The 71,876-nt window shown below is 43.3% G+C and overlaps 1 protein-coding gene and 3 long non-coding RNA genes across 4 annotated transcripts in view; all 4 read right to left on the reverse strand.

Annotated features, from left to right (window-relative positions):
* LOC148046890 (uncharacterized) overlaps positions 1-199 on the reverse strand; it is a 1,259-nt gene extending 1,060 nt beyond the window's left edge. Inside the window, exon 1 of the long non-coding RNA XR_015696285.1 lies at positions 1-199. This exon is cut by the window's left edge and continues 86 nt beyond it. This is a non-coding gene — a long non-coding RNA (uncharacterized LOC148046890).
* Positions 200-12,877: 12,678 nt separating this feature from the next.
* LOC148046891 (uncharacterized) lies at positions 12,878-16,915 on the reverse strand. Its single transcript, XR_015696286.1, has 3 exons — positions 14,145-16,915; positions 13,742-13,855; positions 12,878-13,096 (listed from the first exon to the last, which is right to left on the reverse strand). It is a non-coding gene; the product is annotated as an uncharacterized LOC148046891 (long non-coding RNA).
* A 9,397-nt stretch (positions 16,916-26,312) lies between these two features.
* On the reverse strand, positions 26,313-36,634 carry LOC148046892 (Fc receptor-like protein 5). The gene is made up of 9 exons (XM_087715024.1): positions 36,631-36,634; positions 36,076-36,387; positions 35,533-35,838; positions 34,161-34,481; positions 33,494-33,607; positions 28,174-28,200; positions 27,349-27,678; positions 26,634-26,930; positions 26,313-26,338 (listed from the first exon to the last, which is right to left on the reverse strand). The coding sequence occupies exons 1-9, from the start codon at positions 36,632-36,634 to the stop codon at positions 26,313-26,315; spliced, it is 1,737 nt and encodes a 578-aa protein (XP_087571150.1).
* Positions 36,635-46,255: 9,621 nt separating this feature from the next.
* LOC148046893 (uncharacterized) lies at positions 46,256-50,301 on the reverse strand. The gene is made up of 3 exons (XR_015696287.1): positions 47,531-50,301; positions 47,128-47,241; positions 46,256-46,482 (listed from the first exon to the last, which is right to left on the reverse strand). It is a non-coding gene; the product is annotated as an uncharacterized LOC148046893 (long non-coding RNA).
* Positions 50,302-71,876: the final 21,575 nt, after the last annotated feature.

Below are 71,876 nucleotides of genomic sequence, written 5' to 3' on the forward strand. Positions count from 1 at the left end.
TGGTTGAAGGTGGCATGCGGGATTCTCAGAGAGCCATTTTGAAGAGGATCTGAGAGATCGCTGGAATCCTTCCTAAGACCCTCATAGCTGCTGGTGATCTCCACCCCATCTTTGTAGAAATGGAACTTCTTCTCTGCATTTTCTCCTTCCGTTGAGCAGTGGAAGATCAAGGGGTCACCTTCCTTCACCCTCTGGGACAATGGATCCACTCTCAGCATGGGGGAAGGGAGGCTACCTGCGCAAAATGTTCACAAGGGAGATAAATTAATGTCTACTGTGAAGCAGATAAATTTCCTGCAATCATCCACATCCTTGAAACTATGACACCATTTCCCCCTATATATATATATATATATATATATATATATATATATATATATATGTATGTATGTATGTATGTATGTATGTATGTATGTATGTATGTATGTACGTATGTCACAATCCCTGGTATGCCCAAATATGGGAGGAAGGTCACACTTCCACTCTCTGTCTTCGGCTCGTCACAAGAGACCATCCAGACAGAAACCCAATATTTTTTACTGTTGCCTTTTTGTTACATTTGTTATATTTATGCTGATAAATAAATAAAGGGAGACTAGTATAGATCTATTTCAAGCTATTTAGCTCTCATCAGCTAGCCACACCCTTGTTGGGAATCGAACCTGTGCTCTATTGCCTCTCAGGCAGATGTGTTAACCATTGAGCTACAGAGCTCGACTCCTTATCAGCCAGCCAGGGTGAGAGGTATATATGTAAAGTCACAACCCCTGCTATGCCCAAATATTTATTAACAACTCAAGCCATTCACTTTATTTATTTATCAGCATAAATATAACAAATGTAACAAAAAGGCAACAGTAAAAAAAAATATTGGGTTTCTGTTTGGATGGTCTCTTGTGACGAGCCGAAGACAGAGAGTGGAAGTGTGACCTTCCTCCCATATTTGGGCATACCAGGGGTTGTGACTTTAAATATATACCTTTAAATATATACTGCCTGAGAGGCAATAGAACACAGGTTCGATTCCCAACAAGGGTGTGGCTAGCTGATGAGAGCTAAATAGCTTGAAATAGATCTATACTAGTCTCCCTTTATTTATTTATCAGCATATATATATATATATATATATATATATATATATATGTATGTATGTATGTATGTATGTATGTATGTATGTATGTATGTATGTATGTATATATATATACATACATACACACACACACATACATACATACATACACACACACACACACACACACATATTCTCACTCGCCCTCGTCCAAAAAGCCAAAAACACCAGCCTGAAGATGGAGAGTGAGAGAGATATATACTTATTTTAATACAAGTACTTAAATCTTCACATATCTATTAGTATAACATTTCTTAATTTATTAAACGTTGTAATACATTATTTTCATCTTTATTCTCTAACCATTGGTAAAAGAGCTCCCATATATTATAATAATCAGATTCTTCCTTTCCTTTAATTGCAAGTGTTATTCTATTCATTTCTGCACATTTTAATATTATAAAATATAATTTTATGTTATAAAATATGACACCATTTTTATGAGGCAAAGTAGTGATAGTTTTTTAAAAAAATGGAATTTAAAATGGAAAATAAGAGAATGAATTTTACTTTAGTTTAAAGTGAAAATAGTTCCAAAAACTCCCAGCCCCTTTTCATGCAAGAGAGACTGGGCTGAACAATCATTACCTCTATCTACCCTCAATTGATGTTTTTCAGTATTCAAATCTTCAAATTAAAGAAAAGCAAATATCTCTAACAGGGAGCTAAGAAGATTAAATAGGCAAGTATTTAGGTAAGTATATGCGATATGAAGGTATTGTTGCTTTTGTAAATTCTCTCACAATGTTGTCCCAAGGACAGTATTTTACTACTGGTTCACTCATATGCACGTGTGCGCATACGCGCTCGTGAGACATTTCTGCGCATTCACAGAAATTAATTTTTGAAAGGTGTCTTGTGCATTTTCATATTTTAAGCATTAGGGCTGCCTCTGATGTGAATCCTTCCAAGTAATGAATATTCATCTTACCATTGACGGAGAAGACCAGCTGGTTACTTTTAAGAGAAAGAATCAATCCTCCACTTGATTCCTGGAACCAGCAGATACATTTTATCTCTGTTTGATCTGAGTCCAAATCTGCAGTCCTGAAGTCGAAAATATTGTTATTGAGCTGTTCATACGTGACTGTTAAATTGGATTGATCCTTGCAGTAGAAAATGAAAGAATCTGCCGAATAATTTTCTGGGAGGGAGCATTTCAAGGCGATCTTTTCTCCTTTATTAATGACGGTGTATGAAAGTGACGAAGAGAGTGTGGGAGCTGGAACCCATGAACCTGTCCATGAACCCAAAGAAAAAAAGAGAAGGCATTCAGCTCTTCCTTCTGATCAACTCCTGGAACCAAATCTTTACACCAGAAACCACAACCAGAGGTGGTATTCAGCCGGTTTGCACGGGTTCAGGAGAACTGGTACCTCCCACAATCAGCTGGCACCTGCCCGCCTGCCCCTGCCCCAGCCTGTCCTTTATTTCCTGCTTTCTAGCTCATCTCAATCTCAAATATTCATCTTACCAACAAAGGTGAAGACCAGTTGGTTACTTTGAGGTGAAGTGGCCCCTCCTCCAACTCTTTCAATGAACCTGCATGTACATTTTATGAGCTTTGAGTTGAGATCTGCAGTTCTGAGATTGAGGGTATTTTTATCGAGATTTTCATTCTTGATTGTTAAATCAGATTGATCCTTGCAGTAGAAAACGAAGGATTCTGCCTGAGATTCTTCTGGGGGAGAGCATTTCAAGGGGATCTCCTCCCCTTTAAAAATGGCACGATGTTGAAGATCTGAGGACAGCCTGGGGGCTGATAGCCTTGAATCTGCCCGTGAACCTGAGGAAAGAAAGAGAAGCCACTGAGTTCTTCCTTCTGATCAACTCCTGGAACCAGATCTCTGCACCAGAACATCCACCACCGATCCCCAGAATGGCTCCCATGATCCATAAACTGCTTTGGGAATCCTTGCAAGGAGAGAACATGGAGAAAAAGGAACCAACGCTATAAATGAAATCGTCTCCAACGTTTGATTGAACAGCCAGAAGAATGAGCCCTGTTTGACCTTCAAACTGGATATACCCACGTTTCACTTCCGCAGGACGTGACTCTTTCCTCCAATATCCACTGTCAAGGTCACAAATAATACATCCGCAACATTGAGAACTCCGAGGATATTCCTTTTATTGGGACATATCAAGTTGGCACAAACTTGGTGGAAAACTGGCTCTAAGTTCTCACCGGTGTTACACCCCATTGAAAATAAAACTTTGTCACTTCCCCCCAGTCACCAGTCACATGGTCCAATCAGCATAGAGTCCAGTTGCTAAGTGACTTCAATCTCCACCTTTCGAATACCTGCACAAGCGTCCTTGATTCCCCGGGGAAAAGATTTTATTTTCGCTACGACACCCCTGTTTTCTCCACACACCCATCCCTACCCCTTAGCTGCAGGCTGTATCAGCCCTGAAGCAATGTGAAAAGAAAGCTTCTTTGAGGAATGCTACAGAAAAGAAAATGGCTACAGCTGGGCCCTCTTCAACGTTGACATCCACTTGATGATTGGGTGCTCAATGTCCTTAGTGTTGGATGGTTTTTTTCTTGCATTGCAAGATCCGTTCAGAGCCGGCATGGCAAGCTGCTGCGCTTCAAGAACCAGCACTGACGATCGGACCAAGTAATGCAAGAAAACCATCAATTTTGGAGAACAGCAGCCACCCGACACTCCAGCTCCAACTGAGCTACACGCTTTCTCTGCAATCACGTTATTAAGCACACCAAGACTCACCAATGCTTCTCTGATGTCATTTCCCATATCATTTTTTTTTTCCTCATCTGCCCGGAAAAATGAATGCTGTTCTTCTCAATATCTGAACCGATCCTCTCCTGCACTTTAATATTTATTGGTTTACTTATTTACTTACTTATTTATCTATTTATTAGAATTTGTCAAACAAAAACAAAAATAAAAGAAAAAAATACAATGACAGGGACGATAGTCACGATTGTGCACTTATGCACGGCCCCCTCTACTGACCACTTAAGTATGAAGTAAGGTCCATGGAAGTCAATTTGCAACTGAAACTGTGAAAACTTGTAGCTGAGACAATTGGATCAGGTAGAGCATTCCAGACATTGAAAACTCTATTGCAGAAATCATATTTTTACAATCAAGTTTAGAATGATATATATTGAGTTTAAAGCAGTTGTTTGCACATTATTGCGATTAAAACAAAACATGTTGTTTACCGGTAAAGCATTACTACATATAATTTTGTATGCAATACCACAGTTCTAAGTTATCCAAACCGAAGATTTTGAGCCTAGTAGTAGCCTAGGGAATTCTGTTGTGTACAAAAGAGAGCAAAACTTTTCCCGTGAAGTACTGCTGAGCCCGTTCGATTGTACTGATATCAGATATATGGTGAGATTCCAAACAGTGGAGCAATACTCTGAGATTGGTCTAGCATAGTTTTTATGAGCTTTAATTAGCAATATGATGCTTTGAACTTCTATAAGGGCTGCAATCTCTACAGCTTCTCCTCAAGATACATTTTGCTATTCCTAAGAGCGATTACATTCCTCTTTCCACCAAAGCTTCAGCCTCCTCTCAACCATCTAAAAAATTAAACCCCTAGTTTGTCAGTCCTCTCTTAGAAGCATCTTGGGTTGACCTTGTTGTCTTGGGCTTCCAGCTGTTGGCTTGGATGAAGGTCCATCCAATATTCATCCCTCCCTGGTCCTTCAGGACTACTTTTCTGTTTGCTCTCTGGGGTTGGTGGACCATGCTTCATGTTATACCAGGGAGGAGAAGAAATGGAGGTGGACATTTTTCACAAGGCAACTTCTTAGATTCACTAGGATCATGGCATTCCGCAGATCCCTTCTGAAGAATCAATGAGAATTGGATTCACCCTTTCACCAACCCAAGTGGGAAAGAAGGGCCAATCAGCTACATGAACAGAGATGGGTTTTTCTCCTTCAGCATCTCTCCATGGGCTTTCAGTTTCATTTGACCTTCTCTCTCCTCCCGATACCATAACACAGTCTATCTTTTTATGAACACAAAGCAAAGTCTGCATGAGGGTCTCTTACCTGCTTCCAGGAGCATCCATGAAAGGACTGAAAGAGAGAAGGAGGGAAGGTGGAGTTAAGAGAAGGAGAGATGATCCCAGGCTCTGCAAGACTTTCATCCCCACCATCTCAACGGACTTCTTCCCTGATTGGATGCAGCAGGTGGGTTGCTGCCCTGAAGGAGGAGGAGGAGGAAGGGGTCTTTTCCCACCCCTGTTCTAGCTATTGGTGGGTTGGATCGTAAGAGTTCCCAAACCTTATTAAGACTGGAATGAAGAGCCGATAGAGACCTTTGAAGCCCAGACATGATTTTTTTCTCCAAAGTTCAGCTGTTCTGAGGTCCTCAGTTCTCAGCCATTTCAGAGCATCAGGATGGAGAAAAGGGAGGCTCCTTATACTCAACACCCTTCACTGCAACTCACAGAACGACCCCTTTCCTTATTTATCCATTCATCTCTCTATTTCATTCACAGTGAAACTGCAGTTTTGGGTCTCCTTCTGGGTGTTTCTAATGGGAGGAAGAGAGACTGCTCTGCGTCCCCCCCCAAACCTCCTTCAGTTGAGATGACTCTGAATCATGAGCCCTGGGGACAGATGAAATGAGGAGGAAGTACAGGAATAGTGCCCCATTGCTTCATATTATATCACAAATGAGTCCACACCGAGGAAGAAGAAAACTCACATTTCCTGAGAAAGATCTAGAATAAGAAAAGAGGAAAGCAAAAATGTATTTGGGGAGGAGAAGAGTCAGATTTAGATGGGAGGTAGAAGGGGAAGGAGGTCCCAAACCTATCATCCAAGGTATGGTCTCCATCTTCAAGATTCTTGGAAAGCTGGTCTTGGCCTCTCCGTCACTCTCTTCTTCCTTCTCCAAGAGAGATTCAAAGCTGCATCTTCTCTTCAGTCTGTCCCCCCCAATGCAATGACCAAGGCAGGAACTGCGTCATTCCCCCAGCCGAGCTCACCTCCCAGGCCTTCTTCACCACACTAAAGCCTTCCTCTCTGCAGTTGCTCACTGTCCCCATTCTCCTGGCCTCTCTTGCACCCACAGAGAATTTAAAATAAAACGTTCTGCTATTTTCGGAGGCCTAAATGTCATCTCTGTGTTTCTGGCTTGATCAGCTCCACTTCTCGTCCTAAGCCACGCATAGTGGATCCACCGGCAGATAGAATAAAATAAAAGGTCGAAGCATTAATTACAGGGAAAAAACAGATTTGCAAAGAGCAGTATGCCCTGAAAAAAATATTAAGACTGTGGTTTGTGTTGAAAACACCAGAATTATTATCCTTTTTGTGATGAGTCTGAAGGGCACCCAAACTACCATTTCATTTCATTAAAGTCGTTCCCAGGAGGTATATGATATATTTCCAAGAGCTTTGGAGTTGAGGCACAAAATATCCTAGACTAGTAAATCAAAAGGATTATAGTTTTTAAAAATGATTTTACCCAGAGTGAATGTGGGGATCCAGAAACTATGCTGGATTAAAAAAAAAACAACCTCTGAATCTGCTCTTGAATTAGATTCTAGATTTTACAATGATGGGAAGAAGGGACCCCCTGGAGACCCTCCTTCTCCATCATAGACTCATCCACAACCAGACCAGGAAGTGGACTCAGAAATTCAGAAATGGAGGCTTTCCCCCAGTGCATCTCTACTTTCGTTTTTAATTTGCTTCTTTCTCTGACATTTAGCTCCACTGGAGATTCCAATTCCATGCAACGTGCAGTCATCAAATGTATTTATAGGGAGAAAAAAGGGATTGTGGACTTCGTGGAAGGAAATGTGTTGGTGGCATCGTCAGTTAGGAGGAACACCCCACAAGCAAAGAGCCTGGATCTTCTCTCCCTATTCAGAGAGTCCGATGTGGAACCTTCACAGGACGAAGTCTTTCCTATGAGTAAGAGATGCTTCAGGGTAGAATATGGTCCTTGGTCTAATCCTCCCTGCATTTGTCTGATGCATCCGATCTCTCTCTCTCGCTGTGTGTCCACATTAAAGTCTCTTTCTTTGGCTGTTCCTATTAGGGATTTTCTGACTGAAACATGGACCTGGATGGCCCTGAAAGACCTCAAGAGCCAAGATCCAGACAAACCAATCAATCAAGATCCATTGGACCGTATGATAAATTAGATTTCCCTTCATAGATTAAAATACCCATTATGAGGAAGATTAAGATAAAAAGTATGTTATGAAGAGAAGAAATGATAATTGAAATCTTCCCAGCAGGTTCAATTCTATACTGAGATAGAAAGGACTTTGTTAAGATATTAAAATTTCATAGCTGGAGCTGTGGGGTTATGCAGAGAGAATGTGCCGTTATGGCTTTGATTGGAGATGGCTGGCACTTGCGTGAGGCAACCTGCGCTGTGATTGGTTCCCGGGGTGTGGAGGGGGAGGTTCCCCTTTTCCCGCCTTTTTCTTCTCTGAGCTCTGTGATTTACCTCACGATGCTCCTGTTGAGCCTGACTAACTTTTTTGCTGTGTATATTCAGGGAGTCCTCAACTTTTGAGCACAATGGAGCCCAGAATTTCTGTTGCTAAGCGAGACAGCCTGTAAAAGGGAATTTTTCCGGGGTCACGGCAGGGGTCTTATTATCACAGCCTGATTGGTCCGTTAGACTGAGAGAAAACTTCTTCGCCTTCAGCTATCCCATTGTGTCCCAGGTTCCTCCCAGCCTTTCTGGTCCTAGGACTGTTGATTTGGCTCTCTAGGCAGGAAACGTTTTTACTAGCGAGATTTCTACAATTCCTTGCTTTAATTCGTGTTATTGGCTATTCTAGATTGTCTAAATTGAGCCAATTCGGCTGTGCCCAGATAGAACAATCGTTGCTGGCCTAAAACGGCGGGGAAGGCCCGTAGGGCAGCTCCTCTTTCCCTCCGTGGGCCAGGCTCCCTGTGCTGATCCCCGGGGCCGTTTGCAGCCGCGGAAGAGGCCATAGCACGGGCGGCTGGATTTGGAGGCTTTTTGGCGCGAAAGAGGCGAAGGGGCGCCGAGCTTACAGCGTGCGCTGAGGCGACCTCCTGGAGCTTACCAGCAACCCAGCCGAGCCTAAGAGAGAATTTCCAGGCACTCCTTCGTTGCAGGCTCCCTCCGAGCCCTCAGAAGCTCGTGGAGGCTTTATTGAGGCACCAGCGGCAGCGAAGCGGAGCATTTAAAAAAAAACCCGACGAAGGTCCGTCGGCCATTTTGAAATGGACACGTGGCCTAGGCCAAAGGCGCCTCGCAGGTCCCGGTCTACTGTACCAGGCCGACTTAGGTCCCGGTCTACTGCGCCCAAGCGGCCGCCTAAACGCACAATCAAGTCTCGCAGAGAGGCCCCGGTCTACTGAGGATTTGAAGGTCCCGGTCTACTTTACGAGACCGTCCCAAAGAAGGACCGTCTGGAGACTGTCGATGTTGGAGCAGCTCTTCAGGACGGGTGAGTGCCACAAAATGGCTGCGTGGGCCGACTCTCTGCTAGCGGAGGCCACCCCAACCTCTGTGGGCATGGAGAGCCTCCCAGACCAACCCAGGTCCCGGTCTACTGCACCTAGCCATTGGCTAGCACAAGACCATCCAGTTCGGCTGAAAAGGATGAAGGTTAGTAGGCAAAAGGCCTTGGAGAAGACAAGAGAAAGAGAAGGAGAGGAGGGAAGAAGAGAGAGAAAGAGAAGGAGAGAGCGTAGGAAGGAGAAGAAAGAGGGTAGGAGTAGGGGAGAGGTAAGGGAAGGAAGAAGGGGAAGGAGAGGAGGAAGGAAGGAAGTAGAGAAGGGAGGGAGAAAAGAAAAGAAAGAGAAAATAAGGTTGTGTTACAACAGGTGCTAGGGATGGTAAACAAAGCAATCCAAACTATACCTTATAATCTTTTTAAATGGAATAACAATAGTATAAGAATGGCAAAGAAAAAGAATAACTGTGAATGTATACCTATAATTGTATGTAAGAGAATAAATGACAGTAAGAATATAAAGCACAATATAGGTAAACAACATTTGGTTATAAACAGCTGCTATTGCTATTGCAACAGGAGATCAAAGGGCGGAAATGGGCAGCATATAAATATAATGAATGAAATGAAATGAAATAAGATTTTTAATTATAGGCTGGAACCAGCATCTTGACTATTCTGACTCCCCACAACCCTATTTCATGTTAATATAAAGAAATTAGGTGGATAAAATTCGATATTGAATTCAAATTGACTTACAATTGCTTTTGTGTGTGTGTGTGTGTGTGTGTGTGTGTGTGTGTGTGTACACAGTATACCATATACATATAGCATTGTAAAAGTGAAATTTCCACCTATTGTCACTCATATACTGGGTTCCTAATTTTATCTAAGTTCCTGTTAATTTTAATGGTTTTATATTGCTGTTATATTGTATTGTAAGCTTCTCAGTATCACTTTGGATAGTAAGATGAGTGGCATATAAATTTAATAAATAAATAATACTCATTAACTTATTATACCTATCTATAGATAAGCGCAAAAAGCAATTAAACAAGCATTTTCAAGAGGAGAAAAGCACCTTGAGTCTAAAAGATAACCTCTTGGGATTAGGGGGCATGATTTTGTTCCTTGATTTGGCAGATATGCCATCTGAGCAAAACGTTTCAGAATCCAATCCTTAAACCTAAATCATAGTTTGCCGGTTGCCTGAAGAAATATCATCTGTTACTGAGATGGATTAGAACTAGTGAAATGCCAATCCTTCCTTGAAAGATAGGGAAACCAAGTTTCTTAAGCGTTTTGAAGCAAATATCATTTAAAGGTCTTACTTAACTCCAAATGATCTTTTGCATATTGGGGAGGTAAGTAGGCTAAAAACAATTCAGCCTTTTATTTCCTATCAATATATTCATGGAGTCCTCAACTTTTGAGCACAATGCAGCCCAGAATTTTGCCCTGTTTTGTGACCTTTCTGGCCACTGTTCTTAAGTGAATGGCTTCAGTTGTTCATTTAGTGACACAGTTGTTAACTGAATCTGGCTTCCCCATTGACTTTGCTTGTCAGAAGGTCAATGAGCAATAGGGGATCAGGTGACCCCCCCAAGACACTGCAACCGTCATAAGTATGAGTCAGTTGCCAAGCGTCAGAATTTTGATTAGAGTGGTGCAATGGTCATACGTTTGGGAAACAGTCATAAGTCACTTTTTCCAGTGGGGTTATAATTTCAAACGGTGACTAAATAGCCTGATGTAAAACGGGGACTACTTCTAGTTATAAAATGTATTTATTGGCAAGTTTGTATCAGCATCTCTGGCTCCGTTTGGACACCAGCTGTGCAGTTCCTTGACAAATTCATAGAAGATTATGTGCAGGGTTTTCCCCCTGTTTGTTGGGTCTTCTCTTCTGCCATAAATCAAAACTGAGCTGCATCATCATCTCTTCAAAGGTAACATCCATGTCCAGTTCAGCTCTTTTGGAAGGCCTAAACTCCTACCTGTGTTTCTGGCTCCAGGTCTTATCCTAAGCGACAGAGGTATTGGAGCCACAGAGAAATTGATAAAGCATTCTGTCAGGCCTGCAGTTATATTCCTTTTTAGGATCTTTGGCCTGCCACACTCTCTATTATTTCATTATGCTGTTTCATTAGTGTACTAATTGGGAGGGGGAATAGTAAGGAGTAGAATTGCGGGACGTGTTGTTGTCATTCTTTTCTAGAAGCCCAAGATCATCTTTTGTCACCACATCTCTGCACCTGACCGAAACCAGCTGGGTGGAGATGCCAGCGTGGCCGAATAAGATTGGATCATGTGATGGATTTATGGGTGTGGGGATAAGATCGTGAACCTATAACTGGGTGGAATCCCAGGAAGCTTTTAGATTCGGGATTCCACAGTTTGTGCCAACATGTCTGTCTTATTAAATTGGAACTTTAAGGATAGCTCTGCTTTGGACTCTGGAACGCTGACACATTCATTATGAGGAATTTAGATTGCAAAAGAGCAGCAGGTTCTGCTGAAACAGTTCTGAAGATGGCGGGTTGGGCCTTTAAAACAGCAGAACGATGATCCTCATTGTGATTTGTTTGAAGGACATCCCAAACCATCATCTTATTTCAATACAAAGTTAAAATTAGGTTATATGTTATACGTTTTCCAGTATTTTGGAATTGGCACAAATAATATCCTGGACTTGAAAACTAAGAGCCAAAAGTTTTCTTTTAAAAAAAAAATGTGCTACAGAATTTATTTTGGTTTGATTTTCATGGTAGAATGAATGTGATGTTCTCCAAAGCCACTCTTGATTAAATCTATGACTTTGGTCTTGATTTGCACCCCTAAATTTACAATTTTATGAAGAAGGGACTCAACCCACTGTTAAAATCATATTACTTCAGCCAGGCTATTTGTTGAAAGTCAATTGACATATGTGTTTCTTCTTGTGTGTGGCACAGAGCCTTTTGTGAGTCTGCTGGCTAAGAAATATTGGAAAAGAAAAACCGCAAGATGCATTTCTTTTTAAGCTTTTATTTTGCTTTTTTTCCTCTGACATCAACTTCTAGTTGTGGAGCATTCACAACTTTTGGGGACAATTTGTTCCAGTGATTAATTGTTCTAAATGTCAGGAATTTTCTCCTTAGTTCTAGCTTGCTTTCCGATTCCTTCCAAATTCCCTCTCCAGAGTCTGAGCCATGAATTAGCCTCTGATTAAAGGAGGAAGGAACCAAGAACTCTTCATTTCTGGAAGGCTGATGTCCATATCTATACCCAGGGATGTGCAGTCAGGGGAGGCGGGGCCTCACCAGTGTCATGAGGAAAAGAAAAGAATTTTTTTAAAAATTAAAAAGACTAAGGTAGTTACTGCCAGACTCCAGAGTCACAGTGACTCTGAGTCTGCTTAGTGCTAACTGTAGAGGGAGGTGAGAGAACTATGGGCCTCCTTTGCGTAAGGAATTTTTCGCCTTTTAACCCTTGCTCAGAGTTAAGCAAGGGTTAAAAGGCAAAAAATTCCTTATGCAAAGGAGGCACGTGATTCTCTGGCCTCCTGATCTGGGAGCAGGAAATCATGCCTTGCCTAAGTAAGTTGCTTTTTTATTTAATTTTTTACATTTTCATCATGGTGGGCGGACAAGAGGAGAGTTGAAAGAATTTCCACAGCTGGAAAAGGTGTGTGGATCGGATGGAAGGAGCGGGGCGATTCAAAATTATTGTAATTTAATTTGTAATTTTTTATTGTGAGGAATTTGTATGCATGTTTTTTTCTTTCTTCACAGTGGTGGGGTCAGAGGAGGGGTGGGTGAGGCGGCGGAGCGCGGCAGCGGCAGGGACATTCTCGCCGCTGTGTCCAACAGGCCAGGCATCTAGCTTTTATGTCCGCCATAAACATGAGACACATGGCCTGTTGGACACAGCGGTGGTGGGGTGAGGAATGGGCTGGGTGAGCTGGCTGGCTGGGGAGAGGGGAATCATGGCCGCTCAGGCCCCAGCGGCAGGACTTTAAAGTGGCGGCAGGGCCCCGGCGGCAGAGCTTTAAAGTCCTGGCGCCGTCCACCATAGAGCGGGACCGGGTCATGGCGGCAGGGCTTTAAAGTGGCGGCAGGGCCCCGGTGGCAGGGCGTTAAAGTCCCGGCGCTGTCCGCCATAGAGTGACCCACTCTATGGCGGACGGGTTCCGCTCTATGGCGGATGGCGCTGGGACTTTAATGCAATGCCACTGGGGCCCTGGCACCACTTTAAAGCGCTGCCGCCACCGGGTCTTTCGCAGGGCTTTCGCGCTTGCCTCAATGGCCATGAAGCTCACTGCACATCACTGTCTATACCTAATAATAAGAGGCTGGGCCAAGAGAGATACATTTTGCTGCAATCAGGGAAGGTTTTCCTTCTTCTGTTAGGATTAAAAGGCAGAGTTATGGTAGATCATCTTCTCTTCCTCTTGTCTAAGATGGCTCTTTATTGTTGGACCAGGAGGAGATGGAGTGAAGACGTTCTGGGTGTCGCTGTAGGTGACTTCAGGTTCTGGTGAAAGAGGGACATTGTTCACTCATTCAATCTACCTGCAGCCTAGGAACCTCTTGAGAACATGGGATTTCTCCATCATTTTACATCATTTTTAGAAATAAATAAGGTCGACCCATCTGCTGTAGCCCAGAAAGATTGCTAGTCCAATAAGGAAAAGAAGAATTGACCTTTGGCATCAGATCTGACCCAGTCTACGTATTTTCCTTTCTCAGATTCCTGATGGTGATGAGATGCTCCTGAGAAACCCATTGGGACCTTCCCCTAAAACTTTGCCTCCAACACTTGATTAGAAAAATCTTTCATGGTTTCTAAGATGCTTAGTTTTAACTATTTCTAGTATTAGTATACACAATATATTATATATTGTGTAGAATGCGAAGGATGTGTTTTTAATTTTTTTTACAGTTTTCTTATGTATGATGTACACTGAAGATGGCACTTAATTTCATTGTACGAGGTGCAATGACAATGAAGTAAACTAAACTAAAAAACTAAGTTTGTTGCTCATGTCATATATGTCCATTCCTCTCAACTCCTGACCTGACTCTCCCTGGAGGATCTCTCAGTCAACATCTCCAACCACTTCAGGAGCCACCTAGGACTCCAAGTAAGGGAACCCTTCAACCCAATTGCTTCACTTACTGCTCTTCTTCTTCCAGCAATAAAAGGCCAAAGGAACCAGAAGCATTATAAGAGGAAGCGCCATCCGGGCATTACTCCAAATCAAATTGAAATCTCGTTTCCAAACTGGTTCAACTATATGTATATAAAAAAGAAGGATTATAAAATGTATTTCTTGGTGGAACATTTTTATCCTGCTTGTACTTGAAGGTTCAGTTGCTTTTTCATCTACACCAGATTCCTCTTCCCTTAGTCTCACTTCTAGATGTTCTGTGGGACCTCATAGAAGCCGTTTCTCTAGGTCTTTCTTTGTCCTTCCTAACCTCTGTGCTCCAGCACAAGGCCAGTTACATAAAGAGCATAATAAATAGTTAAATCAGGTGTCTCAAAGCAGCAGAAGCCTCCACCCCCTGAAAAGACCCACCTGTGATAGTCTCACTCCAAGGAGAGATGACCCAGCGCCCATTGATATTCTCCTCATATCTGCAAGCAAATCGCAGACTTTCGTTATCTTTGGCATATAGGAAAGCTACCAGCATATTTAGGGTGAGGAGCCCGGAGTTTCTGCTGCTCTTCACAGGCTCTTCATGGCTGCAGGTCATCTCCACACCATCCTTGGAGAAATGGAACCTTTTGGAGTTGTTTCTCTCACTGGCCACACACAGGATGGACAGGACTTTTCCTTCCCCCGGGGATCCAGAGGAAGGGTGCAGCTTCAGCACTGGGGGAGGCAGATCTGGAGAAGAGAAGAAAAGGAAATGAGCTTGGAGATGTTTTGACTCCACTGTCAATCAACCAGAACAGAGCTGGAAGGGACCTTGGAGGTCTTCTAGTCCAACTCCCTGCTCAAGCAGGAGACCCCATAGGTGGCTCTCCGGTCTCTTCTTAAAAACTCCAGTGATGAAGGCAAGCTGTTCCTCTGGTTAATTTTTTTCCTCCCTGTTAGGAAGTTTCTCCTTAATTCCAGGTTGCTTCTCTCCTTGATAATTTTCCATCCATTGTTTCTTGTTTTGACTTCAGCTGCTTTGCTAAATCAGTTGACCCCCCCACTCCTATTTGTGGCAGCCCCTGAAATACTGGAAGACTGCTATCATGTCTCCACTAGTCCTTATTACCTTGCTGCCGTAAAGACTATTATCAGCAGACTTGTTCCTAGTTCAATACACCCAAACCATGCCTTTGGTGCTAACCTGTGACGCTTCCCCTTTCGGTGTTGGCACAGTTCTCAGCCACTGCATGCCAAATGGTGCCGAAGCCCCCATTGCATTTTACGCCTGGACATTATCCAACGCTGAGCGGAACTACAGCCAATTGGACCGCGAGGCTTTGGCAGCAGTCGCCGGAGCAAAAAGATTCCACGAGTATCTCTATGGCAGGGATTTCAAACTGATTACAGACCACAAACCGTTGCTAGGGTTGCTAGCTGGGGACCGCCCCACCCCGGTCTCACTATCTCCTCGAAGGCCAGATGGACAATATTTCTGGCAGCATATGCCTACTGACTCATCCACTGACTGGGCACCACGTTAGGACACATGGATGCCTTGAGCTGTTGCCCATTGCCCGAAGTTCTCGCTGACCCCACCCCCGAGACATTGGTCCTCCTCATTGACTGCCTGGAAACCGGACCCATTTCTTCCAGTGATGTTGTACATCACTCCGCAAAGGATCCCATAATAAAGCAAATTTTGAATTGGGTGTGGAGGGGGTAGCCCAAGGGGACTGTTGGGGCTGAATTCAAAATGTATTTTTCCAAGCGGGATGAATTGTCGGTTATTAATAGTTGTTTGTTGTGGGGGGACAGGGTAGTCATTCCCGAAAAATTGCACATAGCAGTCCTAGAAGCACTGCACGTAGGGCACCCAGGAATTTAAAAATGAATTCTCTAGCAAGGAGTTATGTTTGGTGGCCTAACATGGACAGGGACATACAAGAATGGGTAGCCACATGCACACCCTGTCAGGAGTCCAGACCGGCTCCCCCAGAAGCGCCCGCCAAGGAATGGGAGTGCCTGCAATCACCATGGTCCAGAATACACATTGATTTCGCTGGACTAGTCCATGCCAAACCTTTTTCATAGTCGTGGAAACATTTTCTAAATGGTTGGAAGTAGTCCTGATGAGTTCCACTACAGCAGAATCGGTCATCAAGATACTACGGAAACTGTTCGCCATGCATGGTTTCCCCGATGTATTAGTCTCCGACAACGGGCTCCAATTCACGGCCATGACATTCGAAACATTCTTAGCAGCTCATGGAATCAGACATGCTCTGGTAGCGCTGTTCCATCCGGCCTCCAATGGCCAGGCAGGACGAATGGTGAGATCCGCAAAGGAAGTCCTCAATAGGATGGGCCCAGGCGATTGGCAGAAACGAATTGATCATTACTTACTCATACAACACATCACACCCAGTGCTATCACTGGGAGAAGCCCATCTGAACTCCTCATGGGCCACCGCCTCAGGTCTCACCTAGACCGGCTATACCCAAATTATTCCACCTCAACACCTCCTGACTCCACTAGCAAAGTCAGGTCCTTCAACAGAGGAGACTCGGTATATGCACACAATTACACTGGGTGAACGTTATGGATTCCTGCAACTATAATTGGCATTATCGGTCCACGATCATGCACAGTAAAACTCGAGGATGGTAGAAACTGGGGAAAGCATATTGACCAACTCCGTAGCCGCCTGTCTAACTCAACGCTTAGACAGCCAAACATAACTTCTGCACAAACCAAAAGAAGTTGCACACAAAATAACAGTCCTGAGGAAACCCCGAGAATATCGGATGGCTTATCTGACTGTGATGCAGGCCCACAGCGAGCTCTTAGCAATTCAACAGCAGAAGCTCCAGCTGCGGCCTGTGCAAAGTTCCAGGAGGTTCCACCAGGCGGATCTGCAGGAAAAACAGGTCCATCCGACTTGTGCGAAGGAAACACCAAGACTGAACTGCGCAGGTCAGGCAGAACTACACAAAAGCCTGCCTGTGTGACTACGTCACTAGCCAGATTGTTCCATCCTAGAGGGGAGGGGTGTTAGATATTCCGCCCGCTGACAGATTGCAAGAGGTTTCCACCAAGGTCCTCTGTTCCAGCGGGAACAGAGGTTGAATCTCATTGGCTGAGAGATCTGACAGATCCCTTGAAAAGGGGATGCTGTCCAACCATTCCTCAGCCGGATGTTTACTTCACTTGCTGTTGTTTACTGAAATCTTTTGTACCTCCTTTACCCGATCAAACACTATCCCTTTTCACACAAGAGAGACTGGGCCAAGAAATCATGACCTCTATCTTCCCATCAACTGAATCTTCCAATTGAAGAAAAGCAAATTTCTGTAATAGGCAGTAAAGTACATAAACTATATCGCTACCGTAGGTAGGTATGAAGCATACAAGAGTAGAAAAGGATTCGTTGTTTCTGTAATTGTTCTCCCCTGCGGTCTGACCTAAGCATCGTACACAAAATTGTCTGCTACAACGTCCTACCTGTCAATGACTGCTTCAGCTTCAACCACAATAATACATGCACAAATAATTGATAGAAACTCAAACTCGATTGCAGAAAATACGACTTCAAGAACAGAGTGGTCAATGTATACATTTTTGTCAATCTAATAAATAAAATAAAATAAACCATAAAATCCCATTGGGGGAATATTTTTCCCATGGAAAGAATGTCCTAACCTGGTGTTATTTATTTAGCGACTTATTTGATTTTTCATATTCTGTTTATTCGGTTTATTTTTGAAAGGTCTATTGTGCACTTCCATAGCTTGAGCATTGTGTTACCTTCTGGTATGAATATTTGGGGGTAATAAATATTCATCTTACCAATCACTGAGAAGACCAGTTGGTTACTTTCAGGAGAAAAAGTCCATCCTTCAGATGTTTCCTTGATCATGCAGGTGCATATAATCTTTATTTGGCTAGAGTTCAGATGTCCAGTCATGAAGTTGAAAATATTGTTAGTGTGATATTGATCTCCAATAGCTAAGTTGAATTCATCCCTACAGTAGAAAAAGAACTTGATTCTAGTAGGTCCCTCTGGACTCCCTGATTCGACTCCGTTGGGGAGGGAGCAATTCAAGGAAATCTCTTCTCCTTTAATAATAAAATTGTGTTGAATAGACGAGGACAGCCTGGGGACTGGTAGAGATGAATATTTCTGTGAACCTGAAGAAAGAAAGAGAAACCATTGAGTCCTTCCTTCTGATCGCCTCCTGGAACCAAATCTCTACACCAGAACATCCACCCCGACTCCCAGGATGATTCCCATCCATCATCTGCTCTGAGGATCCTTGACCCTTTGCTTCCTCTTGCCAGGACAGAATGCTGCAAATGAAAAGTTCTCCTCCCCTTGGTGGCTTGCATGAAGGTCCATCCAAGTGTGGGAAGCCCTCCCACCTTGTAGAGAATGAAATATTTTGAGGAATATTAAAAGAGGTAGAATATTATATTTTCCCAAAGGGGAAATGGAGAAAACACATTCTTAAAGGCAACCCCACTCTTCCTACATAGTAAAACAGCCTCCAGAAAATGCCTGAAGTCTTTAGAGATGGAGATTTTGTGCCCATTAAGAAATCCTGGCCAATCTATTCATAAACCAAAGATCTTCAGCTCCAGGGTGATGGGATTAAGAAGGACATGACTTTTAGGACATAATATGATGAAACCCACCACCATTAGGATAGCAAAAGACACAGAGCTCACTACATTGCAAAACCCCCTAGTGATATTTCAAACATTGCACCATCCCCAGCAGCATCTCAGAAACTGTATAAAAATCCATGCACTCATCAAACTAATTTTTCAGCTGTCCCAGAACCACATGCTGGTTCTGCTTATCCAGAATGGAATCCTTCTTTCCAATCAGCCTCCCTTTTATTTCCAAGCACCATTTTCCCAGTTTGGAACTAAACCAGATGGATTTTCCTTCCTATGCAAGATTTCAATCCATCCCGATCTTTTAGGATCCTCTTCCTTTCTGCTCTCCTTACTTTGCAGACCCTTCTTCAGTTTATATATCAGGAGAAGACGTTGTTGAGGTGGACATATTTTAGAAGGGTCCATCTTAGACTCACCAGGGACATGAACAGAAGGATTTTCAGGGTTATCTGGAAAAAACAGCTGTTAATTCTTCAGTTTGGCAAAGTTTACCAAACCAAAGATTAGATGACCTTGCATTGACTCTTCAGGGTGACTCAACAGGGTGGATCATGGCCATCTGCAGATTCCTCCCGAAGAATCAACAAGGACTGGATTTGCCCATTGCACCAACCCAAGTGGAAAAGAACAGCAGAGCAGCTGTACCCATAGAGATGGACTTGTCTCCTTCCGAATCACTCTTTGGGCTTTCGGTTTCAAAGTCTGCATGAGGGTCTCTTACCTGCTCCCAGGAGAATCCAATGAAGAACTGAAAGAGAGAAGGAAGGAGGGTGGAGTTAAGAGAAGGAGAGATGATCCCTGGCTGGGTAAGACTTTCATCCCTACCATCTTCTTCTTCTTCTTCCCTGATTGGATGCAGCAGGTGAGATGCTGCCCTGAAGGACAAGGAAGAAAGGGTCTTTTTCCACCCATTTTGTGTGTTGGATCATAAGAGTCCCCAAACCTTATTTAGGGTGGAATTAAGAGCCAACACGAAGACCTTCAAGGGCCGAGACACAGTTTTTTCTCCAAAGTTCAGCTGTTCTGATGTCCTCAGTTCTCAGTCATTTGAGAGTAGCGGGAAGGAGAAAAGGGAGCCTCCTTATACTCAACGCCCTTCAGTGTGACCCACAAAATGTCCCCTTTCTTTGCTCATACATTGCCCCAGCATCCTATCTCTTTTATGGACTGTGAAGCTGCAGTTTTGGGTCTCCTTCTAGGTTATGCTAATGGGAGGAAGATGGACTGCTTTGCGTTCCCCCCCAAACTCCCTTCAGTTGAGATGGGCTCTGAATCATGAGACCTGGGGGCAGACAAAACGAGGAGGAATGGCAGGAATAGTGCCCCATTGCACAAATGAGTCCTCACCGAGGAAGAAGAAAACTCACATTTCCTGAGAAAGATCTAAAATAAGAAAAGGGTAAAGCAAAAATGTATTTGGGGAGGAGAAGAGTCAGATTTAGATGGGAGGTAGAAGGGGAAGGAGGTCCCAAACCTATCATCCAAGGTATGGTCTCCATCTTCAGGATTCTTGGAAAGCTGGTCTTGGCCTCTCCGTCACTCTCTTCTTCCTTCCCCAAGAGAGATTCAAAACTGCAACTTGTCTTGAGTCTGTCCCCACCCACCCCCATTGCAATGACCAAGGCAGGAACTGCATCATTCCCCCAGCCCAGCTCACCTCCCAGGCCTTCTTCACCACACTAAGGCCTTCCTCTCTGCAGTTGCTCACTGTCCCCATCCTCCTGGCCTCTCTTGCACCCACAGAGAATTTAAAATAAAACATTCTGCTACTAATTAAAGCTGTGGTTTGTGTTGAAAGCAGCAGAATTATTATCCTCTTTGTGATGAGTTTGAAGGGCACCCAAACTACCATCTCATTTCATTAAATTTGTTCCCAGGAGGTATAGGCTATATGTCCAAGAGCTTTGGAGTTGAGGCACAAAATATCCTAGACTAGTAAATCAAAAGGTATAGTTTTTAAAAATGATTTTACCCAGAATAGAGGGAATGTGGGGATCCAGAAACTATGCTGGATTTTAAAAACAACAACAACCTCTGAATCTGCTCTTGAATTAGATTCTGGATTTTACAATGACGGGAAGAAGGGACCCCTCACCCACCCACCATTCATCTTCGCTGGAGACCCTCCTTCTCCATCATGGACTCATCCACAACCAGACCAGAAAGTGGACTCAGAAATGGAGGCTTTACTACAGTGCATCTCTACTTTCGTTTTTATTTTGCTTTTTCTCTGACATTTAGCTCTACTGGAGATCCCAACTCCATGCAACGTGCAGTCATCAAAAATATTTATAGGGAGAAAAAAGGGATTGTGGACTTCTTGAAAGGAAATGTGTTGGTGGCATCATCAGTTAGGAGAAACACCATAAGCAAAGAGCCTGGATCTTCTCTCCCTATTCAGAGAGTCCAATGTGAAACCTCCACAGGACGAAGTCTTTCCTATGAGTAAGAGATGCTTCAGGGTAGAATATGGTCCTTGGTCTAATCCTCCCTGCATTTGTCTGATGCATCAGATCTCTCTCTCTCTCTCTCTCTCTCTCCCTCCCTCCCTCCCTCCCTCCCTCCCTCCCTCCCTCCCTCCCCCCCCCTCTCTCTCTGTGTGTCCACATTAAAGTCTCTTTCTTTGGCTGTTTCTATTAGGGGTTTTCTGACTGAAACATGGCACTGAAAGACTTCAACAGCCAAGATCCAGACAAACCAATTCAATCAAGATCCATTGGACCGTATGATAAATTAAATTTCCGTTTATAGATTAAAATATCCATTATGAGGAAGATTTTAAAAAACTATGTTATGAAGAGAAGAAATGATAATTGAAATCTTCCCAGCAGGCTCAATTCTATACTGAGATAGAACGGACTTGGTTAAGATATTAAAATTTCATATCTGGAGCTGTGGGGTTATGCAGAGAGAATGTTCCGTTATGGCGTTGATTGGAGATGGCTGGCACTTGCGTGAGGCAACCTGTGCTGTGATTGGTTCCTGGGGTGTGGAGGGGGAGGTTCTCTTTTTCCCCGCCTTTTTCTTCTGTGTGCTCTGGAATTTACCTCGTGATGCTCCTCTTGAGCCTGACTAACTTTTTTGCTTTGTATATTCAGGGAATCCTCAACTTTTGAGCACAATGGAGCCCAGAATGTTTGTTGCTAAGCGAGATACCTGTAAAAGGGAATTTTGCCCTATTTTGTGACCTTTCTGGCCACAGTTGTTAAGTGAATGGCTTCAGTTGTTCATTTAGTGACATGGTTGTTAACTGAATCTGGCTTCCCCATTGACTTTGTGTGTCAGAAGGTCAATGATCAAAAGGGGATCAGGTGACCACCCCCAAGACACTGCAACCATCATAAGTATGAGTCAGTTGCCAAGCATCTGAATTTTGGTTAGAGTGGTGCAATGGTCATAAGTGTGGGAAACGGTCATAAGTCACTTTTTTCCAGTGGCGTTATAATTTCAAATGGTGACTAAATAGCCTGATGTAAAAGAAGGACTACCTCTAGTTGTAAAATGTATTTATTGGCAAGTTTGTATCAGCATCTCTGGCTCCATTTGGACACCAGCTGTGCAATTCCTTGACAGATTCATAGAATGAGATTATGCCCAGGGTTTTCCCCGTTTGTTGGGTTTTCTCTTCTGCCATAAATGAAAACTGAGCTGCATCATCATCTCTTCAAAGGTGACATCCAAGTCTAGTTCAGCTCTTTTGGAAGGCCCAAACTCCTACCTGTGTTGCTGGCTCCAGGTCTTATCCTAAGCAACAGAGGTATTGGAGCCACAGAGAAATTGATAAAGCATTCTGTCAGGCCTGCAGTTATATTCCTTTTTAGGATCTTTGGCCTGCCACACTCTCTATTATTTCATTATGCTGTTTCATTAGTGTAGTAATTGGGAGGGGGAATAGTAAGGAGTAGAATTGTGGGACGTGTTGTTGTCATTCTTTTCTAGAAGCCCAAGGTCATCTTTTGTCTCCACATGTCTGCACCTGATCTCTAGGCTGGAATACTGCAATGTGCTCTACATGGGGCTGCCCTTGAAGTACATCCGGCGGCTGCAGTTAGTTCAGAATGCGGCCGCGCGAGTGATAGTGGGCGCACCGCGGTTCGCCCACATAACACCCATCCTCCGCGAGCTGCACTGGCTACCTGTGGATCTCCGGGTGCGCTTCAGGGTCCTGTTGACCATCTTTAAAGCCCTTCATGGTAGTGGATCTGAGTACTTGAGAGACCGCCTTCTGCCGATTACCTCCCTCCGACCGATAAGATCGCACAGACTGGGCCTCCTCCGAATCCCATCCGCCAGTCAATGTCGACTGGCGACTACACGGAGGAGAGCCTTTTCTGTTGCAGCTCCGACCCTGTGGAACGATCTCCCCGTTGAGATACGCACCCTCACCACCGTCCAGGCCTTCCGCGCAGCCCTTAAGACCTGGCTATCCCAACAGGCCTGGGGATAAGTTTCTAAATTGCCCCACCCGAATGTTGAATGTTGAATGCAAGTTGTGTTTTTATTACTTTATTTATTTTGTTCACATATTGTTTGTTTTGAATTACACCCCCTCCCTAATGATTGTAAGCCGCCCTGAGTCCCCTCAGGGAAAAGGGCGGCCTATAAATCCAAATAAAATACCCCCCTCCCCAAAAAATACCAGCTGGGTGGACATGCCAGCATGGCCGAATAAGATTGGACCATGTGATGGATTTATGGGTGTGGGGATAAGATCATGAACTTTCAACTGGGTGGAATCCCAGGAAGCTTTTAGATTTGGGATTCCACAGTTTGTGCCAACATGTCTGTCTTATTAAATTGGAACTTTAAGGATACCTCTGCCTTGGACTCTGATTTAATTCTGCACGAAATTTGGAACTCTGACACAGTCATTATGAGGAATTTAGATTGCAAAAGAGCAGCAGGTTCTGCTGAAACAGTTCTGAAGATGGCAGGTTGGGCCTTTAAAACAGCAGAACGATGATCCTCATTGTGACGTGTTTGAAGGACATCCCAAACCATCATCTTATTTCAATACAGAGTTAAAATTAGGTTATATGTTATACGTTTTCCAGTATTTTGGAATTAGCACAAATAATATCCTGGACTTTAAAACTAATAGCAAAAAGTTTTCTTTTTAAAAAAAAAAATCTGCTACAGAGTTTATTTTGGTTTGATTTTCATGGTAGAATGAATGTGGTGTTCCCCCAATCCACTCTTACTTACATCTATGACTTTGGTCTTGATTTGAACCCCTAAATTTACAATTTTATGAAGAAGGGGCTCAACCCACTGTTAAAATCATATTACTTCAGCCAGGCTTTTTTGTTGAAAGTCAATGGACATATGTGTTTCCTCTTGCGCGTGCAAGAGCCTTTTGTGAGTCTGCTGACTAAGAAATATTGGAAAAGAAAAACTGCAAGATGCATTTCTTTTTAAGCTTTTATTTCGCTTTTTTTTTCCTCTGACATTAAGCGCCCTGAAAAACATGCAGCTTTCCCTGTGGCTTCAGACAAACATGGACAGGAAATTCCAAGAAGGGGGAAAAAACATGATCTTCCCTCTCGCACTTGAGAGTCAGATGTGAAACCCCCCAAAGCATGAAGATTCACCCATGACCAGGTAGATCCAAGGGATATTTAGTGTGGAAAAGGTCCCCTCAACTAGGCTTCACGGTGGCTGTTTGAGGCCTCAGGCCTACATCTCTATCCAAATCCAGGTCTCTTTTTTAAACCTTTTATAAAGGCCAAAACACAGCCAAGGTTGGAGCTGAAAGACCTCAGGAATCAAAATCCTGGCCAACCTATGAACCCAGATCCACTGGAGCACAAATTCTATTGCTTTCTCCAATATATTAAAGTGCTAATACTGAAGACGAAGACGAAGAAGAAGAAGAAACCAAAAAAGGAAATTGCAAACACAACAAGTCAACTCTTCCCATCAGGCTCAAGTCTACAGATAACTAAGATCCACAGAATAGGATGGTGTTGAAGATTTCCCCATTTTTAATGGGCTTTCTCTTCTGCCCTTTATGACTTTATTTAATTGATTTATTGGAGCTGAGCTGCATCCCATCATTTCGGAATACAGAAGAGCAGAGGTGGAGGGGACCTTGAAGGTCTTCCAGTCCAACCCCCTGCTCAGGCATCAAAAGTATACCATTTCAGACAAATGGCTGTACAATCTCTTCTTTAAAACTTCTAGTTGTGGGGCATTCACAACTTTTGGGGGACAATTTGTTCCAGTGATTAATTGTTCTAAATGTCAGGAAATTTCTCCTTAGTTCTAACTTGCTTTCCAATTCCTGCCAAATTCCCTCTCCAGAGACTGAGCCATGAATTAGCCTCTGGTTAAAGGAGGAAGGAACCAAGAACTCTTCATTTATGGAAGGCTGATGTTCATATCTACACCTAATAAGAAGAGGCTGGGCCACGAGAGATACATTTTGCTGCAATCAGGGATGATTTTGCTACCTCTATTAGGATTAAAAGGCAGCGTTATAGTAGATGATCTCCTCCTCTTCCTCTTGTCTAAGATGGCTCTTCAATGTTGGACCAGGAGGCGACGGAGTGAAGACGTTCTGGGTGTCGCTGTAGGTGACTTCAGGTTCTGGTGAAAGAGGGACATTGTTCACTCATTCAATCTACTTGCAGCTGAGGAACCTCTTGAGAACATGGGATTTCTCCATCATTTTACATCATTTTTAGAAATAAATAAGGTCAACCCATCTTCTGTACCCCAGAAAGATTGCTGGCCCATCAAGGAGAAGAAGAATTGACCTTTGGCATCAGATCTGACCCAGTCTACGTAGTTTCCTGCCTCAGATTCCTGATAGTGTTGAGATGCTCCTGAGAAACCCATTGGGACCTTCCCCTAAAACTTTGCCTCCAACACTTGATTAGAGAAATCTTTCTAAGATACTTAGTTTTAACTATGTCTTTATATTCGTTCGGACTTAAAGTCAATTTAATTTCTTAACCAAAGTATGATTTGTGAAACTGAAAGCCATAGAGAGAATTATTCTTCTCCATTTTTAAAAGAAATATATAGGGGTAGTACAAGGCTACAATTCCTTGGTTGAAATCGAACAAGTGAAGAAATGTAGAAGAAGCTGTTCAGAGAGATCAAGACAAAAGGGCTTATGGAAGAGAAATCCTTGAATTGAACTCCTAACATTATACCAAGATATAGTATAGAATGTGTACCATATACAATATACATTTTTGTACACTGCATATACAATATTGTGTAGAATGCGAAGGATGTGTTTAATTTTTTTAATAGTTTTCTTATGTATGATGTACACTGAAGATGGCACTTAATTTCATTGTACGAGGTGCAATGACAATAAAGTAAACTAAACTCAAAAACTAACATTGTCCCTCATGTCATACCTGTCCATTCCTCTCAACTCCTGACCTGACTCTCCCTGGAGGATCTCTCAGTCAACATCACCAACCACATCAGGAGCCACCTAGGTCTCCAAGTAAGGGAACCTTTCAACCCAAATTGCTTCACTTACTGCTCTTCTTCTTCCAGCAATGAAAGGCCAAAGGAACCAGAAGGATTATAAGAGGAAGCGCCATCCGGGCATAACTCCAAATCAAATTGAAATCTCGGTTCCAAACTGGTTCAAAAAAAAGAAGGCTTTTAAAATGTATTTCTTTTTTTAATGTTTTTTTTTAATTAACAAACATGTAAAATACACACACACAAAACTTAGATCTACACCACATTTACACAATACAATACGAACTGGAGCTTCCTGTTCTTTCTAAATAGCAATTGCCAATCGATATCACTCACCTTATATTATTTCCCCTTCTATTGTATTTCATTTGGATTTCACCATTCTTAACCCTCTTATTTTACTCATAAGTATTAATTTTGAGTTTTGTTACATTCCTTCATTGATTCTTGTTTCTTTCCTCCATCCACCTATATCATTTATCCAATATCTGGTTGAATTCTGATCCAGGGAAAAGAAGAATCAGAATTTAAAATGTATTTCTTGGGGGAACATTTTTACTGTGCCCTGTAATTGAAAGTTCAGATGCTTTTTCATCTACAATTGAAAGGACCTTTGAATTGTAGATGAAATTCTAGACGTTCTGTGGGACCTCATAGAAGCCGTTTCTCTAGGTCTTTCTTTGCCTTCCTAACCTCTGTGCTCCAGCACAAGGCCAGTTACATAAAGAGTTTAATAAATAATTAAATCAGGTGTTGCAAAGCAGCAGATGCCTCCACCCCCTGAAAAGACCCACCTGTGATAGTCTCACTCCAAGGAGACATGACCCAGCGCCCATTGATGTTCTCCTCATATCTGCAAGCAAATCCCAGATTTTCGTTATCTTTGGCATACATATTTAGGGTGAGGAGCCTGAAGTTTCTGCTGCTCTTCACAGGCTCTTCATGGCTGGAGGTCATCTCCACACAATCCTTGGAGAAATGGAACCTTTTGGAGTTGTTGCTCTCGCATGACACACACAGGATGGACAGGACTTTGCCTTCCCCCGGGGATCCAGAGGAAGGGTGCAGCTTCAGCACTGGGGGAGGCAGATCTGGAGAAGAGAAGGAAATGAGCTTGGAGGTGCTTTGACTCTACTGTCAATCAACCAGAACAGAGCTGGAAGGGATCTTGGAGGTCTTCTAGTCCAACTCCCTGCTCAAGCAGGAGACGTTCCACAAGATCTGAATCTTTGGTGCAAGCTGGCTCAAGAAATGAAGAAAAAGACTGATTGGGTATTTCTTGACAGAACATCTTAGCCTGCTCTTTTCTTAAAAGTTTAGAGTCTATTAAATCTACAAATGAAATAGACCCCCCCTTTTTTTATCAAGCTCAGTTCTGGATTTTTCATGGACCTCTCTGTAGAGCTAGTTAACAATCCCACAAAACTCATTTACTATTCTCCAGGACTTTTTTTGTCCTTCGTGCCTTTCATGGTGGCCTCAAGATTGAACCAAATCCAAATCTCCTACCTGGCTCAACTGTGATGTTTAGTGCCTGGCTCAAAGAAGACTTGGCCCATCGGTTGCTTCTCTTTTCTTCATAACTGCAAGCAAATTCTCCATTGTGATTGAACGAGACATCAAGGATTTCCAGAAACTCATATTGAAGAGGATTTGTGGGTTCAGTGCAGGGATCCAGAAGAACGTCTTCCCTGGAGGTGATCTCCACCCCATCCTTGTAGAAATGGAACTTCTTCTCTGCATTGTCTCCTTTCATTGCGCAGAGGAAGATCAAGTTGTCACCTTCCTTCACCCTCTGAGACAATGGTGCCACTAACAGCACTGGGGAAGGGAGGCCACCTGCACAAAATGTTCACAAGGAAAATATAGACATTAATGTCTACTTTGAAGCAGAGGAGTTTCCTCAAATCATCCAGGCCACCTCCTTGAATCTAAGGTACCATTTCTATGAGGCAAAGCAGTGATATTTCAGATAATGGAGGTTTTTAAAATAAGGAAAATAAGAAAGGAGAATGAATTTGACTTTAGCTTAGAGTGAAAATAAAACAAAGTCTGAAGTCTCACCAGGGACATGAACAGAAGGATTTTCTGGGTTATCTGGTAAAAACAGCTGTTAATTCTTTAGTTTGGCAACAAGGATTGGATTCACCCATTGCACCAACCCAAGTGGAAAAGAACAGCAGAGCAGCTGCACCCACAGAGATGGACTTTTCTCCTTCCGAATCACTCTTTGGGCTTTCGGTTTCATTTGACCTTCTCCCACTTTCAGAGGCCGCAACAATCACAGTTTAAGTGTTTGTGAAGAGAAGCAAAGTCTGCATGAGGGTCTCTTACCTGCTCCCAGGAGGATCCAATGAAGAACTGAAAGAGAGAAGGAAAGAGGGTGGAGTTAAGAGAAGGAGAGATGATCCCAGGCTGGGTAAGACTTTCATCCCTACCATCATCATCTTTTTTCTTCCCTGATTGGATGCAGCAGGTGAGATGCTGCCCTGAAGGAGAAGGAAGAAAGGGTCTTTTCTCACCCAAGTTGTGTGTTGGATCCTAAGAGTCCCCAAACCTTATTTAGAGTGGAATTAAGAGCCAACACGGGGACCTTCAGGGGCCGAGACACAGTTTTTTCACCAAAGTTCATCTGTTCTGGTGACCTCAGTTCCAGTGACATGTGGTGAGCTTCATGGCCGGTGAGGCAAGCGCGAAAAGCCTGCCGAAGTCCTGGCACCGCGTCCGCCATAGAGCGGGACCCTCACCGGCCATGGCTGCAGCGTCGCGCAGGCTGTGGAAGGAGGAGGAGGAGGGAACCAAATGGGAGGCTTTTACTGGGCCTGCGCCCCACAGCCAGGACCGTCCTTGCACTTCAAACCGCGTTTCTTCCTGCAAAGCCCTTCAGGCGTCAGGCGGAGCTCTCGGGTTGCCCAATCCAGTTCCTCCAAGGTTCAAAACGACGGAGGGAGGAACTCGATGGGCAACCTGAGAGCTCCGCCTGATGCTCGAAGGGCTTTGCAGGAAGAAACGTGCCTAGTGGGGAAGAAGGCACCTCCTGTCCGATCCACATATCTCTTCCAGCTGTGGAAACACTCTCAACTCTCCTCTTGTCCGTCCAACGTAAGCATGCTCAACGTAAGCGTGCTCATAAGGCATGATTTGCTGCTCCTAGATCAGGAGGCGGGAGAATCAGTGCCTCCTTTGCATACAAAATGTTTTGCTTTTTAACACTTTGTTAACTTTTAAAAGGCGAAAAATTCCTTATGCAAAGGAGGCCCCGAGTTTTCTGGCCTCCTCCTATAGTTAACACTAAGCAAACAGCAAGCCACTAAGACTTGAAATCTGGTAGCAACTACTCTGGCTTTAATTATTTTAAAAAAATTCTTCAAAATTCTTTCCTTTCCCTCAGGAGACTGCTGAGGCCCCACCTCCCCTGCCTCTAGTGACTGCACGTCCCTGCTCAGTTCTCAGTCATTTGAGACTAGCGGGAAGGAGAAAAGGGAGCCTCCTTCTACTCAACGCCCTTCAGTGTGACCCACAAAATGTCCCCTTTCTTTGCTCATACATTGCCCCAGCATCCTATCTCTTTTATGGACTGTGAAGCTGCAGTGTTGGGTCTCCTTCTGGGTGTTTCTAATGGGAGGAAGAGAGACTGCTCTGCATCCCCCTCAAACCCCCTTCAGTTGAGATGGGCTCTGAATCATGAGACCTGGGGGCAGACGAAATGAGGAGGAAGTACAGGAATAGTGCCCCATTGCACAAATGAGTCCTCACCGAGGAGGAAGAAAACTCACATTTCCTGAGAAAGATCTAGAATAAGAAAAGAGTAAAGCAAAAATGTCTTTGGGGAGGAGAAGAGTCAGATTGAGATGGGAAAGAGAAGGGGAAGGAGGTCCCAAACCTATCATCCAAGGTATGGTCTCCATCTTCAGGATTCTTGGAAAGCTGGTCTTGGCCTCTCCGTCACTCTCTTCTTCCTTCCCCAAGAGAGATTCAAAGCTGCAACTTCTCTTGAGTCAGTCCCCCAAACACAATGACCAAGGCAGGAACTGCATCATTCCCCCAGCCCAGCTCACCTCCCAGGCCTTTTTCACCACACCAAAGCCTTCCTCTCTGCAGTTGCTCACAGTCCCCATCCTCCTGGCCTCTCTTGCACCCACAGAGAATTTAAAATAAATTAAGAAATGCTCTGCTATTTTCGGAGGCCTAAACATCATCTCGGTGTTTCCGGCTTGATCAGCTCCACTTCTCGTCCTAAGCCACACATAGTGAATCCACCGGCAGATAGAATAAAATAAATGATAGAAGTATTAATTACGGGGAAAAAACAGATTTGCAAAGAGCAGTATGCCCTGAAAATAAATTAAAACTGGTTTGTGTTGGAAACACCAGAATTATTATCCTCTTTGTGATGAGTCTGAAGGGCACCCAAACTACCATCTCATTTCATCAAATTTCTTCCCAGGAGGTATATTATATATATCTCCAAGAGCTTTGGAGTTGAGGCACAAAATATCCTAGACCAGTAAATCAAAAGGATTATAGTTTTTAAAAATGATTTTACCCAGAGTAGAGGAATTGTGGGGATCCAGAAACTATGCTTGAGTAAAAAAACAACAACCAACAACCTCTGAATCTGCTCTTGAATTAGATTCTGGATTTTACATTGATGGGAAGAAGGGACCCCCTGGAGACCCTCCTTCTCCATCATGGACTCCTCCACAACCAGACCAGAAAGTGGACTCAGAAACTCAGAAATGGAGGCTTTCCCACAGTGCATCTCTAATTTCGTTTTTATTCTGCTTTTTCTCTTTTTTCTATGACATTTAGCTCCGCTGGAGATCCCAACTTCATGCAACGTGCAGTCATCAAAAATATTTATAGGGAGAAAAAAGGGATTGTGGACTTCTTGAAAGGAAATGTGTTGGTGGCATCATCAGTTAGGAGAAACACCTCAGAAGCAAAGAGCCTGGATCTTCCCTCCCTATTCAGAGAGTCCGATGTGAAACCTCCACAGGACGAAGTCTTTCCTATGAGTAAGAGATGCTTCAGGGTAGAATATGGTCCTTGGTCTAATCCTCCCTGCATTTGTCTGATGCATCTGATCTCTCTCTCTCTCTCTCTGTCCACATTAAAGTCTCTTTCTTTGGCTGTTTCTATTAGGGGTTTTCTGACTGGAACATGGACCAGGATGGCACTGAAAGACCTCAATAGCCAAGATCCAGACAAGCCAATCAATCAAGATCCGTTGGACCGTATGATAAATTAGATTTCCCTTTATAGATTAATATAGCCATTATAAGGAAGATTAAGAAAAAAAAGTATGTTATGAAGAGAAGAAATGATAATTGAAATCTTCCCAGCAGGCTCAATTCTATCCTGAGATAGAACAGACTTTGTTAAGATATTAAAATTTCATAGCTGGAGCTGTGTGGTTATGCAGAGAGAATGTGCCGTTATGGCTTTGATTGGAGATGGCTGGCACTTGCGTGAGGCAACCTGCGCTGTGGTTGGTTCTTGGGGTGTGGAGGGGGAGGTTCCCTTTTTCCCGCCTTTTTCTTCTCTGAGCTCTGTGATTTACCTCACGATGCTCCTGTTGAGCCTGACTAACTTTTTTGCTCTGTATATTCAGGGTGTCCTCAACTTTTGAGCACAATGGAGCCCAGAATTTCTCTTGCTAAGTGAGGCACCTGTAAAAGGGAATTTTTGTCCTATTTTGTGACCTTTCTGGCCGCAGTTGTTAAGTGAATGGTTTCAGTTGTTCATTTAGTGACACAGTTGTTAACTGAATCTGGCTTCCCCATTGACTTTGCTTGTCAGAAGGTCAATGAGAAAAAGGGGATCAGGTGACCCCCCCAAGACACTGCAACCGTCATAGGTATGAGTCAGTTGCCAAGTGTCTCAATTTTGATTGGTGTGGTGCAATGGTCATAAATTTGGGAAACGGTCATAAGTCACTTTTTCCAGTGGCGTTATAATTTCAAACGGTCACTAAATAGCCTGATGTAAAACAAGGACTACCTCTAGTTATAAAATGTATTTATTGGCAAGTTTGTATCAGCATCTCTGGCTCCATTTGGACACCAGCTGTGCAATTCCTTGACAGATTCATAGAATGAGATTAGGCCCAGGGTTTTCCCCCTGTTTGTTGGGTTTTCTCTTCTGCCATAAATCAAAACTAAGCTGCATCGTCATCTCTTCAAGGGTGACAGCTCATCATTTCGGAATACACAATAGCAGAGGTGGAGGGGACCTTGAAGGTCTTCCAGTCCAACCCCCTGCTCAGGCATCAAAAGTATACCATTTCAGACAAATGTTGAACAGTCTCTTCTTAAAAACTTCTAGTTGTGGAGCATTCACAACTTTTGGGGACAATTTGTTCCAGTGATTAATTGTTCTAAATGTCAGGAAATTTCTCCTTAGTTCTAGCTCGCTTTCCAATTCCTGCCAAATTCCCTCTCCAGAGACTGTGCCATGAATTAGCCTCTGGTTAAAGGAGGAAGGAACCAAGAACTCTTCATTTCTGGAAGGCTGATGTCCATATCTACACCTAATAAGAAGAGGCTGGGCCACGAGAGATACATTTTGCTGCAATCAGGGAAGGTTTTCCTTCTTCTTTTAGGATTAAAAGGCAACGTTATAGTAGATGATCTTCTCCTCTTCCTCTCGTCTTAGATGGCTCTTCATTGTTGGACCAGAAGGAGACAGAGTGAAGACATTCTGGGTGTTGCTGTAGGTGACTTCAGGTTCTGGTGAAAGAGGGACATTGTTCACTCATTTAATCAACCTGCAGTTGAGGAACCTCTTGAGAACATGAGATTTCTCCATCATTTTGCATGATTTTTAGAAATAAATAAGGTCGACCCATCTGCTGTAGCCCAGAAAGATTGCTAGTCCAATAAGGAAAAGAAGAATTGACCTTTGGCATCAGATCTGACCCAGTCTACCTAGTTTCCTGCCTCAGATTCCTTGATGGTGATGAGATGTTCCTGAGAACCCCATTGGGACCTTCCCCTAAAACTTTGCCTCCAACACCTGATTAGAGAAATCTTTCATGGTTTCTAAGATGCTTAGTTTTAACTATTTCTTTATATTTGTTCGGGCTTAAAGTCAATTTAATTTCTTCACCAACATATGATTTGTGAAACTGAAGGCCATAAAGAGAATTATTCTTCTCCATTTTTAAAAGAAATATATAGGGATACTACAACGCTTAAATTCTTTGGTTGAACCCAAACAAATGAAGAAATGTAGAAGAAGGGGTTCAGAGAGATCAAGGCAAAAGGGCTTATGGAAGGGAAATCCTTGAATTGAACTCCTAACATTATGCCAAGATATAGTAGAGAATGTTTACCATATACAATATACATTTTTGTATACTGCATATACAATATTGTGTAGAATGTGAAGGATGTGTTGTTTAATTTTTTTTATAGTTTTCTTATGTATGATGTACACTGAAGATGGCATTTAATATCGTTGTACGAGGTGCAATGACAATGAAGTAAACTAAACTAAGAAATTAACATTGTTCCTCATGTCATATCTGTCCATTCCTCTCAACTCCTGACCTCTCCCTGTGGGATCTCTCAGTCAACATCTCCAACCACTTCAGGAGCCACACACAGGACTCCAGGTAAGGGAACCCTTCAACCCAGATCGCTTCACTTACCGCTCTTCTTCTTCCAGTAATGAAAGGTGAAAGAAACCAGCAGGATTATAAGGATTATTACAGGAATCGCCATCCAGGAATATCTCCAAATAGGATTTGAATCTTGGGTACCAACTGGTTTGAGTAACAAACAAAAAAGATGATTTAGTATTTCTTGTCAGAACATTTTTACTCTGCCTGTTCTTGAAGGTTTAAATTCTATTAAATCTATAAATTAAATAGATCCCCCTTTTCTATCAAGTTCAGTTCTGGATTTTTCATGGACCCCTCTGTGGAGTTTACTTAAAAGCCCCACAGAAGCCTTTCTCCACATCTTCCTTTGTCCTTCCTAGTCTGGCCTGTGGTGCAGTGGTGGGATTCAAAATTTTTTACTACTGGTTCTGTGGGCATGACTCGGTGGACGTGGCCTGGTGGATATGGCAGCGGAAGGATACTGCAAAATCCCCATTCCCTCCCGTTCAGCTGGGATTTGGAGGCAGAGAATAGATGGGGCGGGGCCAGCCAGAGGTGGTATTTACCGGTTCTCCGAACTACTCAAAATTTCCGTTCCTGATTCTCCAGAACTGGTCAGAACTTGCTGAAAACCACCTCTGCTGTGATGGTAGGATTGCCTGATAGTCTCACATCCAAGAATTCACCCCTTCCATCCTTCCCACAATGGGCTCACCTGTGACCTTCACTCCCTGACTCCAAGAAGTCATGACCCAGCGCCCATTTATATTTTCCTCATAACTGCAAGCAAATTCCCCACTGTGGTTGAAGGTGGCACGCGGGATTCTCAGAGAGCCATTTTGAAGAGCATCTGAAAGATCACTGGAATCCTTCCTCAGACCTTCATAGCTTCTGGTGATCTCCACCCCATCTTTGTAGAAATGGAACTTCTTCTCTGCGTTTTCTCCTTCCGTTGAGCAGTGGAAGATCAAGGGGTCACCTTCCTTCACCCTCTGGGACAACGGATCCACTCTCAGCACGGGGGAAGGGAGGCTACCTGCGCAAAATGTTCACAAGGGAGATAAATTAATGTCTACTGTGAAGCAGATAAATTTCCTGCAATCATCCACATCCTTGAAACTAAGACACCATTTTCCCCAATTTATTTAAAAACACCAGCCTGAAGATGGCGAGTGAGATATATATATCTATCTTATTTTAATGCAAGTACTTAAATCTTCACATATCTATTAGTATAACCTTTCTCTTCTTAATTTATTAAACTTTATAATACATTATTTTCATCTTTATTCTCTAACCATTGGTAAAATAGCCCCCATATATTATAATAATCAGATTCCTCCTTTCCTTTAATTGCAAGTGTTAATCTATTCATTTCTGCACCTTTTAATATTATAAAACATAATTTTATGTTATAAAATATGACATCATATTTATGAGGCGAAGCAGTGAGAGTGTTTTTTTTTTAAAAAATGAAATTTAAAATGGAACATAAGAGAATGAATTTTACTTTAGTGTAAAGTGAAAATAGTTCCAAAACTTCCCTGCCCCTTTTCATGCAAGAGAGACTGAACTGAACAATCATTACGTCTATCTACCCTCAACTGATGTTTTTCAGTATTCAAATCTTCAAATTAAAGCAAAGCAAATATCTCTAACAGGGAGCCAAGAAGATGAAATAGGTAAGTATTTAGATAAGTATATGAGAGATGAAGGTATTGTTGCTTTTGTAAATGCTCTCACAATGTTTTCCCAAGCACAGTATTTTACTACTGGTTCACTCATGTGTACGTGTGCGCATACGTGCTCGTGCGACATTTCTGCGCATGCACCGCTCCCACTTCTGGTTCGCCCAATCTGAGGCAAACCAGCAGAAACCCACCTTTATCCCAAGAACAGTATCCTATTTGGAAGATATATTTCCCGTTAAAAGAAGGTTCTTGAATTATCTGTTCACCAATGGATTTGCTTGTTTGGGGGTTTGTTTGCTGAATTACTTTTTGAAAGGTGTATTGTGCATTTTCATATTTTAAGCATTAGCGCTGCCTTTGACGTGAATCCTTCCAGGTAATGAATATTCATCTTACCATTGACGGAGAAGACCAGCTGGTTACTTTTAAGAGAAAGAATCAATCCTCCAGGTGATTCCCGGAACCAGCAGATACATTTTATCTCTGTTTGATCTGAGTCCAGATCTGCAGTCCAGAATTCGAAAGTATTGTTATTGAGCTGTTCATACGTGACTGTTAAATTGGATTGATCCTTGCAGTAGAAAATGAAAGAATCTGCCGAATAATTTTCTGGGAGGGAGCATTTCAAGGCGATCTCTTCTCCTTTATTAATGACGGTGTATGAAAGTGACGAAGAGAGTGTGGGAGCTGGAATCCATGAATCTGTCCATGAACCCAAAGAAAGAAAGAGAAGGCATTCAGCTCTTCCTTCTGATCAACTCCTGGAACCAAATCTTTACACCAGAAACCACAACCAGAGGTGATATTCAGCCAGTTTGGACCAGTTCAGGAGAACCGGTACCTCCCACAATCAGCTGGCCCCTGCCCATCTGCCTCTGCCCCAGCCTGTCCTTTATTTCCTGCTTTCTAGCTCATCTCAATCTCAAATATTCATCTTACCAATAAAGGTGAAGATCAGTTGGTTACTTTGAGGTGATGTGGCCCATCCTCCAACTCTTTCAATGAACCTGCATGTACATTTTATGAGCTTTGAGTTGAGATCTGCGGTTCTGAGATTGAGGGTATTTTTATCGAGATTTTCATTCTTGATTGTTAAATCGGATTGATCTTTACAATAGAAAACGAAGGATTCTGCCTGAGATTTTTCTGGGGGAGAGCATTTCAAGGGGATCTCCTCCCCTTTAAAAATGGCACGATGTTGAAGATCTGAGGACAGCTTGGGGGCCGATCGCCTTGAATCTGCCCATGAACCTGAGGAAAGAAAGAGAAGCCACTGAGTTCTTCCTTCTGATCAACTCCTGGAACCAGATCTCTGCACCAGAACATCCACCACCGATCCTCAGAATGGCTCCCATGATCCATAAACTGCTTTGGGAATCCTTGCAAGGAGAGAACATGGAGAAAAAGGAACCAACGCTATAAATGAAATCGTCTCCAACATTTGATTGAACAGCCAGAAGAAGGAGCCCTGTTTGACCTTCAACCTGGATATACCCATGTTTCACTCCCACAGGACGTGAGTCTTTTCTCCAATATCCACTGTCAAGGTCACAAATAATACATCCGCAACATTGAAAACTCCGAGCATATTCCTCTAAGAGAACATTTCATTGGGACATATCAAGTTGGCACAAACTTGGTGGAAAACTGGCTCTAAATTCTCACCGGTGTTACACCCCATTGAAAACAAAACTTTGTCACTTCCCCCCAGAGTCACCAGTCACATGGTCCAATCAGCATAGAGTCCAGTTGCTAAGTGACTTCAGTCTCCACCTTTTGAACACCTGCACAAATGTCCTTGATTCCCCGGGGAAATAATTTTATTTTGGCTACGACACCCGAGTTATCTCCACACCCCCATCCCCGCCCCTTAGCTGCACGCTGTGTCAGCCCTGAAGCAATGTGAAAAGAAAGCTTCTTTGAGGAAAGCTACAGAAAAGAAAATGGCTACAGCTGGGCCCTCTTCAGCGTTGACATCCACTTGATGATTGGCTGCTCAATGTCCTTAGTGTTGGATGGTTTTTTCCTTGCATTGCAAGATCCGTTCAGAGCCGGCATGGCAAGCTGCTGCGCTTCAAGAACCAGCACTGACGATGGGACCAAGTAATGCAAGAAAACCATCAATTTTGGAGAACACCAGCCACCCCGACACTCCAGCTCCAACTGAGCTACACACTTTCTCTGCAATCATGTTATTAAGCACATCAAGACTCACCAATGCTTCTCTGGTGTCATTTCCCCTTTTACCTCCCAATTTATATCCTTCCTCTGCTCCTTAATTCAGATTTTTTTTTCTCATCTGCCTGGAAAAATGAATGCTGTTCTTCTCAATATCTGAACCAATCCTCTCCTGCACTTTAATATTTATTGGTTAACTTATTTACTTACTTATTTATCTATTTATTATAATTTGTCAAATCAAAACGAAAACAAGAAAAGAAAAAAATACAATGACAGGGACGATAGTCACGATTGTGCAATTATGCACGGCCCCCTCTACTGACCACTTAAGTATGAAGTAAGGTCCACGGAAGTCAATTTGCAACTGAAACTGTGAAAATTTGTAGCTGAGACAATTGGATCAGGTAGAGCATTCCAGACATTGACAACTCTATTGCAGAAATCATATTTTTACAATCAAGTTTAGAATGATATATAGTAGCCTAGTAGTAGCCTAGGGAATTCTATTGTGTACAAAAGAGGGCAAAACTTTTCCCGCGAAGTACTTCTGAGCCCGCTCGATTGTACTGATGTCAGATATATGGTGAGATTCCAAATAGTTGAGCAATACTCTAAGATTGGTCTAGCATAGTTTTTATGAGCTTTAATATGATGCTTTGAACTTCTATAAGGGCTGCAATCTCTACAGCTTCTCCTCAAGAGACATTTTGCTATTCCTAAGAGCGATTACATTCCTCTTTCCATCAAAGCTTCAGCCTCCTCTCAACCATTTAAAAAAAATTAAACCCCTAGTTTGTCAGTCCTCTCTTAGAAGCATCTTGGATTGGCCTTGTTGTCTTGGGCTTCGGCTGCTGGCTTGGATGAAGGTCCATCCAAGTATTCATCCCTCCCTGGTCTTTCAGGACTACTTTTCTGTTTGCTCTTTGGGGTTGGTGGACCATGCTTTATGTTGTACCATGGAGGAGAAGAAACGGAGGTGGACATTTTTCAGAAGGCAACTTCTTAGATTCACCAGGATCATGGCCATCCGCAGATCCCTTCTGAAGAAGCAATGAGAATTGGATTCACCCTTTGCCCCAACCCAAGTGGGAAAGAACGGCCAATCAGCTACATGAACAGAGATGTGTTTTTCTCCTTCAGCATCTCTCCATGGGCTTTCAGTTTCATTTGACCTTCTCTCTCCTCCCGATACCATAACACAGTCCATCTTTTTATGAACACAAAGCAAAGTCTGTGTGAGGGTCTCTTACCTGCTCCCAGGAGGATCCATGAAAGGACTGAAAGAGAGAAGGAGGGAAGGTGGAGTTAAGAGAAGGAGAGATGATCCCAGGCTCTGCAAGACTTTCATCCCCAACATCTCAACGGACTCTTCTTCCCTGATTGGATTCAGCAGGAGGGATGCTGCCCTGAAGGAGGAGGAGGAGGAAGGGGTCTTTTCCCACCCCTGTTCTAGCTATTGGTGGGTTGGATCATAAGAGTTCCCAAACCTTATTAAGACGGGAATGAAGAGCCGATAGGGAGACCTTCGAGGCCCAGACATGATTTTTTCTCCAAAGTTCAGCTGTTCTGATGTCCTCAGTTCTCAGCCATTTCAGAGCATCAGGATGGAGAAAAGGGAGGCTCCTTATACTCAACACCCTTCACTGCAAATCACAGAATGACCCCTTTCCTTGCTTATCCATTCATCTATCTATTTCATTCACAGTGAAACTGCAGTTTTGGGTCTCCTTCTGGGTGTTTCTAATGGGAGGAAGAGAGACTGCTCTGCCTCCCCCCCAAACCCCCTTCAGTTGAGATGGGCTCTGAATCATGAGCCCTGGGGGCAGATGAAATGAGGAGGAAGTACAGGAATAGTGCCCCATTGCTTCATATTATATCACAAATGAGTCCACACCGAGGAAGAAGAAAACTCACATTTCCTGAGAAAGATCTAGAATAAGAAAAGAGTAAAGCAAAAATATCTTTGGGGAGGAGAAGAGTCAGATTGAGATGGGAAGGAGAAGGGGAAGGAGGTCCCAAACCTATCATCCAAGCTATGGTCTCCATCTTCAGGATTCTTGGAAAGCTGGTCTTGGCCTCGCCGTCACTCTCTTCTTCCTTTCCCAAGAGAGATTCAAAGCTGCATCTTCTCTTCAGTCTGTCCCCCCCAATGCAATGACCAAGGCAGGAACTGCGTCATTCCCCCAGCCGAGCTCACCTCCCAGGCCTTCTTCACCACACTAAAGCCTTCCTCTCTGCAGTTGCTCACTGTCCCCATCCTCCTGGCCTCTCTTGCACCCACAGAGAATTTAAAATAAAACGTTCTGCTATTTTCGGAGGCCTAAATGTCATCTCTGTGTTTCTGGCTTGATCAGCTCCACTTCTCGTCCTAAGCCACGCATAGTGGATCCACCGGCAGATAGAATAAAATAAAAGGTCGAAGCATTAATTACAGGGAAAAAACAGATTTGCAAAGAGCAGTATGCCCTGAAAAAAATATTAAGACTGTGGTTTGTGTTGAAAACACCAGAATTATTATCCTCTTTGTGATGAGTTTGAAGGGCACCCAAACTACCATCTCATTTCATTAAATTCGTTCCCAGGAGGTATATTATATATCTCCAAGAGCTTTGGAGTTGAGGCACAAAATATCCTAGACTAGTAAATCAAAAGGATTATAGTTTTTAAAAATGATTTTACCCAGAGTAGAGGGAATGTGGGGATCCAGAAACTATGCTGGATTAAAAAAAACAACAACAACCTCTGAATCTGCTCTTGAATTAGATTCTAGATTTTACAATGATGGGAAGAAGGGACCCCCTGGAGACCCTCCTTCTCCATCATAGACTCATCCACAACCAGACCAGGAAGTGGACTCAGAAATTCAGAAATTGAGGCTTTCCCCCAGTGCATCTCTACTTTCGTTTTTAATTTGCTTCTTTCTCTGACATTTAGCTCCACTGGAGATCCCAACTCCATGCAACGTGCAGTCATCAAATGTATTTATAGGGAGAAAAAAGGGATTGTGGAGTTTGTGGAAGAAAATGTGTTGGTGGCATCATCAGTTAGGAGGAACACCCCACAAGCAAAGAGCCTGGATCTTCTCTCCCTATTCAGAGAGTTCGATGTGAAACCTCCACAGGACGAAGTCTTTCCTATGAGTAAGAGATGCTTCAGGGTAGAATATGGTCCTTGGTCTAATCCTCCCTGCATTTGTCTGATGCATCCGATCTCTCTCTCTCGCTGTGTGTCCACATTAAAGTCTCTTTCTTTGGCTGTTCCTATTAGGGATTTTCTGACTGAAACATGGACCTGGATGGCCCTGAAAGACCTCAAGAGCCAAGATCCAGACAAACCAATCAATCAAGATCCATTGGACCGTATGATAAATTAGATTTCCCTTCATAGATTAAAATACCCATTATGAGGAAGATTAAGATAAAAAGTATGTTATGAAGAGAAGAAATGATAATTGAAATCTTCCCAGCAGGTTCAATTCTATACTGAGATAGAAAGGACTTTGTTAAGATATTAAAATTTCATAGCTGGAGCTGTGGGGTTATGCAGAGAGAATGTGCCGTTATGGCTTTGATTGGAGATGGCTGGCACTTGCGTGAGGCAACCTGCGCTGTGATTGGTTCCCGGGGTGTGGAGGGGGAGGTTCCCCTTTTCCCGCCTTTTTCTTCTCTGAGCTCTGTGATTTACCTCACGATGCTCCTGTTGAGCCTGACTAACTTTTTTGCTGTGTATATTCAGGGAGTCCTCAACTTTTGAGCACAATGGAGCCCAGAATTTCTGTTGCTAAGCGAGACAGCCTGTAAAAGGGAATTTTTCCGGGGTCACGGCAGGGGTCTTATCACACCCTGACTGAGGGAAAACTTCTTCGCCTTCAGCTATCCCATTGTGTCCCAGTTTCCTGTCAGCCTTTCTGGTCCTAGGACTATTGATTTGGCTCTCTAGGCAGGAAACGTTTTTATTAGCGAGATTTCTACAATTCCTTGCTTTAATTCGTGTTATTGGCTATTCTAGATTGTCTAAATTGAGCCAATTCGGCTGCGCCCAGATAGGCCAGTCCCTGCTGCCCTAAAACTGTGGGGAAGGCCCGTAAGGCAGCTCCTCTTTCCCTCCGTGGGCCAGGCTCCCTGTGCTGATCCCCGGGGCCGTTTGCAGCCGCGGAAGAGGCCACAGCACGGGCGGCTGGATTTGGAGGCTTTTTGGCGCAAAAGAGGCGAGGGGGCGCCGAGCGCATGGCGCACGCTGAGGCGACCTCCTGGAGCTTACCAGCAACCCAGCCGAGCCTAAGAGAGAATTTCCAGGCACTCCTTCGTTGCAGGCTCCCTCCGAGCCCTCAGAAGCTCGTGGAGGTTTTATTGAGCCACCAGCGGCAGCGAAGCGGAGCATTTTAAAAAAACGGAGGTCCGTCGGCCATTTTGAAATGGACACGTGGCTTAGGCCAAAGGCGCCTCGCAGGTCCCGGTCTACTGCACCAGGCCGACTTAGGTCCCGTTCTACTGCGCCGAAGCCTCTGCCCGAACACATCATCAAGCCTCGCAGAGAGGCCCCGGTCTACTGACGAGTTTAAGACCCCGGTCTACTGCACCAGACCGTCCTAAAGAAGAACCGTCTGGAGACTGTGGATGTTGGAGCAGCTCTTCAGAACGGGTGAGTGCTACACAATGGCTGCGAGGGCCGACTCTCTGCTAGCGGAGGCCACCCTAACCTTTGTGGGCATGGAGAGCCTCCCAGACCAACCCAGTTCCCGGTCTACTGCACCTAAGCCACTGGCTAGCACAAGACCATCCAGAGCGGCTGAAAAGGATGAGCTTAGTAGGCAAAAGGCCTTGGAGAAGACAAGAGAAAGAGAAGGAGAGGAGGGAAGAAGAGAGAGAAAGAGAAGGAGAGAGCGTAGGAAGGAGAAGAAAGAGGGTAGGAGTAGGGGAGAGGTAAGGGAAGGAAGAAGGGGAAGGAGAGGAGGAAGGAAGGAAGTAGAGAAGGGAGGGAGAAAAGAAAAGAAAGAGAAAATAAGGTTGTGTTACAACAGGTGCTAGGGATGGTAAACAAAGCAATCCAAACTATACCTTATAATCTTTTTAAATGGAATAACAATAGTATAAGAATGGCAAAGAAAAAGAATAACTGTGAATGTATACCTATAATTGTATGTAAGAGAATAAATGACAGTAAGAATATAAAGCACAATATAGGTAAACAACATTTGGTTATAAACAGCTGCTATTGCTATTGCAACAGGAGATCAAAGGGCGGAAATGGGCAGCATATAAATATAATGAATGAAATGAAATGAAATAAGATTTTTAATTATAGGCTGGAACCAGCATCTTGACTATTCTGACTCCCCACAACCCTATTTCATGTTAATATAAAGAAATTAGGTGGATAAAATTCGATATTGAATTCAAATTGACTTACAATTGCTTTTGTGTGTGTGTGTGTGTGTGTGTGTGTGTGTGTGTGTGTACACAGTATACCATATACATATAGCATTGTAAAAGTGAAATTTCCACCTATTGTCACTCATATACTGGGTTCCTAATTTTATCTAAGTTCCTGTTAATTTTAATGGTTTTATATTGCTGTTATATTGTATTGTAAGCTTCTCAGTATCACTTTGGATAGTAAGATGAGTGGCATATAAATTTAATAAATAAATAATACTCATTAACTTATTATACCTATCTATAGATAAGCGCAAAAAGCAATTAAACAAGCATTTTCAAGAGGAGAAAAGCACCTTGAGTCTAAAAGATAACCTCTTGGGATTAGGGGGCATGATTTTGTTCCTTGATTTGGCAGATATGCCATCTGAGCAAAACGTTTCAGAATCCAATCCTTAAACCTAAATCATAGTTTGCCGGTTGCCTGAAGAAATATCATCTGTTACTGAGATGGATTAGAACTAGTGAAATGCCAATCCTTCCTTGAAAGATAGGGAAACCAAGTTTCTTAAGCGTTTTGAAGCAAATATCATTTAAAGGTCTTACTTAACTCCAAATGATCTTTTGCATATTGGGGAGGTAAGTAGGCTAAAAACAATTCAGCCTTTTATTTCCTATCAATATATTCATGGAGTCCTCAACTTTTGAGCACAATGCAGCCCAGAATTTTGCCCTGTTTTGTGACCTTTCTGGCCACTGTTCTTAAGTGAATGGCTTCAGTTGTTCATTTAGTGACACAGTTGTTAACTGAATCTGGCTTCCCCATTGACTTTGCTTGTCAGAAGGTCAATGAGCAATAGGGGATCAGGTGACCCCCCCAAGACACTGCAACCGTCATAAGTATGAGTCAGTTGCCAAGCGTCAGAATTTTGATTAGAGTGGTGCAATGGTCATACGTTTGGGAAACAGTCATAAGTCACTTTTTCCAGTGGGGTTATAATTTCAAACGGTGACTAAATAGCCTGATGTAAAACGGGGACTACTTCTAGTTATAAAATGTATTTATTGGCAAGTTTGTATCAGCATCTCTGGCTCCGTTTGGACACCAGCTGTGCAGTTCCTTGACAAATTCATAGAAGATTATGTGCAGGGTTTTCCCCCTGTTTGTTGGGTCTTCTCTTCTGCCATAAATCAAAACTGAGCTGCATCATCATCTCTTCAAAGGTAACATCCATGTCCAGTTCAGCTCTTTTGGAAGGCCTAAACTCCTACCTGTGTTTCTGGCTCCAGGTCTTATCCTAAGCGACAGAGGTATTGGAGCCACAGAGAAATTGATAAAGCATTCTGTCAGGCCTGCAGTTATATTCCTTTTTAGGATCTTTGGCCTGCCACACTCTCTATTATTTCATTATGCTGTTTCATTAGTGTACTAATTGGGAGGGGGAATAGTAAGGAGTAGAATTGCGGGACGTGTTGTTGTCATTCTTTTCTAGAAGCCCAAGATCATCTTTTGTCACCACATCTCTGCACCTGACCGAAACCAGCTGGGTGGAGATGCCAGCGTGGCCGAATAAGATTGGATCATGTGATGGATTTATGGGTGTGGGGATAAGATCGTGAACCTATAACTGGGTGGAATCCCAGGAAGCTTTTAGATTCGGGATTCCACAGTTTGTGCCAACATGTCTGTCTTATTAAATTGGAACTTTAAGGATAGCTCTGCTTTGGACTCTGGAACGCTGACACATTCATTATGAGGAATTTAGATTGCAAAAGAGCAGCAGGTTCTGCTGAAACAGTTCTGAAGATGGCGGGTTGGGCCTTTAAAACAGCAGAACGATGATCCTCATTGTGATTTGTTTGAAGGACATCCCAAACCATCATCTTATTTCAATACAAAGTTAAAATTAGGTTATATGTTATACGTTTTCCAGTATTTTGGAATTGGCACAAATAATATCCTGGACTTGAAAACTAAGAGCCAAAAGTTTTCTTTTAAAAAAAAAATGTGCTACAGAATTTATTTTGGTTTGATTTTCATGGTAGAATGAATGTGATGTTCTCCAAAGCCACTCTTGATTAAATCTATGACTTTGGTCTTGATTTGCACCCCTAAATTTACAATTTTATGAAGAAGGGACTCAACCCACTGTTAAAATCATATTACTTCAGCCAGGCTATTTGTTGAAAGTCAATTGACATATGTGTTTCTTCTTGTGTGTGGCACAGAGCCTTTTGTGAGTCTGCTGGCTAAGAAATATTGGAAAAGAAAAACCGCAAGATGCATTTCTTTTTAAGCTTTTATTTTGCTTTTTTTCCTCTGACATCAACTTCTAGTTGTGGAGCATTCACAACTTTTGGGGACAATTTGTTCCAGTGATTAATTGTTCTAAATGTCAGGAATTTTCTCCTTAGTTCTAGCTTGCTTTCCGATTCCTTCCAAATTCCCTCTCCAGAGTCTGAGCCATGAATTAGCCTCTGATTAAAGGAGGAAGGAACCAAGAACTCTTCATTTCTGGAAGGCTGATGTCCATATCTATACCCAGGGATGTGCAGTCAGGGGAGGCGGGGCCTCACCAGTGTCATGAGGAAAAGAAAAGAATTTTTTTAAAAATTAAAAAGACTAAGGTAGTTACTGCCAGACTCCAGAGTCACAGTGACTCTGAGTCTGCTTAGTGCTAACTGTAGAGGGAGGTGAGAGAACTATGGGCCTCCTTTGCGTAAGGAATTTTTCGCCTTTTAACCCTTGCTCAGAGTTAAGCAAGGGTTAAAAGGCAAAAAATTCCTTATGCAAAGGAGGCACGTGATTCTCTGGCCTCCTGATCTGGGAGCAGGAAATCATGCCTTGCCTAAGTAAGTTGCTTTTTTATTTAATTTTTTACATTTTCATCATGGTGGGCGGACAAGAGGAGAGTTGAAAGAATTTCCACAGCTGGAAAAGGTGTGTGGATCGGATGGAAGGAGCGGGGCGATTCAAAATTATTGTAATTTAATTTGTAATTTTTTATTGTGAGGAATTTGTATGCATGTTTTTTTCTTTCTTCACAGTGGTGGGGTCAGAGGAGGGGTGGGTGAGGCGGCGGAGCGCGGCAGCGGCAGGGACATTCTCGCCGCTGTGTCCAACAGGCCAGGCATCTAGCTTTTATGTCCGCCATAAACATGAGACACATGGCCTGTTGGACACAGCGGTGGTGGGGTGAGGAATGGGCTGGGTGAGCTGGCTGGCTGGGGAGAGGGGAATCATGGCCGCTCAGGCCCCAGCGGCAGGACTTTAAAGTGGCGGCAGGGCCCCGGCGGCAGAGCTTTAAAGTCCTGGCGCCGTCCACCATAGAGCGGGACCGGGTCATGGCGGCAGGGCTTTAAAGTGGCGGCAGGGCCCCGGTGGCAGGGCGTTAAAGTCCCGGCGCTGTCCGCCATAGAGTGACCCACTCTATGGCGGACGGGTTCCGCTCTATGGCGGATGGCGCTGGGACTTTAATGCAATGCCACTGGGGCCCTGGCACCACTTTAAAGCGCTGCCGCCACCGGGTCTTTCGCAGGGCTTTCGCGCTTGCCTCAATGGCCATGAAGCTCACTGCACATCACTGTCTATACCTAATAATAAGAGGCTGGGCCAAGAGAGATACATTTTGCTGCAATCAGGGAAGGTTTTCCTTCTTCTGTTAGGATTAAAAGGCAGAGTTATGGTAGATCATCTTCTCTTCCTCTTGTCTAAGATGGCTCTTTATTGTTGGACCAGGAGGAGATGGAGTGAAGACGTTCTGGGTGTCGCTGTAGGTGACTTCAGGTTCTGGTGAAAGAGGGACATTGTTCACTCATTCAATCTACCTGCAGCCTAGGAACCTCTTGAGAACATGGGATTTCTCCATCATTTTACATCATTTTTAGAAATAAATAAGGTCGACCCATCTGCTGTAGCCCAGAAAGATTGCTAGTCCAATAAGGAAAAGAAGAATTGACCTTTGGCATCAGATCTGACCCAGTCTACGTATTTTCCTTTCTCAGATTCCTGATGGTGATGAGATGCTCCTGAGAAACCCATTGGGACCTTCCCCTAAAACTTTGCCTCCAACACTTGATTAGAAAAATCTTTCATGGTTTCTAAGATGCTTAGTTTTAACTATTTCTAGTATTAGTATACACAATATATTATATATTGTGTAGAATGCGAAGGATGTGTTTTTAATTTTTTTTACAGTTTTCTTATGTATGATGTACACTGAAGATGGCACTTAATTTCATTGTACGAGGTGCAATGACAATGAAGTAAACTAAACTAAAAAACTAAGTTTGTTGCTCATGTCATATATGTCCATTCCTCTCAACTCCTGACCTGACTCTCCCTGGAGGATCTCTCAGTCAACATCTCCAACCACTTCAGGAGCCACCTAGGACTCCAAGTAAGGGAACCCTTCAACCCAATTGCTTCACTTACTGCTCTTCTTCTTCCAGCAATAAAAGGCCAAAGGAACCAGAAGCATTATAAGAGGAAGCGCCATCCGGGCATTACTCCAAATCAAATTGAAATCTCGTTTCCAAACTGGTTCAACTATATGTATATAAAAAAGAAGGATTATAAAATGTATTTCTTGGTGGAACATTTTTATCCTGCTTGTACTTGAAGGTTCAGTTGCTTTTTCATCTACACCAGATTCCTCTTCCCTTAGTCTCACTTCTAGATGTTCTGTGGGACCTCATAGAAGCCGTTTCTCTAGGTCTTTCTTTGTCCTTCCTAACCTCTGTGCTCCAGCACAAGGCCAGTTACATAAAGAGCATAATAAATAGTTAAATCAGGTGTCTCAAAGCAGCAGAAGCCTCCACCCCCTGAAAAGACCCACCTGTGATAGTCTCACTCCAAGGAGAGATGACCCAGCGCCCATTGATATTCTCCTCATATCTGCAAGCAAATCGCAGACTTTCGTTATCTTTGGCATATAGGAAAGCTACCAGCATATTTAGGGTGAGGAGCCCGGAGTTTCTGCTGCTCTTCACAGGCTCTTCATGGCTGCAGGTCATCTCCACACCATCCTTGGAGAAATGGAACCTTTTGGAGTTGTTTCTCTCACTGGCCACACACAGGATGGACAGGACTTTTCCTTCCCCCGGGGATCCAGAGGAAGGGTGCAGCTTCAGCACTGGGGGAGGCAGATCTGGAGAAGAGAAGAAAAGGAAATGAGCTTGGAGATGTTTTGACTCCACTGTCAATCAACCAGAACAGAGCTGGAAGGGACCTTGGAGGTCTTCTAGTCCAACTCCCTGCTCAAGCAGGAGACCCCATAGGTGGCTCTCCGGTCTCTTCTTAAAAACTCCAGTGATGAAGGCAAGCTGTTCCTCTGGTTAATTTTTTTCCTCCCTGTTAGGAAGTTTCTCCTTAATTCCAGGTTGCTTCTCTCCTTGATAATTTTCCATCCATTGTTTCTTGTTTTGACTTCAGCTGCTTTGCTAAATCAGTTGACCCCCCCACTCCTATTTGTGGCAGCCCCTGAAATACTGGAAGACTGCTATCATGTCTCCACTAGTCCTTATTACCTTGCTGCCGTAAAGACTATTATCAGCAGACTTGTTCCTAGTTCAATACACCCAAACCATGCCTTTGGTGCTAACCTGTGACGCTTCCCCTTTCGGTGTTGGCACAGTTCTCAGCCACTGCATGCCAAATGGTGCCGAAGCCCCCATTGCATTTTACGCCTGGACATTATCCAACGCTGAGCGGAACTACAGCCAATTGGACCGCGAGGCTTTGGCAGCAGTCGCCGGAGCAAAAAGATTCCACGAGTATCTCTATGGCAGGGATTTCAAACTGATTACAGACCACAAACCGTTGCTAGGGTTGCTAGCTGGGGACCGCCCCACCCCGGTCTCACTATCTCCTCGAAGGCCAGATGGACAATATTTCTGGCAGCATATGCCTACTGACTCATCCACTGACTGGGCACCACGTTAGGACACATGGATGCCTTGAGCTGTTGCCCATTGCCCGAAGTTCTCGCTGACCCCACCCCCGAGACATTGGTCCTCCTCATTGACTGCCTGGAAACCGGACCCATTTCTTCCAGTGATGTTGTACATCACTCCGCAAAGGATCCCATAATAAAGCAAATTTTGAATTGGGTGTGGAGGGGGTAGCCCAAGGGGACTGTTGGGGCTGAATTCAAAATGTATTTTTCCAAGCGGGATGAATTGTCGGTTATTAATAGTTGTTTGTTGTGGGGGGACAGGGTAGTCATTCCCGAAAAATTGCACATAGCAGTCCTAGAAGCACTGCACGTAGGGCACCCAGGAATTTAAAAATGAATTCTCTAGCAAGGAGTTATGTTTGGTGGCCTAACATGGACAGGGACATACAAGAATGGGTAGCCACATGCACACCCTGTCAGGAGTCCAGACCGGCTCCCCCAGAAGCGCCCGCCAAGGAATGGGAGTGCCTGCAATCACCATGGTCCAGAATACACATTGATTTCGCTGGACTAGTCCATGCCAAACCTTTTTCATAGTCGTGGAAACATTTTCTAAATGGTTGGAAGTAGTCCTGATGAGTTCCACTACAGCAGAATCGGTCATCAAGATACTACGGAAACTGTTCGCCATGCATGGTTTCCCCGATGTATTAGTCTCCGACAACGGGCTCCAATTCACGGCCATGACATTCGAAACATTCTTAGCAGCTCATGGAATCAGACATGCTCTGGTAGCGCTGTTCCATCCGGCCTCCAATGGCCAGGCAGGACGAATGGTGAGATCCGCAAAGGAAGTCCTCAATAGGATGGGCCCAGGCGATTGGCAGAAACGAATTGATCATTACTTACTCATACAACACATCACACCCAGTGCTATCACTGGGAGAAGCCCATCTGAACTCCTCATGGGCCACCGCCTCAGGTCTCACCTAGACCGGCTATACCCAAATTATTCCACCTCAACACCTCCTGACTCCACTAGCAAAGTCAGGTCCTTCAACAGAGGAGACTCGGTATATGCACACAATTACACTGGGTGAACGTTATGGATTCCTGCAACTATAATTGGCATTATCGGTCCACGATCATGCACAGTAAAACTCGAGGATGGTAGAAACTGGGGAAAGCATATTGACCAACTCCGTAGCCGCCTGTCTAACTCAACGCTTAGACAGCCAAACATAACTTCTGCACAAACCAAAAGAAGTTGCACACAAAATAACAGTCCTGAGGAAACCCCGAGAATATCGGATGGCTTATCTGACTGTGATGCAGGCCCACAGCGAGCTCTTAGCAATTCAACAGCAGAAGCTCCAGCTGCGGCCTGTGCAAAGTTCCAGGAGGTTCCACCAGGCGGATCTGCAGGAAAAACAGGTCCATCCGACTTGTGCGAAGGAAACACCAAGACTGAACTGCGCAGGTCAGGCAGAACTACACAAAAGCCTGCCTGTGTGACTACGTCACTAGCCAGATTGTTCCATCCTAGAGGGGAGGGGTGTTAGATATTCCGCCCGCTGACAGATTGCAAGAGGTTTCCACCAAGGTCCTCTGTTCCAGCGGGAACAGAGGTTGAATCTCATTGGCTGAGAGATCTGACAGATCCCTTGAAAAGGGGATGCTGTCCAACCATTCCTCAGCCGGATGTTTACTTCACTTGCTGTTGTTTACTGAAATCTTTTGTACCTCCTTTACCCGATCAAACACTATCCCTTTTCACACAAGAGAGACTGGGCCAAGAAATCATGACCTCTATCTTCCCATCAACTGAATCTTCCAATTGAAGAAAAGCAAATTTCTGTAATAGGCAGTAAAGTACATAAACTATATCGCTACCGTAGGTAGGTATGAAGCATACAAGAGTAGAAAAGGATTCGTTGTTTCTGTAATTGTTCTCCCCTGCGGTCTGACCTAAGCATCGTACACAAAATTGTCTGCTACAACGTCCTACCTGTCAATGACTGCTTCAGCTTCAACCACAATAATACATGCACAAATAATTGATAGAAACTCAAACTCGATTGCAGAAAATACGACTTCAAGAACAGAGTGGTCAATGTATACATTTTTGTCAATCTAATAAATAAAATAAAATAAACCATAAAATCCCATTGGGGGAATATTTTTCCCATGGAAAGAATGTCCTAACCTGGTGTTATTTATTTAGCGACTTATTTGATTTTTCATATTCTGTTTATTCGGTTTATTTTTGAAAGGTCTATTGTGCACTTCCATAGCTTGAGCATTGTGTTACCTTCTGGTATGAATATTTGGGGGTAATAAATATTCATCTTACCAATCACTGAGAAGACCAGTTGGTTACTTTCAGGAGAAAAAGTCCATCCTTCAGATGTTTCCTTGATCATGCAGGTGCATATAATCTTTATTTGGCTAGAGTTCAGATGTCCAGTCATGAAGTTGAAAATATTGTTAGTGTGATATTGATCTCCAATAGCTAAGTTGAATTCATCCCTACAGTAGAAAAAGAACTTGATTCTAGTAGGTCCCTCTGGACTCCCTGATTCGACTCCGTTGGGGAGGGAGCAATTCAAGGAAATCTCTTCTCCTTTAATAATAAAATTGTGTTGAATAGACGAGGACAGCCTGGGGACTGGTAGAGATGAATATTTCTGTGAACCTGAAGAAAGAAAGAGAAACCATTGAGTCCTTCCTTCTGATCGCCTCCTGGAACCAAATCTCTACACCAGAACATCCACCCCGACTCCCAGGATGATTCCCATCCATCATCTGCTCTGAGGATCCTTGACCCTTTGCTTCCTCTTGCCAGGACAGAATGCTGCAAATGAAAAGTTCTCCTCCCCTTGGTGGCTTGCATGAAGGTCCATCCAAGTGTGGGAAGCCCTCCCACCTTGTAGAGAATGAAATATTTTGAGGAATATTAAAAGAGGTAGAATATTATATTTTCCCAAAGGGGAAATGGAGAAAACACATTCTTAAAGGCAACCCCACTCTTCCTACATAGTAAAACAGCCTCCAGAAAATGCCTGAAGTCTTTAGAGATGGAGATTTTGTGCCCATTAAGAAATCCTGGCCAATCTATTCATAAACCAAAGATCTTCAGCTCCAGGGTGATGGGATTAAGAAGGACATGACTTTTAGGACATAATATGATGAAACCCACCACCATTAGGATAGCAAAAGACACAGAGCTCACTACATTGCAAAACCCCCTAGTGATATTTCAAACATTGCACCATCCCCAGCAGCATCTCAGAAACTGTATAAAAATCCATGCACTCATCAAACTAATTTTTCAGCTGTCCCAGAACCACATGCTGGTTCTGCTTATCCAGAATGGAATCCTTCTTTCCAATCAGCCTCCCTTTTATTTCCAAGCACCATTTTCCCAGTTTGGAACTAAACCAGATGGATTTTCCTTCCTATGCAAGATTTCAATCCATCCCGATCTTTTAGGATCCTCTTCCTTTCTGCTCTCCTTACTTTGCAGACCCTTCTTCAGTTTATATATCAGGAGAAGACGTTGTTGAGGTGGACATATTTTAGAAGGGTCCATCTTAGACTCACCAGGGACATGAACAGAAGGATTTTCAGGGTTATCTGGAAAAAACAGCTGTTAATTCTTCAGTTTGGCAAAGTTTACCAAACCAAAGATTAGATGACCTTGCATTGACTCTTCAGGGTGACTCAACAGGGTGGATCATGGCCATCTGCAGATTCCTCCCGAAGAATCAACAAGGACTGGATTTGCCCATTGCACCAACCCAAGTGGAAAAGAACAGCAGAGCAGCTGTACCCATAGAGATGGACTTGTCTCCTTCCGAATCACTCTTTGGGCTTTCGGTTTCAAAGTCTGCATGAGGGTCTCTTACCTGCTCCCAGGAGAATCCAATGAAGAACTGAAAGAGAGAAGGAAGGAGGGTGGAGTTAAGAGAAGGAGAGATGATCCCTGGCTGGGTAAGACTTTCATCCCTACCATCTTCTTCTTCTTCTTCCCTGATTGGATGCAGCAGGTGAGATGCTGCCCTGAAGGACAAGGAAGAAAGGGTCTTTTTCCACCCATTTTGTGTGTTGGATCATAAGAGTCCCCAAACCTTATTTAGGGTGGAATTAAGAGCCAACACGAAGACCTTCAAGGGCCGAGACACAGTTTTTTCTCCAAAGTTCAGCTGTTCTGATGTCCTCAGTTCTCAGTCATTTGAGAGTAGCGGGAAGGAGAAAAGGGAGCCTCCTTATACTCAACGCCCTTCAGTGTGACCCACAAAATGTCCCCTTTCTTTGCTCATACATTGCCCCAGCATCCTATCTCTTTTATGGACTGTGAAGCTGCAGTTTTGGGTCTCCTTCTAGGTTATGCTAATGGGAGGAAGATGGACTGCTTTGCGTTCCCCCCCAAACTCCCTTCAGTTGAGATGGGCTCTGAATCATGAGACCTGGGGGCAGACAAAACGAGGAGGAATGGCAGGAATAGTGCCCCATTGCACAAATGAGTCCTCACCGAGGAAGAAGAAAACTCACATTTCCTGAGAAAGATCTAAAATAAGAAAAGGGTAAAGCAAAAATGTATTTGGGGAGGAGAAGAGTCAGATTTAGATGGGAGGTAGAAGGGGAAGGAGGTCCCAAACCTATCATCCAAGGTATGGTCTCCATCTTCAGGATTCTTGGAAAGCTGGTCTTGGCCTCTCCGTCACTCTCTTCTTCCTTCCCCAAGAGAGATTCAAAACTGCAACTTGTCTTGAGTCTGTCCCCACCCACCCCCATTGCAATGACCAAGGCAGGAACTGCATCATTCCCCCAGCCCAGCTCACCTCCCAGGCCTTCTTCACCACACTAAGGCCTTCCTCTCTGCAGTTGCTCACTGTCCCCATCCTCCTGGCCTCTCTTGCACCCACAGAGAATTTAAAATAAAACATTCTGCTACTAATTAAAGCTGTGGTTTGTGTTGAAAGCAGCAGAATTATTATCCTCTTTGTGATGAGTTTGAAGGGCACCCAAACTACCATCTCATTTCATTAAATTTGTTCCCAGGAGGTATAGGCTATATGTCCAAGAGCTTTGGAGTTGAGGCACAAAATATCCTAGACTAGTAAATCAAAAGGTATAGTTTTTAAAAATGATTTTACCCAGAATAGAGGGAATGTGGGGATCCAGAAACTATGCTGGATTTTAAAAACAACAACAACCTCTGAATCTGCTCTTGAATTAGATTCTGGATTTTACAATGACGGGAAGAAGGGACCCCTCACCCACCCACCATTCATCTTCGCTGGAGACCCTCCTTCTCCATCATGGACTCATCCACAACCAGACCAGAAAGTGGACTCAGAAATGGAGGCTTTACTACAGTGCATCTCTACTTTCGTTTTTATTTTGCTTTTTCTCTGACATTTAGCTCTACTGGAGATCCCAACTCCATGCAACGTGCAGTCATCAAAAATATTTATAGGGAGAAAAAAGGGATTGTGGACTTCTTGAAAGGAAATGTGTTGGTGGCATCATCAGTTAGGAGAAACACCATAAGCAAAGAGCCTGGATCTTCTCTCCCTATTCAGAGAGTCCAATGTGAAACCTCCACAGGACGAAGTCTTTCCTATGAGTAAGAGATGCTTCAGGGTAGAATATGGTCCTTGGTCTAATCCTCCCTGCATTTGTCTGATGCATCAGATCTCTCTCTCTCTCTCTCTCTCTCTCCCTCCCTCCCTCCCTCCCTCCCTCCCTCCCTCCCTCCCTCCCCCCCCCTCTCTCTCTGTGTGTCCACATTAAAGTCTCTTTCTTTGGCTGTTTCTATTAGGGGTTTTCTGACTGAAACATGGCACTGAAAGACTTCAACAGCCAAGATCCAGACAAACCAATTCAATCAAGATCCATTGGACCGTATGATAAATTAAATTTCCGTTTATAGATTAAAATATCCATTATGAGGAAGATTTTAAAAAACTATGTTATGAAGAGAAGAAATGATAATTGAAATCTTCCCAGCAGGCTCAATTCTATACTGAGATAGAACGGACTTGGTTAAGATATTAAAATTTCATATCTGGAGCTGTGGGGTTATGCAGAGAGAATGTTCCGTTATGGCGTTGATTGGAGATGGCTGGCACTTGCGTGAGGCAACCTGTGCTGTGATTGGTTCCTGGGGTGTGGAGGGGGAGGTTCTCTTTTTCCCCGCCTTTTTCTTCTGTGTGCTCTGGAATTTACCTCGTGATGCTCCTCTTGAGCCTGACTAACTTTTTTGCTTTGTATATTCAGGGAATCCTCAACTTTTGAGCACAATGGAGCCCAGAATGTTTGTTGCTAAGCGAGATACCTGTAAAAGGGAATTTTGCCCTATTTTGTGACCTTTCTGGCCACAGTTGTTAAGTGAATGGCTTCAGTTGTTCATTTAGTGACATGGTTGTTAACTGAATCTGGCTTCCCCATTGACTTTGTGTGTCAGAAGGTCAATGATCAAAAGGGGATCAGGTGACCACCCCCAAGACACTGCAACCATCATAAGTATGAGTCAGTTGCCAAGCATCTGAATTTTGGTTAGAGTGGTGCAATGGTCATAAGTGTGGGAAACGGTCATAAGTCACTTTTTTCCAGTGGCGTTATAATTTCAAATGGTGACTAAATAGCCTGATGTAAAAGAAGGACTACCTCTAGTTGTAAAATGTATTTATTGGCAAGTTTGTATCAGCATCTCTGGCTCCATTTGGACACCAGCTGTGCAATTCCTTGACAGATTCATAGAATGAGATTATGCCCAGGGTTTTCCCCGTTTGTTGGGTTTTCTCTTCTGCCATAAATGAAAACTGAGCTGCATCATCATCTCTTCAAAGGTGACATCCAAGTCTAGTTCAGCTCTTTTGGAAGGCCCAAACTCCTACCTGTGTTGCTGGCTCCAGGTCTTATCCTAAGCAACAGAGGTATTGGAGCCACAGAGAAATTGATAAAGCATTCTGTCAGGCCTGCAGTTATATTCCTTTTTAGGATCTTTGGCCTGCCACACTCTCTATTATTTCATTATGCTGTTTCATTAGTGTAGTAATTGGGAGGGGGAATAGTAAGGAGTAGAATTGTGGGACGTGTTGTTGTCATTCTTTTCTAGAAGCCCAAGGTCATCTTTTGTCTCCACATGTCTGCACCTGATCTCTAGGCTGGAATACTGCAATGTGCTCTACATGGGGCTGCCCTTGAAGTACATCCGGCGGCTGCAGTTAGTTCAGAATGCGGCCGCGCGAGTGATAGTGGGCGCACCGCGGTTCGCCCACATAACACCCATCCTCCGCGAGCTGCACTGGCTACCTGTGGATCTCCGGGTGCGCTTCAGGGTCCTGTTGACCATCTTTAAAGCCCTTCATGGTAGTGGATCTGAGTACTTGAGAGACCGCCTTCTGCCGATTACCTCCCTCCGACCGATAAGATCGCACAGACTGGGCCTCCTCCGAATCCCATCCGCCAGTCAATGTCGACTGGCGACTACACGGAGGAGAGCCTTTTCTGTTGCAGCTCCGACCCTGTGGAACGATCTCCCCGTTGAGATACGCACCCTCACCACCGTCCAGGCCTTCCGCGCAGCCCTTAAGACCTGGCTATCCCAACAGGCCTGGGGATAAGTTTCTAAATTGCCCCACCCGAATGTTGAATGTTGAATGCAAGTTGTGTTTTTATTACTTTATTTATTTTGTTCACATATTGTTTGTTTTGAATTACACCCCCTCCCTAATGATTGTAAGCCGCCCTGAGTCCCCTCAGGGAAAAGGGCGGCCTATAAATCCAAATAAAATACCCCCCTCCCCAAAAAATACCAGCTGGGTGGACATGCCAGCATGGCCGAATAAGATTGGACCATGTGATGGATTTATGGGTGTGGGGATAAGATCATGAACTTTCAACTGGGTGGAATCCCAGGAAGCTTTTAGATTTGGGATTCCACAGTTTGTGCCAACATGTCTGTCTTATTAAATTGGAACTTTAAGGATACCTCTGCCTTGGACTCTGATTTAATTCTGCACGAAATTTGGAACTCTGACACAGTCATTATGAGGAATTTAGATTGCAAAAGAGCAGCAGGTTCTGCTGAAACAGTTCTGAAGATGGCAGGTTGGGCCTTTAAAACAGCAGAACGATGATCCTCATTGTGACGTGTTTGAAGGACATCCCAAACCATCATCTTATTTCAATACAGAGTTAAAATTAGGTTATATGTTATACGTTTTCCAGTATTTTGGAATTAGCACAAATAATATCCTGGACTTTAAAACTAATAGCAAAAAGTTTTCTTTTTAAAAAAAAAAATCTGCTACAGAGTTTATTTTGGTTTGATTTTCATGGTAGAATGAATGTGGTGTTCCCCCAATCCACTCTTACTTACATCTATGACTTTGGTCTTGATTTGAACCCCTAAATTTACAATTTTATGAAGAAGGGGCTCAACCCACTGTTAAAATCATATTACTTCAGCCAGGCTTTTTTGTTGAAAGTCAATGGACATATGTGTTTCCTCTTGCGCGTGCAAGAGCCTTTTGTGAGTCTGCTGACTAAGAAATATTGGAAAAGAAAAACTGCAAGATGCATTTCTTTTTAAGCTTTTATTTCGCTTTTTTTTTCCTCTGACATTAAGCGCCCTGAAAAACATGCAGCTTTCCCTGTGGCTTCAGACAAACATGGACAGGAAATTCCAAGAAGGGGGAAAAAACATGATCTTCCCTCTCGCACTTGAGAGTCAGATGTGAAACCCCCCAAAGCATGAAGATTCACCCATGACCAGGTAGATCCAAGGGATATTTAGTGTGGAAAAGGTCCCCTCAACTAGGCTTCACGGTGGCTGTTTGAGGCCTCAGGCCTACATCTCTATCCAAATCCAGGTCTCTTTTTTAAACCTTTTATAAAGGCCAAAACACAGCCAAGGTTGGAGCTGAAAGACCTCAGGAATCAAAATCCTGGCCAACCTATGAACCCAGATCCACTGGAGCACAAATTCTATTGCTTTCTCCAATATATTAAAGTGCTAATACTGAAGACGAAGACGAAGAAGAAGAAGAAACCAAAAAAGGAAATTGCAAACACAACAAGTCAACTCTTCCCATCAGGCTCAAGTCTACAGATAACTAAGATCCACAGAATAGGATGGTGTTGAAGATTTCCCCATTTTTAATGGGCTTTCTCTTCTGCCCTTTATGACTTTATTTAATTGATTTATTGGAGCTGAGCTGCATCCCATCATTTCGGAATACAGAAGAGCAGAGGTGGAGGGGACCTTGAAGGTCTTCCAGTCCAACCCCCTGCTCAGGCATCAAAAGTATACCATTTCAGACAAATGGCTGTACAATCTCTTCTTTAAAACTTCTAGTTGTGGGGCATTCACAACTTTTGGGGGACAATTTGTTCCAGTGATTAATTGTTCTAAATGTCAGGAAATTTCTCCTTAGTTCTAACTTGCTTTCCAATTCCTGCCAAATTCCCTCTCCAGAGACTGAGCCATGAATTAGCCTCTGGTTAAAGGAGGAAGGAACCAAGAACTCTTCATTTATGGAAGGCTGATGTTCATATCTACACCTAATAAGAAGAGGCTGGGCCACGAGAGATACATTTTGCTGCAATCAGGGATGATTTTGCTACCTCTATTAGGATTAAAAGGCAGCGTTATAGTAGATGATCTCCTCCTCTTCCTCTTGTCTAAGATGGCTCTTCAATGTTGGACCAGGAGGCGACGGAGTGAAGACGTTCTGGGTGTCGCTGTAGGTGACTTCAGGTTCTGGTGAAAGAGGGACATTGTTCACTCATTCAATCTACTTGCAGCTGAGGAACCTCTTGAGAACATGGGATTTCTCCATCATTTTACATCATTTTTAGAAATAAATAAGGTCAACCCATCTTCTGTACCCCAGAAAGATTGCTGGCCCATCAAGGAGAAGAAGAATTGACCTTTGGCATCAGATCTGACCCAGTCTACGTAGTTTCCTGCCTCAGATTCCTGATAGTGTTGAGATGCTCCTGAGAAACCCATTGGGACCTTCCCCTAAAACTTTGCCTCCAACACTTGATTAGAGAAATCTTTCTAAGATACTTAGTTTTAACTATGTCTTTATATTCGTTCGGACTTAAAGTCAATTTAATTTCTTAACCAAAGTATGATTTGTGAAACTGAAAGCCATAGAGAGAATTATTCTTCTCCATTTTTAAAAGAAATATATAGGGGTAGTACAAGGCTACAATTCCTTGGTTGAAATCGAACAAGTGAAGAAATGTAGAAGAAGCTGTTCAGAGAGATCAAGACAAAAGGGCTTATGGAAGAGAAATCCTTGAATTGAACTCCTAACATTATACCAAGATATAGTATAGAATGTGTACCATATACAATATACATTTTTGTACACTGCATATACAATATTGTGTAGAATGCGAAGGATGTGTTTAATTTTTTTAATAGTTTTCTTATGTATGATGTACACTGAAGATGGCACTTAATTTCATTGTACGAGGTGCAATGACAATAAAGTAAACTAAACTCAAAAACTAACATTGTCCCTCATGTCATACCTGTCCATTCCTCTCAACTCCTGACCTGACTCTCCCTGGAGGATCTCTCAGTCAACATCACCAACCACATCAGGAGCCACCTAGGTCTCCAAGTAAGGGAACCTTTCAACCCAAATTGCTTCACTTACTGCTCTTCTTCTTCCAGCAATGAAAGGCCAAAGGAACCAGAAGGATTATAAGAGGAAGCGCCATCCGGGCATAACTCCAAATCAAATTGAAATCTCGGTTCCAAACTGGTTCAAAAAAAAGAAGGCTTTTAAAATGTATTTCTTTTTTTAATGTTTTTTTTTAATTAACAAACATGTAAAATACACACACACAAAACTTAGATCTACACCACATTTACACAATACAATACGAACTGGAGCTTCCTGTTCTTTCTAAATAGCAATTGCCAATCGATATCACTCACCTTATATTATTTCCCCTTCTATTGTATTTCATTTGGATTTCACCATTCTTAACCCTCTTATTTTACTCATAAGTATTAATTTTGAGTTTTGTTACATTCCTTCATTGATTCTTGTTTCTTTCCTCCATCCACCTATATCATTTATCCAATATCTGGTTGAATTCTGATCCAGGGAAAAGAAGAATCAGAATTTAAAATGTATTTCTTGGGGGAACATTTTTACTGTGCCCTGTAATTGAAAGTTCAGATGCTTTTTCATCTACAATTGAAAGGACCTTTGAATTGTAGATGAAATTCTAGACGTTCTGTGGGACCTCATAGAAGCCGTTTCTCTAGGTCTTTCTTTGCCTTCCTAACCTCTGTGCTCCAGCACAAGGCCAGTTACATAAAGAGTTTAATAAATAATTAAATCAGGTGTTGCAAAGCAGCAGATGCCTCCACCCCCTGAAAAGACCCACCTGTGATAGTCTCACTCCAAGGAGACATGACCCAGCGCCCATTGATGTTCTCCTCATATCTGCAAGCAAATCCCAGATTTTCGTTATCTTTGGCATACATATTTAGGGTGAGGAGCCTGAAGTTTCTGCTGCTCTTCACAGGCTCTTCATGGCTGGAGGTCATCTCCACACAATCCTTGGAGAAATGGAACCTTTTGGAGTTGTTGCTCTCGCATGACACACACAGGATGGACAGGACTTTGCCTTCCCCCGGGGATCCAGAGGAAGGGTGCAGCTTCAGCACTGGGGGAGGCAGATCTGGAGAAGAGAAGGAAATGAGCTTGGAGGTGCTTTGACTCTACTGTCAATCAACCAGAACAGAGCTGGAAGGGATCTTGGAGGTCTTCTAGTCCAACTCCCTGCTCAAGCAGGAGACGTTCCACAAGATCTGAATCTTTGGTGCAAGCTGGCTCAAGAAATGAAGAAAAAGACTGATTGGGTATTTCTTGACAGAACATCTTAGCCTGCTCTTTTCTTAAAAGTTTAGAGTCTATTAAATCTACAAATGAAATAGACCCCCCCTTTTTTTATCAAGCTCAGTTCTGGATTTTTCATGGACCTCTCTGTAGAGCTAGTTAACAATCCCACAAAACTCATTTACTATTCTCCAGGACTTTTTTTGTCCTTCGTGCCTTTCATGGTGGCCTCAAGATTGAACCAAATCCAAATCTCCTACCTGGCTCAACTGTGATGTTTAGTGCCTGGCTCAAAGAAGACTTGGCCCATCGGTTGCTTCTCTTTTCTTCATAACTGCAAGCAAATTCTCCATTGTGATTGAACGAGACATCAAGGATTTCCAGAAACTCATATTGAAGAGGATTTGTGGGTTCAGTGCAGGGATCCAGAAGAACGTCTTCCCTGGAGGTGATCTCCACCCCATCCTTGTAGAAATGGAACTTCTTCTCTGCATTGTCTCCTTTCATTGCGCAGAGGAAGATCAAGTTGTCACCTTCCTTCACCCTCTGAGACAATGGTGCCACTAACAGCACTGGGGAAGGGAGGCCACCTGCACAAAATGTTCACAAGGAAAATATAGACATTAATGTCTACTTTGAAGCAGAGGAGTTTCCTCAAATCATCCAGGCCACCTCCTTGAATCTAAGGTACCATTTCTATGAGGCAAAGCAGTGATATTTCAGATAATGGAGGTTTTTAAAATAAGGAAAATAAGAAAGGAGAATGAATTTGACTTTAGCTTAGAGTGAAAATAAAACAAAGTCTGAAGTCTCACCAGGGACATGAACAGAAGGATTTTCTGGGTTATCTGGTAAAAACAGCTGTTAATTCTTTAGTTTGGCAACAAGGATTGGATTCACCCATTGCACCAACCCAAGTGGAAAAGAACAGCAGAGCAGCTGCACCCACAGAGATGGACTTTTCTCCTTCCGAATCACTCTTTGGGCTTTCGGTTTCATTTGACCTTCTCCCACTTTCAGAGGCCGCAACAATCACAGTTTAAGTGTTTGTGAAGAGAAGCAAAGTCTGCATGAGGGTCTCTTACCTGCTCCCAGGAGGATCCAATGAAGAACTGAAAGAGAGAAGGAAAGAGGGTGGAGTTAAGAGAAGGAGAGATGATCCCAGGCTGGGTAAGACTTTCATCCCTACCATCATCATCTTTTTTCTTCCCTGATTGGATGCAGCAGGTGAGATGCTGCCCTGAAGGAGAAGGAAGAAAGGGTCTTTTCTCACCCAAGTTGTGTGTTGGATCCTAAGAGTCCCCAAACCTTATTTAGAGTGGAATTAAGAGCCAACACGGGGACCTTCAGGGGCCGAGACACAGTTTTTTCACCAAAGTTCATCTGTTCTGGTGACCTCAGTTCCAGTGACATGTGGTGAGCTTCATGGCCGGTGAGGCAAGCGCGAAAAGCCTGCCGAAGTCCTGGCACCGCGTCCGCCATAGAGCGGGACCCTCACCGGCCATGGCTGCAGCGTCGCGCAGGCTGTGGAAGGAGGAGGAGGAGGGAACCAAATGGGAGGCTTTTACTGGGCCTGCGCCCCACAGCCAGGACCGTCCTTGCACTTCAAACCGCGTTTCTTCCTGCAAAGCCCTTCAGGCGTCAGGCGGAGCTCTCGGGTTGCCCAATCCAGTTCCTCCAAGGTTCAAAACGACGGAGGGAGGAACTCGATGGGCAACCTGAGAGCTCCGCCTGATGCTCGAAGGGCTTTGCAGGAAGAAACGTGCCTAGTGGGGAAGAAGGCACCTCCTGTCCGATCCACATATCTCTTCCAGCTGTGGAAACACTCTCAACTCTCCTCTTGTCCGTCCAACGTAAGCATGCTCAACGTAAGCGTGCTCATAAGGCATGATTTGCTGCTCCTAGATCAGGAGGCGGGAGAATCAGTGCCTCCTTTGCATACAAAATGTTTTGCTTTTTAACACTTTGTTAACTTTTAAAAGGCGAAAAATTCCTTATGCAAAGGAGGCCCCGAGTTTTCTGGCCTCCTCCTATAGTTAACACTAAGCAAACAGCAAGCCACTAAGACTTGAAATCTGGTAGCAACTACTCTGGCTTTAATTATTTTAAAAAAATTCTTCAAAATTCTTTCCTTTCCCTCAGGAGACTGCTGAGGCCCCACCTCCCCTGCCTCTAGTGACTGCACGTCCCTGCTCAGTTCTCAGTCATTTGAGACTAGCGGGAAGGAGAAAAGGGAGCCTCCTTCTACTCAACGCCCTTCAGTGTGACCCACAAAATGTCCCCTTTCTTTGCTCATACATTGCCCCAGCATCCTATCTCTTTTATGGACTGTGAAGCTGCAGTGTTGGGTCTCCTTCTGGGTGTTTCTAATGGGAGGAAGAGAGACTGCTCTGCATCCCCCTCAAACCCCCTTCAGTTGAGATGGGCTCTGAATCATGAGACCTGGGGGCAGACGAAATGAGGAGGAAGTACAGGAATAGTGCCCCATTGCACAAATGAGTCCTCACCGAGGAGGAAGAAAACTCACATTTCCTGAGAAAGATCTAGAATAAGAAAAGAGTAAAGCAAAAATGTCTTTGGGGAGGAGAAGAGTCAGATTGAGATGGGAAAGAGAAGGGGAAGGAGGTCCCAAACCTATCATCCAAGGTATGGTCTCCATCTTCAGGATTCTTGGAAAGCTGGTCTTGGCCTCTCCGTCACTCTCTTCTTCCTTCCCCAAGAGAGATTCAAAGCTGCAACTTCTCTTGAGTCAGTCCCCCAAACACAATGACCAAGGCAGGAACTGCATCATTCCCCCAGCCCAGCTCACCTCCCAGGCCTTTTTCACCACACCAAAGCCTTCCTCTCTGCAGTTGCTCACAGTCCCCATCCTCCTGGCCTCTCTTGCACCCACAGAGAATTTAAAATAAATTAAGAAATGCTCTGCTATTTTCGGAGGCCTAAACATCATCTCGGTGTTTCCGGCTTGATCAGCTCCACTTCTCGTCCTAAGCCACACATAGTGAATCCACCGGCAGATAGAATAAAATAAATGATAGAAGTATTAATTACGGGGAAAAAACAGATTTGCAAAGAGCAGTATGCCCTGAAAATAAATTAAAACTGGTTTGTGTTGGAAACACCAGAATTATTATCCTCTTTGTGATGAGTCTGAAGGGCACCCAAACTACCATCTCATTTCATCAAATTTCTTCCCAGGAGGTATATTATATATATCTCCAAGAGCTTTGGAGTTGAGGCACAAAATATCCTAGACCAGTAAATCAAAAGGATTATAGTTTTTAAAAATGATTTTACCCAGAGTAGAGGAATTGTGGGGATCCAGAAACTATGCTTGAGTAAAAAAACAACAACCAACAACCTCTGAATCTGCTCTTGAATTAGATTCTGGATTTTACATTGATGGGAAGAAGGGACCCCCTGGAGACCCTCCTTCTCCATCATGGACTCCTCCACAACCAGACCAGAAAGTGGACTCAGAAACTCAGAAATGGAGGCTTTCCCACAGTGCATCTCTAATTTCGTTTTTATTCTGCTTTTTCTCTTTTTTCTATGACATTTAGCTCCGCTGGAGATCCCAACTTCATGCAACGTGCAGTCATCAAAAATATTTATAGGGAGAAAAAAGGGATTGTGGACTTCTTGAAAGGAAATGTGTTGGTGGCATCATCAGTTAGGAGAAACACCTCAGAAGCAAAGAGCCTGGATCTTCCCTCCCTATTCAGAGAGTCCGATGTGAAACCTCCACAGGACGAAGTCTTTCCTATGAGTAAGAGATGCTTCAGGGTAGAATATGGTCCTTGGTCTAATCCTCCCTGCATTTGTCTGATGCATCTGATCTCTCTCTCTCTCTCTCTGTCCACATTAAAGTCTCTTTCTTTGGCTGTTTCTATTAGGGGTTTTCTGACTGGAACATGGACCAGGATGGCACTGAAAGACCTCAATAGCCAAGATCCAGACAAGCCAATCAATCAAGATCCGTTGGACCGTATGATAAATTAGATTTCCCTTTATAGATTAATATAGCCATTATAAGGAAGATTAAGAAAAAAAAGTATGTTATGAAGAGAAGAAATGATAATTGAAATCTTCCCAGCAGGCTCAATTCTATCCTGAGATAGAACAGACTTTGTTAAGATATTAAAATTTCATAGCTGGAGCTGTGTGGTTATGCAGAGAGAATGTGCCGTTATGGCTTTGATTGGAGATGGCTGGCACTTGCGTGAGGCAACCTGCGCTGTGGTTGGTTCTTGGGGTGTGGAGGGGGAGGTTCCCTTTTTCCCGCCTTTTTCTTCTCTGAGCTCTGTGATTTACCTCACGATGCTCCTGTTGAGCCTGACTAACTTTTTTGCTCTGTATATTCAGGGTGTCCTCAACTTTTGAGCACAATGGAGCCCAGAATTTCTCTTGCTAAGTGAGGCACCTGTAAAAGGGAATTTTTGTCCTATTTTGTGACCTTTCTGGCCGCAGTTGTTAAGTGAATGGTTTCAGTTGTTCATTTAGTGACACAGTTGTTAACTGAATCTGGCTTCCCCATTGACTTTGCTTGTCAGAAGGTCAATGAGAAAAAGGGGATCAGGTGACCCCCCCAAGACACTGCAACCGTCATAGGTATGAGTCAGTTGCCAAGTGTCTCAATTTTGATTGGTGTGGTGCAATGGTCATAAATTTGGGAAACGGTCATAAGTCACTTTTTCCAGTGGCGTTATAATTTCAAACGGTCACTAAATAGCCTGATGTAAAACAAGGACTACCTCTAGTTATAAAATGTATTTATTGGCAAGTTTGTATCAGCATCTCTGGCTCCATTTGGACACCAGCTGTGCAATTCCTTGACAGATTCATAGAATGAGATTAGGCCCAGGGTTTTCCCCCTGTTTGTTGGGTTTTCTCTTCTGCCATAAATCAAAACTAAGCTGCATCGTCATCTCTTCAAGGGTGACAGCTCATCATTTCGGAATACACAATAGCAGAGGTGGAGGGGACCTTGAAGGTCTTCCAGTCCAACCCCCTGCTCAGGCATCAAAAGTATACCATTTCAGACAAATGTTGAACAGTCTCTTCTTAAAAACTTCTAGTTGTGGAGCATTCACAACTTTTGGGGACAATTTGTTCCAGTGATTAATTGTTCTAAATGTCAGGAAATTTCTCCTTAGTTCTAGCTCGCTTTCCAATTCCTGCCAAATTCCCTCTCCAGAGACTGTGCCATGAATTAGCCTCTGGTTAAAGGAGGAAGGAACCAAGAACTCTTCATTTCTGGAAGGCTGATGTCCATATCTACACCTAATAAGAAGAGGCTGGGCCACGAGAGATACATTTTGCTGCAATCAGGGAAGGTTTTCCTTCTTCTTTTAGGATTAAAAGGCAACGTTATAGTAGATGATCTTCTCCTCTTCCTCTCGTCTTAGATGGCTCTTCATTGTTGGACCAGAAGGAGACAGAGTGAAGACATTCTGGGTGTTGCTGTAGGTGACTTCAGGTTCTGGTGAAAGAGGGACATTGTTCACTCATTTAATCAACCTGCAGTTGAGGAACCTCTTGAGAACATGAGATTTCTCCATCATTTTGCATGATTTTTAGAAATAAATAAGGTCGACCCATCTGCTGTAGCCCAGAAAGATTGCTAGTCCAATAAGGAAAAGAAGAATTGACCTTTGGCATCAGATCTGACCCAGTCTACCTAGTTTCCTGCCTCAGATTCCTTGATGGTGATGAGATGTTCCTGAGAACCCCATTGGGACCTTCCCCTAAAACTTTGCCTCCAACACCTGATTAGAGAAATCTTTCATGGTTTCTAAGATGCTTAGTTTTAACTATTTCTTTATATTTGTTCGGGCTTAAAGTCAATTTAATTTCTTCACCAACATATGATTTGTGAAACTGAAGGCCATAAAGAGAATTATTCTTCTCCATTTTTAAAAGAAATATATAGGGATACTACAACGCTTAAATTCTTTGGTTGAACCCAAACAAATGAAGAAATGTAGAAGAAGGGGTTCAGAGAGATCAAGGCAAAAGGGCTTATGGAAGGGAAATCCTTGAATTGAACTCCTAACATTATGCCAAGATATAGTAGAGAATGTTTACCATATACAATATACATTTTTGTATACTGCATATACAATATTGTGTAGAATGTGAAGGATGTGTTGTTTAATTTTTTTTATAGTTTTCTTATGTATGATGTACACTGAAGATGGCATTTAATATCGTTGTACGAGGTGCAATGACAATGAAGTAAACTAAACTAAGAAATTAACATTGTTCCTCATGTCATATCTGTCCATTCCTCTCAACTCCTGACCTCTCCCTGTGGGATCTCTCAGTCAACATCTCCAACCACTTCAGGAGCCACACACAGGACTCCAGGTAAGGGAACCCTTCAACCCAGATCGCTTCACTTACCGCTCTTCTTCTTCCAGTAATGAAAGGTGAAAGAAACCAGCAGGATTATAAGGATTATTACAGGAATCGCCATCCAGGAATATCTCCAAATAGGATTTGAATCTTGGGTACCAACTGGTTTGAGTAACAAACAAAAAAGATGATTTAGTATTTCTTGTCAGAACATTTTTACTCTGCCTGTTCTTGAAGGTTTAAATTCTATTAAATCTATAAATTAAATAGATCCCCCTTTTCTATCAAGTTCAGTTCTGGATTTTTCATGGACCCCTCTGTGGAGTTTACTTAAAAGCCCCACAGAAGCCTTTCTCCACATCTTCCTTTGTCCTTCCTAGTCTGGCCTGTGGTGCAGTGGTGGGATTCAAAATTTTTTACTACTGGTTCTGTGGGCATGACTCGGTGGACGTGGCCTGGTGGATATGGCAGCGGAAGGATACTGCAAAATCCCCATTCCCTCCCGTTCAGCTGGGATTTGGAGGCAGAGAATAGATGGGGCGGGGCCAGCCAGAGGTGGTATTTACCGGTTCTCCGAACTACTCAAAATTTCCGTTCCTGATTCTCCAGAACTGGTCAGAACTTGCTGAAAACCACCTCTGCTGTGATGGTAGGATTGCCTGATAGTCTCACATCCAAGAATTCACCCCTTCCATCCTTCCCACAATGGGCTCACCTGTGACCTTCACTCCCTGACTCCAAGAAGTCATGACCCAGCGCCCATTTATATTTTCCTCATAACTGCAAGCAAATTCCCCACTGTGGTTGAAGGTGGCACGCGGGATTCTCAGAGAGCCATTTTGAAGAGCATCTGAAAGATCACTGGAATCCTTCCTCAGACCTTCATAGCTTCTGGTGATCTCCACCCCATCTTTGTAGAAATGGAACTTCTTCTCTGCGTTTTCTCCTTCCGTTGAGCAGTGGAAGATCAAGGGGTCACCTTCCTTCACCCTCTGGGACAACGGATCCACTCTCAGCACGGGGGAAGGGAGGCTACCTGCGCAAAATGTTCACAAGGGAGATAAATTAATGTCTACTGTGAAGCAGATAAATTTCCTGCAATCATCCACATCCTTGAAACTAAGACACCATTTTCCCCAATTTATTTAAAAACACCAGCCTGAAGATGGCGAGTGAGATATATATATCTATCTTATTTTAATGCAAGTACTTAAATCTTCACATATCTATTAGTATAACCTTTCTCTTCTTAATTTATTAAACTTTATAATACATTATTTTCATCTTTATTCTCTAACCATTGGTAAAATAGCCCCCATATATTATAATAATCAGATTCCTCCTTTCCTTTAATTGCAAGTGTTAATCTATTCATTTCTGCACCTTTTAATATTATAAAACATAATTTTATGTTATAAAATATGACATCATATTTATGAGGCGAAGCAGTGAGAGTGTTTTTTTTTTAAAAAATGAAATTTAAAATGGAACATAAGAGAATGAATTTTACTTTAGTGTAAAGTGAAAATAGTTCCAAAACTTCCCTGCCCCTTTTCATGCAAGAGAGACTGAACTGAACAATCATTACGTCTATCTACCCTCAACTGATGTTTTTCAGTATTCAAATCTTCAAATTAAAGCAAAGCAAATATCTCTAACAGGGAGCCAAGAAGATGAAATAGGTAAGTATTTAGATAAGTATATGAGAGATGAAGGTATTGTTGCTTTTGTAAATGCTCTCACAATGTTTTCCCAAGCACAGTATTTTACTACTGGTTCACTCGTGTACGTGTGCGCATACGTGCTCGTGCGACATTTCTGCGCATGCACCGCTCCCACTTCTGGTTCGCCCAATCTGAGGCAAACCAGCAGAAACCCACCTTTATCCCAAGAACAGTATCCTATTTGGAAGATATATTTCCCGTTAAAAGAAGGTTCTTGAATTATCTGTTCACCAATGGATTTGCTTGTTTGGGGGTTTGTTTGCTGAATTACTTTTTGAAAGGTGTATTGTGCATTTTCATATTTTAAGCATTAGCGCTGCCTTTGACGTGAATCCTTCCAGGTAATGAATATTCATCTTACCATTGACGGAGAAGACCAGCTGGTTACTTTTAAGAGAAAGAATCAATCCTCCAGGTGATTCCCGGAACCAGCAGATACATTTTATCTCTGTTTGATCTGAGTCCAGATCTGCAGTCCAGAATTCGAAAGTATTGTTATTGAGCTGTTCATACGTGACTGTTAAATTGGATTGATCCTTGCAGTAGAAAATGAAAGAATCTGCCGAATAATTTTCTGGGAGGGAGCATTTCAAGGCGATCTCTTCTCCTTTATTAATGACGGTGTATGAAAGTGACGAAGAGAGTGTGGGAGCTGGAATCCATGAATCTGTCCATGAACCCAAAGAAAGAAAGAGAAGGCATTCAGCTCTTCCTTCTGATCAACTCCTGGAACCAAATCTTTACACCAGAAACCACAACCAGAGGTGATATTCAGCCAGTTTGGACCAGTTCAGGAGAACCGGTACCTCCCACAATCAGCTGGCCCCTGCCCATCTGCCTCTGCCCCAGCCTGTCCTTTATTTCCTGCTTTCTAGCTCATCTCAATCTCAAATATTCATCTTACCAATAAAGGTGAAGATCAGTTGGTTACTTTGAGGTGATGTGGCCCATCCTCCAACTCTTTCAATGAACCTGCATGTACATTTTATGAGCTTTGAGTTGAGATCTGCGGTTCTGAGATTGAGGGTATTTTTATCGAGATTTTCATTCTTGATTGTTAAATTGGATTGATCTTTACAATAGAAAACGAAGGATTCTGCCTGAGATTTTTCTGGGGGAGAGCATTTCAAGGGGATCTCCTCCCCTTTAAAAATGGCACGATGTTGAAGATCTGAGGACAGCTTGGGGGCCGATCGCCTTGAATCTGCCCATGAACCTGAGGAAAGAAAGAGAAGCCACTGAGTTCTTCCTTCTGATCAACTCCTGGAACCAGATCTCTGCACCAGAACATCCACCACCGATCCTCAGAATGGCTCCCATGATCCATAAACTGCTTTGGGAATCCTTGCAAGGAGAGAACATGGAGAAAAAGGAACCAACGCTATAAATGAAATCGTCTCCAACATTTGATTGAACAGCCAGAAGAAGGAGCCCTGTTTGACCTTCAACCTGGATATACCCATGTTTCACTCCCACAGGACGTGAGTCTTTTCTCCAATATCCACTGTCAAGGTCACAAATAATACATCCGCAACATTGAAAACTCCGAGCATATTCCTCTAAGAGAACATTTCATTGGGACATATCAAGTTGGCACAAACTTGGTGGAAAACTGGCTCTAAATTCTCACCGGTGTTACACCCCATTGAAAACAAAACTTTGTCACTTCCCCCCAGAGTCACCAGTCACATGGTCCAATCAGCATAGAGTCCAGTTGCTAAGTGACTTCAGTCTCCACCTTTTGAACACCTGCACAAATGTCCTTGATTCCCCGGGGAAATAATTTTATTTTGGCTACGACACCCGAGTTATCTCCACACCCCCATCCCCGCCCCTTAGCTGCACGCTGTGTCAGCCCTGAAGCAATGTGAAAAGAAAGCTTCTTTGAGGAAAGCTACAGAAAAGAAAATGGCTACAGCTGGGCCCTCTTCAGCGTTGACATCCACTTGATGATTGGCTGCTCAATGTCCTTAGTGTTGGATGGTTTTTTCCTTGCATTGCAAGATCCGTTCAGAGCCGGCATGGCAAGCTGCTGCGCTTCAAGAACCAGCACTGACGATGGGACCAAGTAATGCAAGAAAACCATCAATTTTGGAGAACACCAGCCACCCCGACACTCCAGCTCCAACTGAGCTACACACTTTCTCTGCAATCATGTTATTAAGCACATCAAGACTCACCAATGCTTCTCTGGTGTCATTTCCCCTTTTACCTCCCAATTTATATCCTTCCTCTGCTCCTTAATTCAGATTTTTTTTTCTCATCTGCCTGGAAAAATGAATGCTGTTCTTCTCAATATCTGAACCAATCCTCTCCTGCACTTTAATATTTATTGGTTAACTTATTTACTTACTTATTTATCTATTTATTATAATTTGTCAAATCAAAACGAAAACAAGAAAAGAAAAAAATACAATGACAGGGACGATAGTCACGATTGTGCAATTATGCACGGCCCCCTCTACTGACCACTTAAGTATGAAGTAAGGTCCACGGAAGTCAATTTGCAACTGAAACTGTGAAAATTTGTAGCTGAGACAATTGGATCAGGTAGAGCATTCCAGACATTGACAACTCTATTGCAGAAATCATATTTTTACAATCAAGTTTAGAATGATATATAGTAGCCTAGTAGTAGCCTAGGGAATTCTATTGTGTACAAAAGAGGGCAAAACTTTTCCCGCGAAGTACTTCTGAGCCCGCTCGATTGTACTGATGTCAGATATATGGTGAGATTCCAAATAGTTGAGCAATACTCTAAGATTGGTCTAGCATAGTTTTTATGAGCTTTAATATGATGCTTTGAACTTCTATAAGGGCTGCAATCTCTACAGCTTCTCCTCAAGAGACATTTTGCTATTCCTAAGAGCGATTACATTCCTCTTTCCATCAAAGCTTCAGCCTCCTCTCAACCATTTAAAAAAAATTAAACCCCTAGTTTGTCAGTCCTCTCTTAGAAGCATCTTGGATTGGCCTTGTTGTCTTGGGCTTCGGCTGCTGGCTTGGATGAAGGTCCATCCAAGTATTCATCCCTCCCTGGTCTTTCAGGACTACTTTTCTGTTTGCTCTTTGGGGTTGGTGGACCATGCTTTATGTTGTACCATGGAGGAGAAGAAACGGAGGTGGACATTTTTCAGAAGGCAACTTCTTAGATTCACCAGGATCATGGCCATCCGCAGATCCCTTCTGAAGAAGCAATGAGAATTGGATTCACCCTTTGCCCCAACCCAAGTGGGAAAGAACGGCCAATCAGCTACATGAACAGAGATGTGTTTTTCTCCTTCAGCATCTCTCCATGGGCTTTCAGTTTCATTTGACCTT

The sequence above is a fragment of the Thamnophis sirtalis genome, unplaced genomic scaffold (assembly GCF_051295495.1).
Source record: "Thamnophis sirtalis isolate CommonGarterSnake01/CBP01778 unplaced genomic scaffold, rThaSir2_p1.2 scaffold_4, whole genome shotgun sequence".
NCBI lineage: Eukaryota > Metazoa > Chordata > Lepidosauria > Squamata > Natricidae > Thamnophis > Thamnophis sirtalis.

Bases quoted from the DNA above. Each gene is read 5' to 3' on its own strand.
- LOC148046892 (XM_087715024.1), bottom strand. The intron at 35,839-36,075 runs GTAAGATGAATA...GTTCATGGACAG, and splicing joins ACTGATCTTCACCTTTATTG to ATTCATGGATTCCAGCTCCC. The intron at 26,931-27,348 runs GTAGGAGATTTG...TCTCTTCTCCAG, and splicing joins AAACATCACAGTTGAGCCAG to ATCTGCCTCCCCCAGTGCTG.